This window comes from Coregonus lavaretus, assembly GCF_964263955.1.
Source record: "Coregonus lavaretus genome assembly, chromosome: 12".
NCBI classification, from domain to species: Eukaryota; Metazoa; Chordata; class Actinopteri; order Salmoniformes; family Salmonidae; genus Coregonus; species Coregonus lavaretus.
In genome coordinates, this window is record NC_139999.1 from 31310937 (window position 1) to 31383025 (window position 72089).

A 72089-nucleotide genomic window follows, 5' to 3' on the forward strand; every position below is an offset into this window, starting at 1 on the left:
ATCATTGTCATGCTGAAAGACCCAGCCATGTTTCATCTTCAATGCCCTTGCTGATGGAAGGAGGTTTTCACTCAAAATCTCACGATACATGGCCCCATTCATTCTTTCCTTTACACAGATCAGTCGTCCTGGTCCCTTTGCAGAAAAACAGCCCCAAAGCATGATGTTTCCACCCCCATGCTTCACAGTAGGTATGGTGTTCTTTGGATGCAACTCAGCATTCTTTGTCCTCCAAACACGACGAGTTGAGTTTTTACCCAAAAGTTCTATTTTGGTTTCATCTGACCATATGACATTCTCCCAATCCTCTTCTGGATCATCCAAATGCACTCTAGCAAACTTCAGACGGGCCTGGACATGTACTGGCTTAAGCAGGGGGACACGTCTGGCACTGCAGGATTTGAGTCCCTGGCGGCGTAGTGTGTTACTGATGGTAGGCTTTGTTACTTTGGTCCCAGCTCTCTGCAGGTCATTCACTAGGTCCCCCCGTGTGGTTCTGGGATTTTTGCTCACAGTTCTTGTGATCATTTTGACCCCACGGGGTGAGATCTTGCGTGGAGCCCCAGATCGAGGGAGATTATCAGTGGTCTTGTATGTCTTCCATTTCCTAATAATTGCTCCCACAGTTGATTTCTTCAAACCAAGCTGCTTACCTATTGCAGATTCAGTCTTCCCAGCCTGGTGCAGGTCTACAATTTTGTTTCTGGTGTCCTTTGACAGCTCTTTGGTCTTGGCCATAGTGGAGTTTGGAGTGTGACTGTTTGAGGTTGTGGACAGGTGTATTTTATACTGATAACAAGTTCAAACAGGTGCCATTAATACAGGTAACGAGTGGAGGACAGAGGAGCCTCTTAAAGAAGAAGTTACAGGTCTGTGAGAGCCAGAAATCTTGCTTGTTTGTAGGTGACCAAATACTTATTTTCCACCATAATTTGCAAATAAATTCATTACAAATCCTACAATGTGATTTTCTGGATTTTTTTTCCGCAATTTGTCTGTCATAGTTGATGTGTACCTATGATGAAAATTACAGGCCTCTCTCATCTTTTTAAGTGGGAGAACTTGCACAATTGGTGGCTGACTAAATACTTATTTTCCCCACTGTATATATCACTGAGCATAGAATAATTATGTCACTGTTCTAACTTTATACACAGTGGCTTGCGAAATTATTCACCCCCCTTTGCATTTTTCCTATTTTGTTGCCTTACAACCTGGAATTAAAATGGATTTTGGGGGGGGTTGTATCATTTGATTTACACAACATGTCTACCACTTTGAAGATGCAAAATATTTTTTATTGTGAAACAAACAAGAAATAAGACAGAAAACTTGAGCCAAAACTTTGTAGAGCCACCAATTACAGCTGCAAGTCTCTTGAGGTATGTCTCTATAACCTTGGCACAGTCTCAAATCTCTGGAAGACTGAAACAGGTTTCCCTCAAGAATTTCCCTGTATTTAGCGCCATCCAACATTCCTTCAATTCTGACCAGTTTCCCAGTCCCTGCCGATGAAAAAAATGTATGGTGTTCTCGGGGTGATGAGAGGTGTTGGGTTTGTGCCAGACATTGCGTTTTCCTTGATGTCCAAAAAGCTCAATTTTAGTCTCATCTGACCAGAGTACCTTCTTCCATATGTTTGGGGAGTCTCCCACATGCCTTTTGGCGAACACCAAATATGTTTGCTTCTTTTTTTCTTTAAGCAATGGCTTTTTTCTGGCCACTCTTCTGTAAAGCCCCGCTCTGTGGAGTGTACGGCTTAAAGTAGTCCTATGGACAGATACTCCAATCTCCGCTGTGGAGCTTTGCAGCTCCTTCAGGGTTATCTTTGGTCTCTTTGTTGCCTCTCTGATTAATGCCCTCCTTGCCTGGTCTGTGAGTTTTTGTGGGCGGCAGGTTTGTTGTGGTGCCATATTCTTTCAATTTTTAAATAATGGATTTAATGATGCTCCGTGGGATGTTCAAAGTTTCGGATATTTTTTTATAACCCAACCCTGATCTGTACTTCTCCACAACTTTGTCCCTGACCTGTTTGGAGAGCTCCTTGGTCTTCATGGTGCTGCTTGCTTGGTGGTGCCCCTTGCTTAGTGGTGTTGCAGACTCTGGGCCCTTTCAGAACAGGTGTATATATACTGAGATCATGTGACAGATCATGTGACACTTAGATTGCACACAGGTGGACTTTATTTAACTAATTATGTGACTTCTGAAGGTAATTGGTTGCACCAGATCTTATTTAGGGGCTTCATAGCAAAGGGGTTGAATACATATGCATGCACCATTTTTCCGTAATTTATTTTTTAGATTTATTTTGTAATCAAAATTTTAGTTATTTTTTTCATTTCACTTCACCAATTTGGACTATTTTGTGTATGTCCATTATATGAAATCCAAATAAAAATAAATTTAGATTACAGGTTGTAATGCAATAAAATAGGAAAAACTGAATACTTTTGCAAGGCACTGTATAAGCTAACTGATAGTCTCTCTAACACTATGTCTAAAGTGATATATTTTCACACACTGCACAGCTCACAGCATGCGACTAGTACTCTGTCTCCTGCAAACCCCAGAGTAGAGCAAACACAACCTGGACCCAAAAATGTTTCATTTCATTTCCTCTGGAGGAGTTGGAGTCTGAGCAAAACATCACTATCAATTCTCCTCTACTGTCTCTCCCCATAGAGAGAGCAGGCGAGAAGAGTACAAAGGAATGAGGAGCCAAGAGAGAGAAGGACTGACAGACTGATACAAAATGAAAATGAAAGTGTAGGAAAAAGATGGAGAGAATTGCCCTCAAAAAGAAAGTGAAGTCATAAGAAGAGCGGTATTCAGATTATATTGGGTTCAGGAGGGAGGTTACGCTCAGAGTTGGTGAGTAAAGTTGAGGCTGTAAGAGGTCCCATATCAGTAGCAGTGCCTAAGTGAGAGTGGCACACACCATCTCTGTCTCAATATCTGATCACAGAACAACAGATTGGGACAGTGGAGAAGAGTAAGCTACACTTAATGGTGCCCATTTACTAGTGTTATCTGGCCTGAAAACAGATTGAATATCAACCAACAAATGATTGAGCTCTGCTGATTCTCTCCCATCATCTGATCTCAGACCAGCTGAAGAACACTCTATTTTTATCACTTTTATCTCCTGCCATCCATCTCGGAGGGAAAAACACAGACTTCACGACTGCACAGACCATCTGACCTATAACTGGGAAAGCAAACTAAACTCCCATCTCATCTGAGACCAGTAAAGTGAAGAGAAGTAGCTAGGTGAAAATGATGGACATAACGTAGAGATGTACCAACCTCGGACTCGAGCGTAGCAGCAGCCACACATGGCCAGCACTTTTCGGAACAGGTGTTGACACCCGCACCCCCGCTGATGGTGACCCCCCTTCATGCTGATTCACTACCGCTTGTCCCGAAACGACCAGGGGCGGGCATGGCACAGGACACACACACTCACGCTCAAATACACAAACGCATTCCTGTGGTAATCCCCAGAAGATATCAGTATAAAAAAATTCTGACAATGGGAAAGAATGCTTGCTCCACTCTCTGTTAAGTCCCAAAGCAGGAGGAGGATTTCCAAAGAAGAGATAGTCCAGTCTTTCAGGATCCCATGAGGAAAAGTGAAAGAGAGAGGGAGAGAGAGATTGAGAGAGAGACGTGGAGAAACAATATGCTTTCCACGACTCACTGAGCTCTCTCTGTGGTTAGATAGTGGGCTAATGTTCTGTGTGTGTGAGAGAGAGAGCGAGAGAGAGAGACAAATATAAGGAGAGAGGGAGGCAGGAAGAGGGGATGGGATGGAGATAGGGGAGGAAGGAAGGTGGAGTCTACAGCTCTCCCCCCTGGCTATTCCAGCATGTAGTTCCCTCCTCCTCTTGTTTTTTCCTCCCTTTTTTATCTCCCTCACCATACCAGTTTTCATTCTCATTTACCCATTGTCTGCATCTCTCACCCAGACATTACCTTGGCAGCTCTGCCTCACTTGTTAACTTATTATGTCCTCCATTTGTGGAAAGTGTATGTTGTTTATAATGACCTTATGGTATACCTGTTTACTGTATACTTTCTGTTCTCGTTTCTTCCTGGTAATGTCGATAAGGTCTCCATGTAAGTGCATATACAGTATTTTTGCCTAAACATTTGATTAGAGTATAAGGAATGATAGAGTTCAATATTTATAACTGGGTGTATATAAAATGTCTACTCCAGGACGATCTTTGAGACGCTTGAATGTAAACACGTGTGCATATCAACAGCATTCAGCAGCACACACACACACAGGCATACACAAACCTAATACACACAAACAAAGATAACCACATAGATCACACACACAGACACACTAACGCAGACACACACTTGACTAGAGTGGGCGGGCAAACATTTATTTTTATGGGAATGACTTGGGCTTTCAGTTACATTTGTTTTTTTCCGAGGCCCTAAGAAAGGACAATGACAAGTGGAAAACATGTTACTGACTAAATCTGAGAACAGCAACATATCAGACCATATCAGACCAAGTCAGGTCTCAAAGAAGTCCTCAACACAGAACCCATAACACAGTTAAACAGATAAAATGAGAGAATATAGGGAGGGAAAAAGAGAGAGAGAGAAGACAGAAGAGAGCAAATGTGTATTGGGTGACATGGTTACATTAAAGTGGAGCAGAAATAATGCTGATTGCCCAGCCAGTGCCAACCTTGCCAACGCTCAGTCTGGGTGTGTCCCAAATGGCACCCTATTCCCTTTATAGTACACGACTTTTAACCAGGGCCCATAGAGCACTGGTCAAAATAAATGCTCTATACAGATGGAATAGGGTGCCATTTGGGACGCTCAGCCTGATTACCACCAACCACCACAACTGACTGCACTGCATACAAACCAGCCAATTCACTCACACAGTACGACTCACATCACTCTCTCTCATCTCTTGCAATCCATTTTCTACTCTCATTTATTTTCAGTCCATTTTGTATCTAGTTCTCGCACTCATTTTCCACTATTCTATCATGCCTTTTAGATACATGTTTTGTATTTACAGAGCAATTATATGTGTCTGGATTATATAATACATAATATATATATATATATCAAGACCCTGGTGAGGACAACGAGCACGCAGATGAGCTTCACTGAGACGGTTTTTGACAATTTGTGCAGAAATTCTTTGGTTGTGCAAACCCACAGGTTCATCAGCTGTCCGGGTGGCTGGTCTCAGACACCCGGAGGTGAAGAAGCCGGATGTGGAGGTCCTGTAATGGCGTGGTTACATGTGGTCTGCAGTTGTGAAGCCGGTTGGACGTACTGCCAAATTCTCTAAAACGACATTGGAGGCGGCTTATGATAGAGAAATGAACATTCAATTATCTGGCAACAGCTCTGTTGGACATTCATGCAGTTAGCATGCCAAATGCACGCTCCCTCAAAACTTGAGACATCTGTGGCATTGTGTTGTGTGACAAAACTGCACATTTTAGAGTGGTCTTTTATTGTCCCCAGCACAAGGTGCACCTTTGTAATAATCATGCTGTTTAATCAGCTTCTTGATATGTCACACCTGTCCAATGGATGGATTATCTTGGCAAAGGAGAAATGCTCACTTACAGGGATGTTAACAAATGTGTGCAAAAAATGTGAGTGAAATACGCTTTTTGTGAGGATGGAACATTTCTGGGATCTTTTATTTCAGCTCATGAAACATGGGACCAACACCTAACATTTTGCTTTTATATTTTTGTCAGTATATATCCATCCTCTTTCTATCTCACTTCCTCTCTCTCTCGACTGTCTCGTTCATGGGTGGACAATCACAATCCCCCCCAGGAGATTACGGCTATAAAAATATAAAAATGCGCTTGGTCCCGTGGCAATCTACTTAAGCCTCTTTAAAAGCCCTGCTTAAATGACAAACCAAGTGACCTGAAAAGCTTTGACCTTTCTCCAATAACCATGCTTCTGAAATATAAACACCCCCATATTAGCCTTTCCTTCCCATTCTAAACTGTATCAACATCTGCCCCCTGACCCAACCCCAGCCCCTGTCCCACTTCTTACTTCCTGCCCTCTCCTGAAACTACATCCAACTCCTGGCAAAGGAAAAGTGACTTGATTTCTCTCCCTACACTCTTAGAGAAAAATTATTTGGCTGTCCCAATAGGAGAACCCTTTGAAGAACCCCTTTTGGTTCCAGGTAGATCCTTTTCCACAGAGGGTTCTACATGGAACCAAAAAATATCTACCTGGAACCAAAAAGGTAGATAAAAAGTTGGATTGGGGGCTGGGAGGGGCTGCAGACCTCTGGCCTGGAGCCCTCCAGCTGCAGACAGGCAGGCAGGCCTCTCTGTGTTTACCTGCCCTGTCTGCAGTGTGGAGCCAAGGGATTCAGCCCAAGGCACAGAGACTGGGTCTGATGCTGCCACTTAGTGGTGAAGCAAATCACTGCACCATATAATCCATTTGGATCCCTGCAGTCCACTTTAAATACTTTTGTGTGACCCACTGGAGTTGATGGTTGATTTGATTCTGAATGACAGGTCAAACTGACCCTTAATAGAGGGCTACTAGATTCGACAGCACACCCCCTTACCATCCCCAATTCCCAATTCCTTACCTCTCCGACCTCCCAGTCTCAGGATCTCACTAGGTCTCTGTGTCCATCTGAATCCCCTCTCTGCTCTCCACTTCTCCTCACCCAGCAGTAGCCGGTCCTCATTGGTCTCAGAAATCTTCAACACAAGAGAGATTCGGGACAGAGTCAAGCCTACGGAATGCATTAAGCCAACAGGCTGGATAATTCACACAACAAAATTAAATTAGACTAAATGAAATCAGACTGGAACTGGATCTAGTCATTTGTGTTAATTGTGCCTGGAAAGATTACATTTAACAGAGGAAGCTTTTGGAAACGTTTAAGCCACCAGCCAACATATCTCAGCCCTAGAATAAGTGGTCTCATCTCATCTGTGGAATGTCTTTGTGAAAATACACTGTCAGGTCAGCAGAACACTTTTGTCTGGACCTAAGTAATGCTAACCTGTTTATCTCAGAGGAGGTGTCAGCCAGGGTCCGGATCTTTTGCAAAGTATATGGTGCCATCCAGTCCTCCAAAGTTACATGTAGCACTCTATATTTCTACTTTTACCAGTAATTCTGCATAGATGTTTACCTATTGCCTTGCAGTGCTATGATATGGCTCTTAAGCCTACAGTAATGCTACCTTACTGAAGCTTCCATGGAAGAAGATACAGGTAGCTGCCAAAATAACGGAAACACTTGAGTAAATTAGGAATACAAATTATATTGAAAGCAAGTGCTTCCATACAGGTGTGGTTCCTGAGTTAATTAAGCAATTAGCATCCCAACGTGCTTAGAGTCATGTATAAAAAGTCAGGGCAGGCCATTATTTTGTCTACCATGGCTAAGCCCCCATAGGATGACAATGCCCCCATCCACAGGGCACGAGTTGTCACTGAATGGTTTGATGAGCATGAAAACAATGTATACTGAACAAAAATATAAACGCAACATGCAACAATTTCAAAGATTTAACTGAGTTACAGTTCATATAAGGAAATCAGTCAATTGAAAGAAATTCATTAGGCCCTAATCTATGGATTAAACATGACTGGGAATACAGATATGCATCTGTTGGTCACAGACAACTTTGTTTTTAAAGGTAGGGGCATGGATCAGAAAGCCAGTCAGTATCTGGTGTGACAACCATTTGCCTCATGCAGCATGACGCAACATCTCCTTCGCATAAAGTTGATCAGGCTGTTGATTGTGGCCTGTGGAATGTTGTCCCACTCCTCTTCAATGGCTGTGTGAAGTTGCTGGATATTGGCGGGAACTGGAACACGTTGTCGTACACGTCGATCCAGAGCATCCCAAACATGCTCAATGGGTGACATGTCTGGTGAGTATGCAGGCCATAGAAGAACTGGGACATTTTCAGCTTCCAGGAATTGTGTACAGATCCTTGCAACATGGGGCCATGCATTATCATAATGAAACATGAGGTGATGGCGGCGGATGAATGGCATGACAATGGGCCATAGGATCTCATTACAGTATCTCTATGCATTCAAATTGCATCGATAAAATGCATTGTGTTCGTTGTCCATAGCTTATGCCTTCCATACCATAACCCCGCCACCCACCATATGGCACTCTGTTCACAATGTTGACACCAGCAAACCGCTCACCCACACGACGCCATACACGTGGTCTGCAGTTGTGAGGCCGGTAGGACGTGCTGCCAAATTCTCTAAAATGACAACAGCTCTGGTGGACATTCCTGCAGTCAGCATACAATTTGCACGTTCCCTCAAAACTTGAGACATGTAAACAAATTTGTGCAAAACATTTGAGAGAAATAAGCTTTTTGTGCGTATGGAACATTTCTGGGATCTTTTATTTCAGCTCATGAAACATGGGACCAACACTTTACATGTTGCATTTATGTTTTTGTTCACTGTATAAAGTATTGACTCAGGGTATGAATACTTATGTAAATTAGATATTTCTGTATTTCGTTTTGAATAAATTAGCAAAAATAAATAAAAACATGTTTTCACTTAGAGGGTATTGTTTTACTACATACATTTTCCCTGACACCCAAAAGTACTCGTTACATTTTGAATGCTTAGCAGGACAGGAAAATGATCAAATTCACATACTTATCAAGAGAACATCCCTGGTCATCCCTACTGCCTCTGATCTGGTTGACTCACTAAACACAAATGCTTCATTTGTAAATGATGTCTGAGTGTTGGAGTGTGCCCCTGGCTATCCGTAAATTTTAAAAAAAAACAAGAAAATTGGGCTGTCTGGTTTGCTTAATATAAGGAATTTGAAAAGATTTATACTTTTAATTTTACTTTTGATACTTAAGTATATTTAAAACCAAATAATGTTATACTTTTACTCAAGCAGTATTTTACTGGGTGACTTTCACTTTAGTCATTTTTTTTTATTGTTATATATAAAATAAAATAACAATTATCACTCCATATACAAACTTATACATTGAACAACTTACAGACACACACACAAACAATGACTACATTTCATTTACTTTAGTCATTTTTCATTAAGGTATCTTTACTTTATTGGATTTGCCCCAAACATAACACTTTGTATTCAGGACAAAAAGTGAATTGCTTTGACAATTTTTTTGCAGTATTACTTTAATAATTGTTATAAAAATAAAAAAAACACAGGTGCTGTGTGTGCCCAGGCGAGGAGACGGTCCTGCACATCAGAGGGCACGTAGATACGCCCCTCGGGACAGTGGGCAGGTGAGGGCTCCTTTCGCAGGGCTCCACGGATGTCCGCGTCCACATTCCACACGACAGGAGCCACAATGCGGGACAGGGGAATAATGGGTGTCACTTCCTCCCTCCGATCCTCTGTGTCATGCACCCGGGACAACGCATCGGCCTTAACGTTCTTAGATCACGGCCGGTAGGAGAGGGTAAAGTCAAACCTGGTGAAGAATAGGGCCCACCTGGCCTGACGCGGGTTCAGCCTCTTCACTGTTCGAACGTACTCTAGGTTCCGGTGGTCTGTCCAGACAAGGAATGGGTGTTGAGCACCCTCCAGCCAGTGCCGCCATGCCTTCAGCGCCTTCTTAACGGCCAACAACTCACGATCCCCCACGTCGTAATTCCGCTCCACGGGAGACAGCTTCCGTGAGTAGAAGGAGCATGGATGGAGTTTAGGCGGCGATCCAGTACGTTGGGAGAGAACAGCCCCTACTCTAACCTCAGAGGCGTCCACCTCCACGATGAAGGGCAGAGACGGGTCAGGGTGAGCCAGAACCGGTGCATTCGTAAACCATTCCTTGAGCGCACGAAAGGCTTCGTTGGCCTCCCCAGTCCAGCGCAGCCGTCGAAGACATCCCTTCAGGAGGGAGGTGAGAGGGGTCACCACTGTGCTGAAATCCCTAATGAAGCGCCTTAAATAGTTTGCAAAACCTAGGAAGCGCTGCACCGCCTTGATGTTGGCGGGAACAGGCCACGACCATACTGCACTGACCCTCTGTTCTTCCATCTTCACTCCCGCGGTGGATATCCGATAGCCCAGGAAAGAGATCACCTGCTGGAAGAAAAGCACTTCTCCGCCTTGGCGTACAGGTGATGCCCGATCAGCCTCTCCAAAACGGACCTGACATGAGAGACATGTTGCTCACGTGTAGTGGAGTACACCAAGATGTCGTCTATGTACACCACTACAGAGCGACCCAACATGTCTCTAAACACCTCGTTAATGAAGGATTGGAACACCAAGGGTGCATTTGTCAGGCCGTAGGGCATCACCCTGTATTCGTAGTGCCTGGTGCTGGTGCTGAAGGCGGTCTTCCATTCATCCCCCTCTCTGATGCGCACCAGGTTGTAGGCACTGCGTAAATCCAATTTGGTAAAGTACTTTGCACCGTGCATCTGTTCGGTCACAGTGGGTATGAGAGGCAGGGGATAACTGAATTTAACCGTAGCCTTATTCAGTGTCCGGTAATCGATACAGGGGCGGAGACCTTAGTCCTTCTTCTTCACGAAAAATAAGCTGGAAGAGGCCGGAGAGGTGGACGGACGGAGGAATCCTTGGTCCAGTGCCTCTTGGATGTAGACCTCCATGGCTTCGGTCTCTGCATGCTTGAGAGGGTAGATGTGCCCCCGCGGGATGGTAGAACCAGGCAGTAGGTCAATAGTGCAGTCCCATGAAAAAGCCACGTGTAGGTCCCGGTATTCCTCCGGGATAGGGACATGGGTGGCCTGGTCTGGACTTTCCACGGAAGTGGCACAGATAGACACCTCCCCTGACACTCCTGCGACCAAACCCAACAACCTCATCTCTGTCCACGATATCCTGGGGTTATGCAACTGTAACCAGGGGAGACCTAAAACTACGGGGTGTGAAGGAGAGTCTAAGATGAGGAACGTGATGCGTTCATGGTGGTTCTGATCAACTGTGAGGAAAATGGGAATTGTGGTCTGGCTCACCAGTCCTGTTCCTAGGGGACGGTTGTCTAGGGCATGGCCTGGGATAGGGGGTTGTAAAGGGACTAGAGGAATGTGTAATGATAAGGCCACTGACCAGTCTAGGAAATTACCTGCAGCACCTGAGTCCACTAGGGCAGGACTCAGTGGGGGACCAGGATAGTCCGGGAAGGTGACAGGGTGGAGGACGGGCTGGGTGGACAGAGAGGAGCAAGGCACGTCCACGCCTACCTGGGAAGGTGCAGGAGCGCTGCTCTGCCTGTTGCTTCCTCGCCTGGTTCTCCTTCTGGGACAGGTGTTCCAGGGGTGGTCCGACTCCCCGCAGTAGTAGCAGAGACCCTGTTGATGGCGGCGTTGACGTTCCTCTGGGGGAAGGTGCGTCGTGCCCATCTCCTTGGGCTCAGTCTCGCTGGAGGTTCCTGGGAGAGACCCGAACCCCTGGGATGGGCGACGACGGCACGCAGGAGATTATCCAGGCGGTTGGCAATGGCGATGAGCTGGTCCAGCGTGAGGTCCTCATCGTGACAGGCCAGCACGGTCTGGACGTCTACATGTAGCCCGCTGCAGAAACCCATCAACAGGGCCTGGTTGTTCCAGCCAGTGGACGCAGCCACCGTCCGGAAATCCAGAGTGTACTCAGACGCTGTCCTGGACCCCTGGCGCAGACGGAGGAGATGCTCACCTCCCTCTCGGCCCTCTGTTGGGTGGTCGAAAATGGCACGGAAGAGTTGGGTGAAGCGCTCATAGGACTGTACTTCTGGACCGTCCCTCTCCCAGATGGCGTAGCCCACTCCAGAGCCCGGCCTGTCAGCACTGAAATCACCAAGGCCACCTTGTCCCTCTCGGAGGCCGTCCTGGCATGACGTGCAAGGTGGAGGTCACACTGCAGGAGAAACCCCCTACAGTGAGCTGGGGTGCCATCAAACCACTCTGGGAGGGGCAGGTGGACGTTGCTGATCGGACCGGGTGATGTAGATGGTGGTGGGGTGGCTGGAACGACTGTGAGGAGCTGGGAAGGTGGAGGTGTAGCCTGGAGTTGGCGTACGGTCCGGATCACCTCATCCATGGCAGTCCCGAAGTGCTCCAGGCACAGCGGAGAGGTCGGGATGTCCTGCTGCCTCCTGTTTTGTTGGGTCGGTCATTCTGTCACAAGTGTAGGCTGGAGGCAGTCGCAGGTTTAGAACTACTGCATTTATTAAAGCACCAGAGCTTAAAGCGGGACGAAAACCCACAGTGCAAAATATAATGTACTCAGGAAATAGTAGGAGAGATTCCTCTCAGGAAAACAAGCAACATTTACAATGACAGACAAAGACAAATGACAGAGGGAGTATATATACAGTGATAGAGTAGGGATTGGAACCAGATGTGTGTAATGATGACGAGACAAGTCCAGGGTTGATGAGTGAAGGGCGTTTGCCAGCAGCAGGTTCGGCAGCAGCTAGAAGGCCGGCGACGCCGAACGCCTGAGCTGGACAGGAGGGGGAGCCAAAGCGAAGGCTGGTGTGACACTTGTTAAGCAAATCTTTACTCCCAAACTTATTTAGGCTTGCCATAACAAAGGGGTTGATACTTATTGACTCCAGACATTTCGAAAAGCATAATTCCACTTTGACATTATGAGGTATTGTGTGTAGGCCAGCGACAAAAAAATCTAAATTTAATCCATTTCAAATTCAGGCTGTAACACAACAAAATGTGGAAAAAGTCAAGGGGTGTGTATACTTTCTGAATGCACTGTACATGGCCTCAGTTCCTTGCCCTGAAAGATAGCTTTTATCCAACGTCCCATATCAGGAGATAGGACAAATGAGTATGTCCATGAATGAACGTATGAGGTCCACCCTAAGTACAGAATCAGTTAGAAACAGCAGTTAATTATCTCTCTCTCAGTCTAGTTGGTTACTGTAAAGCAGGGTTTCCCAAACTGGGGCCCCAGGACCGAGTTTGGGAAACCCTGCTTTAAAGGGACGGGAGTGCTGTATTGTTTTTAGCTCAGCAGTAGCTCCACTCTGTGGTAACTTTAAGCTGTTCCACTAGTCTGCGAAATCAAACCGACAGATCTGAAGATCCTGGTGGAAATTAAATGACCGTGGGAAAAGTGTTAAGTGGATGAGAGTGCCATAAATTGAAATATTTTATATATGTGTTATACAGGTCACTAGCCTCTGAAGGTTCTCTGTACGTAAACATGGACAGCACCCACCGTAGGTACTGGTTACATTTTTTATGAGATTTGATAGTGAGTCCTAGAAAAAAATTAGACTCCACTGGCATAAGCTGCTTTCAGTGAAGCACCATTGTTGATCCTTGCTCTCTGTCTGGCTCTGGTATGAGAATACGTAGGCTGTTTTTATGTGGTATCTAATTGTAATCTAAATAGAAAGATTGAGGTTCAAGTGAAAGAGGTGTTGGGAGTGAATGGGAAATGTTATTTGGTTATTTTTATTTATTTTTAGGGCTACTTCACATTTTGTATTCATGCCATGTGTCCCTATACTACTACTTCACTCAAGCCTTATCCCAGTCATGGCCATACCATTGGTGGGGCTTGACAAACGGCAGTGTGTTTGGTAACAAGGCTGTGTCCCACAGTAAACTCTGACCAGACAGGACCATGTGTAGTTGGATGGAACGGGAAGGAGGGAGTCAATCTGCCAGACAGGTGGGACGTCAGAGAAAATAAAGAACAGCAAAAAAAGATTATGACTGAGGCATCATGGGAAAGGCTGTTGATCAGACTTTGATATTCATCTTTGCCTCCTCCTACCTGGCTTCCCTTACAGTCCTGTCTTCAACTCCACTGGACTGGTCAGTCTGTTCTGACCACAACTTTTACACACTTCTTTGTAATGGGTCATAAACACATCTGTGTAGTTTTTAAGCTTCACAAACCATGAATGATACATCAGAACAGTGTCCAAACACGGGAGCCATAGGATGGTGAGGTACTGTAAGTATGACTGTAAGAGAAATAACTCTCATTGGTCAGGAGGACAACACAAGGGGGAAGTGTGTTGGTTTGAGGGGAAATTTGGCACCACAGTCATACCTGACTCCTTCAAAAAGACGTCCAATAAGGGAACAGATTAACTGAATGGAAAAATTAGAGGAAAACCTTACAAGACACTTGTGATTACACTACATAATTTGCTAACACTGTGTTACAGTAGCTCAGAGAGGACAATAGAATGAGAAAAGGGACAGTCAGTTAGTTTTAGACTTAAGGTGGCATAGGTCTCAATGCATTTGTGGTTTGTAGAGAGATGGAAATGGCCACAGTCAATAATCCCCTCCTGTAATCCTCAGTAATTAGGATGAGGTGAGAGAGCATGTGGCTGACTCGAGACACATGGTGTCTATGTTAAGACTCCTCCTCTGATCCTCATGTCATCAGACAAACTGTGGGATGGAGAAGGGAAATGTACCGGCGTAGACGGGCATGTGTGGGAAACCTGGATCCACCTGTCACTCACTGTAAGGACACAGGAGAAGAGGTGGATGAGGAAGTGGCTGCTGTAACTTCACACAGTTGTTTGGTGGTGTACCATATATATATATATACACCTGGATACCTCAAGACAGAAACTACGGAGAATACATTTTCTGAGCATTTTGAACATTATCTTCTCAAAAGAGAGAGTGTGAAACAACCAGTTGGATTTTTTAGGCAAGTGCATTCCTCAGGGATGGGTTTTTAAAGATTTTCTACTAGAGACAATTTCTACTAGAGACAGTTTTGAATAATTAATTGTAGATTATGTGTTCTTTATAATGATATGGCCTTCTAGAAATGTGCATTCTCTAGTTAACGATAATTGAACAGACCATAAGAAGTTGTTGACTGTTTGCTGTCATGGAGAGGCAATGCTTCAAGACATTCGACTGGATTTCAGTCTCTGCTCCGGACATCAAAGACAATGTAAAACAAATCTGATATTATAGTTGTTGTTTTTTCGCAAATAGAGTGTCTTTAATCTTACATAAGAGGATTTGGAACCCCAGGGACTTTGCTGATGTGTTTTACATCAGCATCTCTGAAACAACTGTCTCCCTGGGTGACACTATGTCCTCAGTGGTCCTCTGTTTTTCTGTTGGTTTCTCAACCCTCCATTTGTTCTTTAACAGTTTGCACCCTGATGTGGGGTCACTGGGGTCGCTGAAACATTTGCACTAATGTGAGGAAAGAAACAGTGGACTTTTTTTCTCAATTGGCTCAGCTGAACCTCTAGTGTGAGGATACATGTATCTGTGATGCATCTGTGATGCTTTATGCATCAGTAATACGTATATATCCAAAACTCAACATCTCTGAGGCTTATCCTCTTAAGAGAAAAACAACAAGAGTAGTTTCAGTGGCCAGGATGACAGGATTGCCTCATACAGGTGTGGCTGGATTTAAAGCCCAAACACGAGCCGCTGAAGTCCCACATGTGACTCAGGTTATTCTTAATGTGATGTTGCCTGATTTAACATTGTGTTCAGAAGGGCTTTCAGATGCTGATCCAGTTATTCAACACTGAAGGCACGTTGAGCTTGCTCAGCCACAACCTTTCCATTGCCATACACAGAGATTAAACGGGCAATCTGGGATTCAAATAACAACAAACCGGTTGTCCCGCCACTTTTTTGGTAAACAGCTGAGAGATGACGCTAGAGAAATGCAACCACTCTCAAAGAGATTAACCATCATGATCCATCACGGAGCCTTACGTTACGTTACCTTCAGTCAAATTGTCAATCATATCAGAGATGTGTTGTTGATCTACAGATCCTTCTAAAGGCCCATTGAATGGCTCTGTGGGTGTGCCCATAGAGATAGATAGAGGACTCTAGTGCCCAAAAGCTTGTTTTAGCGTGGGCAGTGCCATTGAGCACTTTCACCATTTTTAAGTAGTCAACTGGGTGGGACTTCCTATGAGTTAAGGAAGGATAACATAATTCCATCCACATCATCAGGAGGGATCAGCCAATGAATTATACTTGTGAGGAAACATTCCATAACTGCAGGTGGCAGTAAATTGACAACCTTGGCTTTATACCTGTTCGAACAACACACTCCAGGTGGCAATATGCACTCTTTCAGTTTGTTTACCAACTCATAGTAGTAGAAGAAGAAAATGGACTACTTCAAAATGGTGATGGCCTCAATGGTGCTGCCCATGCTCTCACAGATGCCATAATGGGACAGATTCAATGTTGCATCCTCTAACTATCTTTATGGGTGTGCCTCAACTTCAATGCTAACACAATGAACAAACTGGTCTGACCACTGATTTAGTTCCGTAGATCTCTAAGTGTGGGCCCATGCCAGACTGTGTTTCAGTCTCTGACCTTTGACCCCTCTGGTTCTGTTCCTCAGAGCTCCAGTTGTGATGTAGGCTGAGGGTCCAGTTCCGTCTCTTACACTCTGCATTCGGGTCTCTCTGAGCCACAAGATGACCACCATGAAGAACTCTGTGTCCGAGGACCCCCTCCTGGGCAAAGGACCTGATGAGGACGCCTCAGAGGTGTCTTTGTCAGGGAGTGAGTCGGACTCTGGGAGTGTCCTCTCAGATGACTCAGTGCTTCCAGACTACAAGCAGGAAGGTGGTTCACAGGGCACCGCCAACACGCTGTATGAGGCGTGTGCTCGGAACGACACCCTGGCGCTCCGGAAGGTTCTCGAGAGAGGGGTTACAAAAGAGGAGGTCATGAAGGTGGACCACAATGGCTGGGTATGGGTCTCCTGTTATTTCACATTTGGGATGCCTTTTGGTGGTGTATGATCCAGCGAGTCTGTATAAAGACACTGAATGCTTTCATTAAAGTCATGTAGAATTGGTTTTGGATTTAATTGCAGCCTTGACTCTATTGTAATGTGATTTTTGAAATATAATTCTAATCCTACTTATTCACCCAACAGACCGGTCTGATGGTGGCGTGCTATAAGGGTTTTTTGGAAATTGTGCAATATCTTCACCACTGTCCCTACCTGGACATAAATCACCAGGACAACGATGGCAACACAGCACTGATGATCGCTTCACAAGCAGGTTAGCCACTCTCACCAGACCTATTACTAAATACTACACAGTAAAACAAGCCTCACTAGCACATTTCTAGGTTGCGTCCCAAATGGCACCATAATTTGTTTACATCCCTGTTAGTGAGCATTTCTCCTTTGCCAAGATAATCCATCCACCTGAATGGGGGGGCAGACCAAGAAGCTGATTAAACAGCATGATCATTACACAGGTGCACCTTGTGCTGGGGACAATAAAAGGCCACTCTAAAATGGGGTAGATGTTGATACAGTTTAGAATGGGAAGGAAAGGCTAATATGGGGGTGTTTAGATTTCAGAAGCATGGTTATTGGAGAAAGGTCACTTGGCTTTTCAGGTCACTTGGTTTGTCATTTAAGTAGGGCTTTTAAAGGGGCTTAAGTAGATTGCCACGGGACCAAGAGCATTTCAATATTTTTATAGCCGTACTCTCCTGGGGTGGATTGTGATTGTCCACCAATGAACAAGACAGTCGAGAGAGAGAGGAAGTGAGATAGAAAGATGATGGATATCTACTGAACAAAAATATAAAACCAAAATGTTAGGTGTTGGTCCCATGTTTCATGAGCTGAAATAAAATATCCCAGAAATGTTCCATACGCACAAAAGGGTTATTTCGCTCAAATTTTTTTGCACACATTTATTAACATCCCTGTAAGTGAGCATTTCTCCTTTGCCAAGATAATCCATCCACCGGACAGGTGTGGCACATCAAGAAGCTGATTAAACAGCATGATCATTACACAGGTGCACCTTGTGCTGGGGACAATAAAAGGCCACTCTAAAATGTGCAGTTTTGTCACACAACACAATGCCACAGATGTCTCAAGTTTTGACGGAGCGTGCAATTGGCATGCTGACTGCAGGAATGTCCACCAGAGCTGTTGACAGAGAATTTAATATGAATTTCTCTATCATAAGCCGCCTCCAACGTCGTTCTAGAAAATTTGGCAGTACGTCCAACCGGTCTCACAACCGCAGACCACGTGTAACAACGCCAGCCCAGGACCTCCACATCTGGCTTTTTCACCAGCGGGATAGTCGGAGACCAGCCACCCAGACAGCTGATGAAACTGTGGGTTTGCACTACTGAAGAATTACTGCACAACATGTCAGAAACCGTCTCAGCGAAGCTCATCTGCATGCTCATCGTCCTCACCAGGGTCTTGACCTGACTGCAGTTCGGCGTCGTAACCGACTTCAGCGAGCAAATACTCACCTTCGATGGCCACTGGCACGCTGAAGAAGTGTGCTCTTCACAGATTAATACCGGTTTCAACTGTACTGGGCAGAAGGCAGATACCATGAATGGCGTCATGTGGGCGTGCGGTTTGCTGATGCCCCATGGTGGCGGTGGGGTTATGGTATGGGTAGGCATAAGCTACCGACAACGAACACAATTGCATTTTATCGATGGCAATTTGAATGCACAGAGATACTGTGACAAGATCCTGAGGCCCGTTGTCGTGCCATTCATCCACCGCCATCACCTCATGTTTCAGCATGATAATGCACGGCCCCATGTGGCAAGTATCTGTACACAATTCCTGGAAGCTGAAAATGTCCCAGTTCTTCTATGGCCTGCATACTCACCATATATGTCACCCATTGAAGATGTTTGGGATGCTCTGGATTGAAGTGTATGACAGCATGTTCCAGTTCCCACCAATATCCAGCAACTTCGCACAGGCATTGAAGAAGAGTGGGACAACATTCCACAGGCCACAATCAACAGCCTGATCAACTCTATGCAAAGGAGATGTGTCACGCTGCATGAGGCAAATTGTGGTCACACCAGATACTGACTGGTTTTCTGAACCATGCTCCTACCTTTTTTTTAAGGTCTCTGTGACCAACAGATGCATATCTGTAATCCCAGTCATGTGAAATTCATTGATTAGGGCCTAATTAATTCATTTCAATTGACTGATTTCCTTATATGAACTGTAACTGAGTAACATTTTGAAATTGTTGCATGTTGTTTTTATATTTTTGTTCAGCGTACTTCAACAGAAGTGCACTATATAGGAAATAGTGTGCCAATTGTGACAGGCCTTTAATCTTTTCAATGGCACCTCATGATCCCCTAAACCCATTCTCACCCTGTGTCCTTCTCCAGGACACACCATTACAGTGACCTACATCCTCAACTACTACCCCGGGGCAGACACAGAGATCCGGGACTGCCGTGGCTTCACTGCACTCATCAAAGCTGCCATGCAGGGCCGAGACGATGTGGTGTCTTCCCTCGTCATGGCCGGTGAGTGAGAGGCTTCCTCCACTTCAGCACTACTATACACACCCTACTGTATACACGAGGGAACATCTTAGAAGTGTTTAGACAACCAGACAAATAGATGTTAGAAGTACAAAAACGTAATCCTGACCCCAACCTACCAGTGTTTACTGGGTGTAAGCCTACATTATATGTTTGTGAACCGTTCACAATAGCAAATAGCTCACGTGTGTATTATCAGAGGCACCTCAGTGTTCGTAGTAAGCAGGGGAGGACTGGCCATCTGGCATTTCTGGCCAATGCCAGATGGGTTGGTAAATTTTTAGCCAAGTGGGGCTGTGTAACTTGGGTTTTTTGCTAAAAATTATAATTATCCTTCTAATATGGGTGCCTCAAGGAAAAAAATGGGCCGATGTGGTGGGCCTCGAGGAAAAAAATGGGCCGGTGGGGGCATCAAGGAAAACAATGGGCTGGTGTGTTATAGATGCCAGGGCTGATTTCTGGTCCCCTGGTAGTAAGACACACAACAGTGCCATCTATTAGGTCCCGCTAGGTAAAATAATTAAATTACTTCAGAGATTCCAAAGGGCATACCTCTAAACAGATTTGGAAAAAAATACCAGAGAAGGAGAGAGGAGGAAGAGACAGTAGTACACACAGAATTATGGGATTAGCCTATGCTTTGATCCCCAGTCAGCAATGTTGCTGAATTGGCAATTATGGTCTTCATTAATTTCTGTTCAATTCGGGGCTTGGCATGAACATACAGATCGAAGGCCTAGGGTTATAGGAAGTATGTAGTAATGTAGTTGGGTTGGGATGGATGGATGTACCTGTGGTGTGTCTACCCATGTTTGCGGTCAGCTTTCTCTGGTTGATTGAATGTGTTTTTGACAGCTGCCAGGTTTAAGGGATCAATTTGGGGACATCAGCCTACCTTAATGCACTCTGCCATAATCTTTGATTCCTTCGTCTTGGTTGCCAGGGGATTATCCAGGGTTATTTAGCTATTTTGGCCTCTCTGGAAGAGCAGTAGTATCCAACGGAGTCACAGACTCTCACTGCCAGTTCACATTTATCAATATTCTAAAAGAGTTAAGGAAAACAAGCTCAGCTAACTGTAGCCTTATCCCCATCACCTTAAAGATAATTGATTCTCACCTCTATCCATCATAAACCAAGAAGAATCTTTGTTTTCTATTATTCATGTCGCACAATATCATCATTATGATATTATATTACAGGGCTACAGTGGGGAGAACAAGTATTTGATACACTGCCGATTTTGCAGGTTTTCCTACTTACAAAGCATGTAGAGGTCTGTAATTTTTATCATAGGTACACTTCAACTGTGAGAGACGGAATCTAAAACAAAAATCCAGAAAATCACATTGTATGATTTTTAAGTAATTAATTTGCATTTTATTGCATGACATAAGTATTTGATCACCTACCAACCAGTAAGAATTCCGGCTCTCACAGACCTGTTAGTTTTTCTTTAAGAAGCCCTCCTGTTCTCCACTCATTACCTGTATTAACTGCACCTGTTTGAACTCGTTACCTGTATAAAAGACACCTGTCCACACACTCAATCAAACAGACTCCAACCTCTCCACAATGGCCAAGACCAGAGAGCTGTGTAAGGACATCAGGGATACAATTGTAGACCTGCACAAGGCTGGGATGGGCTACAGGACAATAGGCAAGCAGCTTGGTGAGAAGGCAACAACTGTTGGCGCAATTATTAGAAAATGGAAGAAGTTCAAGATGACGGTCAATCACCCTCGGTCTGGGGCTCCATGCAAGATCTCACCTCGTGGGGCATCAATGATCATGAGGAAGGTGAGGGATCAGCCCAGAATTACACGGCAGGACCTGGTCAATGACCTGAAGAGAGCTGGGACCACAGTCTCAAAGAAAACCATTAGTAACACACTACGCCGTCATGGATTAAAATCCTGCAGCGCACGCAAGGTCCCCCTGCTCAAGCCAGCGCATGTCCAGGCCCGTCTGAAGTTTGCCAATGACCATCTGGATGATCCAGAGGAGGAATGGGAGAAGGTCATGTGGTCTGATGAGACAAAAATATAGCTTTTTGGTCTAAACTCCACTCGCCGTGTTTGGAGGAAGAAGAAGGATGAGTACAACCCCAAGAACACCATCCCAACTGTGAAGCATGGAGGTGGAAACATCATTCTTTGGGGATGCTTTTCTGTAAAGGGGACAGGACGACTGCACCGTATTGAGGGGAGGATGGATGGGGCCATGTATCGCGAGATCTTGGCCAACAACCTCCTTCCCTCAGTAAGAGCATTGAAGATGGGTCGTCGCTGGGTCTTCCAGCATGACAACGACCCGAAACACACAGCCAGGGCAACTAAGGAGTGGCTCCGTAAGAAGCATCTCAAGGTCCTGGAGTGGCCTAGCCAGTCTCCAGACCTGAACCCAATAGAAAATCTTTGGAGGGAGCTGAAAGTCCGTATTGCCCAGCGACACTGCTGCAGTGTGTGCAAACCTGGTCAAGACCTACAGGAAACGTATGATCTCTGTAATTGCAAACAAAGGTTTCTGTACCAAATATTAAGTTATGCTTTTCTGATGTATCAAATACTTATGTCATGCAATAAAATGCAAATGAATTACTTAAAAATCATACAATGTGATTTCCTGGATTTTTGTTTTAGATTCCGTCTCTCACAGTTGAAGTGTACCTATGATAAAAAATTACAGACCTCTACATGCTTTGTAAGTAGGAAAACCTGCAAAATCGGCAGTGTATCAAATACTTGTTCTCCCCACTGTATATGTAATGGAATATGAATAAAAGTGTTTCAATTGAGCAATTTTTTTCCTTCTCTGCTATTTTTCTCCCAGGTGCAGACCTAAATGCAATAGACACCACGAAGCAGAAGTGTGCGCGGGACTGGGCACTAAAGACGGGCCGCTACGAGACGTTGAACCGCCTTCGCCGCCTCAACCTGCGGCCTAAAGCTGAGCAGTTCACTGAGAGCTACGTCCCCGAGTGGCCAGAGCTGAAGGTGCTGGTGGCCAAGGCCATGGCCAACAAGAGCGCCAGCCAGAAGATCACTCAGCGCATCAAGTCCACCTTCGGCTTCAACTTTCCCCGAGACCCCCAGGAAAACGGGGTCTTGGACCACATGGTGCGTATCACCACCAGCGTCCACAGCCCTCTAGTGGCCACCAGCTGCAGGCCCCTCTGCCCCACCAGCCCCCCTGAGGTGGGGAAGAGGCGCCTGGCCGTGCAAGAGCTGGTGAAGAAGCATTCAGAGAAGGAGCTGGAGGAGGGCTCTGTGTGCCACAGCAACGGCTCCGTATCCTCCATCATTCCCCACATCCACTCGGCCGAGACCATCGCCACGTCCTGCTGTGTGGACACGGAGCGCAGGGGCAGCATAATCTCTATAGCCTCCACTGGGGTGCGCACCTTCATCCCCAGGCACATGGCCCACAGGAACAGTGTGTTCCCCTCCGGCTGCATCCCAAAGATCCAGATAGTCAAGTCTGGAGAGCCCACGCCTAAGAAGGAGAAGAAGAGGAAGAGGCACAAGGGTCATCTGGAGCCACCCATATGGAAGTACAAGGCGGAGAAGCAGGAGAAGAAGAAGGCAGAGAAAGAAAAAGAGAAGACCAAGAAGGAAAAGAAAGAGAAGAAAGTGAAGAAGTGAGGTGTCTAACGCTGCCAATTTATTTAAATTCCACGCACTTCCAATATCTTTTTCCTGGAGTTATACTTAAAACTTATGCCCGTTCACACTGTGAGCATGTCTTCATCTGAAATCAGAATTACTGCTCAGTATTAGAAGGGCTGAACTGTTTCCAGATCTCTAGATCTCGGTTATTTGGCCAATGCAGTAAAAGTTTTTATTAAGGTCATCTCATTCATACTGCTTTATAAATATTCTGAAAACTGTTTTAGAAGCTTTCTTTGACTCTCTGTGGACAATGCTCTATATGGAAGTGACGTGAGTCAAACTCTCGCTTCTGAACTGAGATTGGGGGATGGATGAAACTAATATCCAGGGTCTGCCGATAATACAATGCTGTCTTCTTGTCTTATTGGCATGGGTGTCAATTAAGAAATACAATATTGCTGTATCTAACATAAATGTACGACTCAGGGTTTACTGATTTACTATCACAAGGAACTTTCAATTGCCTTTGGTCTAATTCAACAGTGAAAGAGACAGTCTTCCTATACCGTCATCCTAGATGGCAATTTCTCTTTACATATAGGCCTACTGTATGTACAAGTTTATTTGGGAAAAGGATAGGCTTAGTCCTTTTCTGTAAATTCTCAATGGACTAAGAATAGATTTATGAAGTCAGAAATTCTAGACACATAAACACATGTATACTAGGCCTACACCTCAGGGATAACTTAAATCAAATCACTGTGCTAAAATAATCATTTTTGCAAGAGTTTATAGGCATATGCAAGTGTGAAAATTATTTTGTAATGAATAATGATGATTTGCTGAATGCTTACAGTGCATTCGGAAAGTATTCAGACCTCTCTACTTTTTCCACACTTTGTTACGTTACAGCCTTATTCTAAAATGGATTAAATAATTTGCTCTCCTCATCAATATACACACAATAACCCATAATGACAAAGTGAAAACAGGTTTGTAGAAAATATAGCAGATGTATTAAAAATACCTTATTTACATACGCTACCGGTCAAAAGTTTTAGAACACCTACTCATTCAAGGGTTTTTCTTTATACTTTGCTATTTTCTACATTGTAGAATAATAGTGAAGACATCAAAACTATGAAATAACACATATGGAATCATGTAGTAACCAAAAAAGTGTTAAACAAATCAAAATATTTTTTATATTTGAGATTCTTCAAATAGCCACCATTTTCCTTGATGACAGCTTTGCACACTCTTGGCATTCTCTCAACCAGCTTCACCTGGAATGCTTTTCCAACAGTCTTGAAGGGGTTCCCACATATGCAGAGCACTTGTTGGCTGCTTTTCCTTCACTCTGCGGTCCGACTCATCCCAAACCATCTCAATTTGGTTGAGGTCGGGGGATTGTGGAGGCCAGGTCATCTGATGCAGCACTCCATCACTCTCCTTCTTGGTAAAATAGCCCTTACACAGCCTGGAGGTGTGTTGGGTCATTGTCCTGTTAAAAAAACAAATGATAGTCCCACTAAGCCCAAAACAGATGGGATGGCGTATCGCTGCAGAATGCTGTGGTAGCCATGCTGGTTAAGCGTGCCTTGAATTCTAAATAAATCACAGACAGTGTTACCAGCAAAGCACCCCCACACCATAACACCTCCTCCTCCATGCTTTACGGTGGGAAATACACATGCAGAGATCATCTGTTCACCCACACCACGTCTCACAAAAACACGGCGGTTGGAACCAAAAATCTCCAATTTGGACTCCAGACCAAAGGACAAATTTCCACCGGTCTAATGTCCATTGCTCGTGTTTCTTGGTCCAAGCAAGTCTCTTCTTATTATTGGTGTCCTTTAGTAGTGGTTTCTTTGCAGCAATTCGACCATGAAGGCCTGATTCACACAGTCTCCTCTGAACAGTTGATGTTGAGATGTGTCTGTGACTTGAACTCTGTGAAGCATTTATTTGGTAACTCTGGGTCTTCCATTCCTGTGGCGGTCCACATGAGAGCCAGTTTCATCATAGCGCTTGATGGTTTTTGCAACTGCACTTGAAGAAACTTTCAAAGTTCTTGAAATGTTCCATATTGACTGACCTTCATGTCTTAAAGTAATGATGGACTGTCATTTCTCTTTGCTTATTTGAGCTGTTCTTGCCATAATATGGACTTGGTCTTTTACCAAATAGGGCTATATGCTGTATACCACCCATACCTTGTCACAACACAACTGATTGGCTCAAACACATTACGAAGGAAAGAAATTCCACAAATTAACTTTTAAGAAGGCACACCTGTTAATTTGAATGCATTCCAGGTGACTACCTCATGAAGCTGGTTGAGAGAATGCCAAGAGTGTGCAAAGCTGTCATCAAGGCAAAGGGTGGCTACTTTGAAGAATCTCAAATATAAAATATATTTTGATTTGTTTAACACTTTTTTGGTTACTACATGATTCCATATGTGTTATTTCATAGTTTTGATGTCTTCACTATTATTCTACAATGTAGAAAATAGTACAAATAAAGAATAACCCTTGAATGAGTAGGTGTGTCCAAACTTTTGACTGGTACTGTATGTAAATGTTATATTTCCGGGGAGTTTTCAATCTAAATTTGCAAAAATGTCTAAAAACCTGTTTTTGCTTTGTCATTGTGGGGTATTGTGTGTAGATTAATGCGGGGAAAAAAATAATTTAATCAATTTTAGAATAAGGCTGTAACGTAACAAAAAGTGGAAAAAGTCAAGGGGTCTGAATACTTTCCGAATGCACTGTATATAGAAAGAGAGGCACTTGTCACACCTTTGGGGGGTGTTGCAGTTGAACATTTCTGCTTACTGTATTTTTCAGTGTTTGGATGCCATATTCAAACAATAGCCATCTTCCTACTGATATAATAAATTGATTTTGTTGATAAATATGTTGGTCATTTTATGTTGTGATTTTATGAAAATGATTTGATTCTGTGCTGTTTACTGTGGTCCTGAAGCTATTTAAGACAACTTGGGACAACTTAAAGGAAAACGCCACCCAAAAACGAGCTTTTGGTATTTGTTTCATTAGTCCATTGTTGATATATTCTCAAAATGTTTTCAACTTTTCAAGATATGAAACTTTCAAAATACATACATCTCAGTCTGAGATGGGGAACAAAGTCAAAGGTAATGGGAAATTAGTTATGTCATACCATCATTAAGTATCTAAAAAAAATCTGATGGATGAGCCAGATATAATCATCCACTGGTGCAAAATTGGCATCTACGCTTTACCTCAAGCCTGCCACCAGAGGGCGACCTTGTTTCTCTTTTTACATTCCTCACTGCTTTACTAGAGATTTGCGCTTACTTAGTCTGGAAATATTACAATCAGGGTAAGTGAATACAAAATACTTTGAAGATCAGAGTGTAATACACAACACTAATGAGCTATAGCTAAACAATAAGCCAGTTGGTCTATCCAAAAAATAAGCCAATCTGGGGTTTGGAAATGTATTTGACATGAGGATAAAATAGGATGGTTATTGGTCACACTTACAAAAATGATACAACAAAAGAACACTAATGCATTGAAAACACATTGGCTCTTTGGATTGTACTTCACAGTTCTCTACTAAGAACTCGAACCCTTACATTTATATTTTTTAAGTCTTGCATTCTCCTATTCATCAGCCATACTGTCTTGCAGTTGGTCAGTATGGGGTTGAAGGCAGTGTTTGCTCTCTACCCTTGGCTCTGTGTAGGCTATGTGTAGGCCACCCACATAAAAACATACTACAGTTTACTATAGAATACTATAGTACTTACTATAGAATTCTTTAGTATTCTGTAGTAAACTTTGGTCAACTGTAGTATACTGTAGAATACTATACTACACTCTGTAGTATCCCTTGATCATGTGTAGTACTTACTATATAGAATGTTGTAGTATACTGTAGAATACTATACTGCAAACTGTAGTATCCCTCGATTCTGTAGTGCTTACTATATAATTTTGTAGTATACTATAGAATACTATACTACACACTGTAGTATCGCTCGACCATGTAGTGATTACTATAGAATTTTGTAGTAAACTGTAGAATTCTATACTCCACACTGTAGTATCCCTCGATCGTGTAGCGCATACTATAGCATTTTACTACAGTAAAGTACGCAAAAACACTACAGTAAATACTATAGTATACTACAGTCTTGTACGCAAAAACACTACAGTAAATACTACAGTATACTTCCGCAAAAACACTACAGTAAATACTATAGCATACTTCTGCAAAAAAACTACAGTGAATACTATAGTATATAAATATAGTAATACTACAGTATTTAGAGGATAGTATACTATCGTATTTTGTCTGGGGTATGGCTGTATATCTGTATGTATGGGATTCAGTGAACTTGAGAGAGATAATACCCCTTCAAAGCCTCCGCCTGTCTGGTCAGTCTGTCAGTCTGGCAACTGGGAGTTGACAGGGGGCCAGGGGCAGAGTGTTTTTAAGATTTGGGGGGATTATGCGCTGCCATGACGTACAGACCAATAACCCTAGAATTCAAAGGAGTTCAACCTATAAGCAAATACTTACAAATCTAATTCGTCTATAGTAGGCTCAATAATCATGGATGACTGATTTAATTAACCAAAGAGATTACAAAAGGTTATTTCCAGTAAATGGCTGCACTTTTCATTCTTTGAATGCTGGACACATGGAGAGTTATAAAGTAAAAGAAAGCTTCCTTCTATAAAAATAAAAAAAACAGAGAGAGAGATCACGAGTGCTTCACTGTGTTTGTCATCTAGATGGTAATCGTATTTTGGGTTCCAAGAGGCATGTTGGGAGGATACATACAGCAAGACAGAGTTGCATTGCTTTGAACACTTTACTGTTCTTTATGACTACACTAAATAGCCTAATGCTGAATACTTTCTATGAAGTGAAAAACTATTTTTGAATATGTGCAGCACAACATGTGCAATTGTGTGTGTGTGTGTGACAGACGGACGGACGGACAGACGGACGGACGGACAGACAGACAGACAGACAGACAGACAGACAGACAGACAGACAGACAGACAGACAGACAGACAGACAGACAGACAGACAGACAGACAGACAGACAGACAGACAGACAGAATCCTCAGCAATCTACACACAATACCCCATAATGACAAAGTGAAAACAGTTTTTTTTTTTTTTTTGCAAATGTATTAAAAATAAAAAAACAGAAATACCTTATTTACAGAAGTATTCAGACCCTTTGCTATGAGACTTGAAATTGAGCTCAGGTGCATCCTGTTTCCACTGATCATCCTTGAGATGTTTCTACAACTTGATTGGAGTCCACCTGTGGTAAATTCAATTGATTGGACATGATTTGGAAAGGCACACACTTGTCTATATAAGGTCCCACAGCTGACAGTGCATGTCAGAGCAAAAACCAAGCCATGAGGTCGAAGGAATTGTCGGTAGAGCTCCGAGACAGGATTGTGTCGAGGCACAGATCTGGGGTTATGGTACATTTCTGCAGCATTGAAGGTCCCCAAGAACACAGTAGCCTCCATCATTCTTAAATGGAAGTAGTTTGGAACCACCAAGACTTTTCCAAGAGCTGGCCGCCCGGCTAAACTGAGCAATCAGGGGAGAAGGGCCTTGGTCAGGGAGGTGACCAAGAACCCAATGGTCACTCTGACAGAGCTCCAGAGTTCCTCTGTGGAGATGGGAGAACCTTCCAGAACGACAACCATCTCTGTAGCACTCCACCAATCAGGCCTTTATGGTTGAGTGGCCAGATGGAAACCACTCCTCAGTAAAAGGCACATGACAAAAGGCACCTAAAGGACTCTCAGACCATGAGAAACAAGATTATCTGGTCTGATGAAACCAAGATTGAACTCTTTGGCCTGAATGCCAAGCGTCACGTCTGGAGGAAACCTGGCACCATCCCTACGGTGAGGCATGGTGGTGGCAGCACCATGCTGTGGGGGTGTTTTTCAGCGGCAGGGACTGGGAGAAGACAGCGGCAGGGACTGAAGAGGGCACGACAAAACCTATTCCCCCTAAGGAGACTGAAAAGATTTGGCATGGGTCCACAGATCCTCAAAAGGTTATACAGCTGCACGATCGACAGCATCCTGACTGGTTGCATCACTGCCTGGTATGGCAACTGTTCGGCCTCCGACCGCAAGGCACTACAGAGGGTAGTGCGTACGGCCCAGTACATCACTGGGGCCAAGCTTTCTGCCATCCAGGACCTCTATACCAGGCGGTGTCAGAGGAAGGCCCTAAAGATTGTCAAAGACTCCAGCCACCCTAGTCATAGACTGTTCTCTCTGCTACCGCACGGCAAGCGGTACCGGAGCGCCAAGTCTAGGTCCAAGAGGCTTATAAACAGCTTCTACCCCCAAGCCATAAGACTCCTGAACATCTAATCAAATGGCTACCCAGACTATTTGCATTGCCCCCCCCCCCCCCCCCCCCACCCCTCTTTTATGCTGCTGCTACTGTTTATTATCTATGCATAGTCACTTTAATAACTCTACCTACATGTACATATTACCCCAATTACCTCGACTAACCGGTGCCCCCGCACATTGACTCGGTACCGGTACCCCCTGTCTATAGCCTCACTATTGTTATTTGTACTGCTGCTCTTTAATTATTTGTTACTTTTATTTCGTATTATTTTATATTGTATTTTTGTGTGATTTTTTTGGTATTCTTTTTTAAAACTGCATTGTTGGTTAAGGGCTTGTAAGTGAGCATTTCACTGTAAGGTCTACACCTGTTGTATTCGGCGCATGTGACAAATAAAATTGATTTGATTTGACTAGTCAGGATCGAGGCAAAGATGAACGAAGCAAAGTACAGAGAGATCATTGATGAAAACCTGCTCCAGAGCGCTCAGGATCTCAGACAAGGGCGAAGGTTCACCTTCCAACAGGAGAACGACCCTAAGCACACAGCCAAGACAATGCAGGAATGGCTTCGGGACAAGTCTCTGAATGTCCTTGAGTGGCCCAGCCAGAGCCCGGACTTGAACCCGATCGAAAATAGCTGTGCAGCGACGCTCCCCATCCAACCCTACAGAGTTTGAGAGGATCTACAGAGAAGAATGGGAGAAACGCCCCAAATACAAGTGTGCCAAGCTTGTAGCGTTATACCCAAGAAGACTTGAGGCTGTAATTGCTGCCAAAGGTGCTTCAACAAAGTACTGAGTAAAGGGTCTCAATAATTATGTAAATGTGATATATTTCAGTTTTAATAGATTTGCACACAAAAAATAAAACCTGTTTTTGCTGTTTAGTAGTTAATTCACTTCAGTCGAGAAGGAATGAAACATTAGCTAACATAAAATGTCAGTTACACTACTAGCTCAGCACTGGGAATAAGCCTTTTTTTCTGTAAAACAGCAGTTACCTTGCCAGCTAGATCAGTCAACTATTCATCTCTCCCGTGCTGGTCCTATATGCCAGCCTTTCAGAAACTTTGCCTTTACACAGCCATTCCGCACGCTCTGTGGTGTCTGTGTGGTCCTAAATCCAGCCGGCTCAAACCGGAAAACAGTCTACCCACAGCTCTGAGGCATCCGCATGGTCCTAAAGCACACAGAATACAATTTTGTATCACAGTGCAATGAAAAAACTGGGGGGGACAAAAATGCAATTTCAGAATGTGTGGGGAGTCATGTCCCCGCTGTGCCCAGTGAAAGTATCATAGAGATCATATAAGGTTATATTATGTGGGTGGCACATGGTTAAAGGCAGTGGTGTAAAGTACTTAAGTAAAAATACTTTAAAGTACTACTTAAGTAATTTTTTTAGGTATCTGTACTTTACTTGACTATATATATGTTGGACTACTTTTACTTTTACTTCACTACATTTTTAAAGAAAATAATGTACTTTTTACTCCATACATCCAGACTCTGTCGTAGCCAGCCGCGACCGGGAGACCCATGGGGCGACGCACAATTAGCCAGCGTTGTCCAGGGTAGGGGAGGGAATGACCGGCAGGGATGTAGCTCAGTTGGTAGAGCATGGCGTTTGCAACGCCAGGGTTGTGGGTTCGATTCCCACGGGGGGCCAGTATGAAAATGTATGCACTCACTTAACTGTAAGTCGCTCTGGATAAGAGCGTCTGCTAAATGACTCAAATGTAAAATGTAAATTTTCCCTGACAGCCAAAAGTACTCATTACATTTTCAATGCTTAGCAGGACAGTAAAATGGTCAAATTCACTCACTTATCAAGAGAACATCCCTGGTCACCCCTACTGCCTCTGATCTGAAGGACACACTAAACACAAATGCTTCGTTTGTAAATTATGTCTGCGTGTTGTAGTGTGCCCCTGGCTATCTGTAAATTAAAAAAACAAGAAAATTGTGCCGTCCGATTTGCTTATTATAAGCAATTTGAAATTATTTATACTTTTACTTTTGATAATTAAGTATATTTTTGCAATTACATTTACTTTTGATACTTAAGTATATTTAAAACCTTTACTTTGAGACTTTTACTCAAGTATTATTTTTCTGGGTGACTTTCACTTTTACTTTTCATTTTCTATTAAGGTATCTTTACATTTACTTTGTATGATGATTGGGTACTTTTTCCACTACTGGTTAAAGGCCTATTCAATGTGTAAACCACCTGGTTTTAAAAGTTTACGTTTTAAGCCTTGACCAGAAAATACTAACTTTACATTGTGCTTTCTAGAGGGCCTACCTAGTTTATTTTATCGACATACTTCAAAATAAGAGCTAGTTAGCCATTACTCCCCCAGGCGGTAATGCACCCTAAAGTTGGTTGCCAACCGCCATTTAAAATCCACAGAAGAAGAAGAAGAAGAAGAAGAAGAAGAAGAAGAAGAAGAAGAAGAAGAAGAAGAAGAAGAAGAAGAAGAAGAAGAAGAAGAAGAAGAAGAAGAAGAAGAAGAAGAAGAAGAAGAAGAAGAAGAAGAAGAACATTACTCCCCTTTAAATCCTCCACTCACCACCTTTAAGGCGTCTGTCTGTCTGCTGTCTGGCGGGGGCTGTGTGTTGTATGTCTGCTCCGCTGTCAATACCACACTACTAACCCAAATATTAATGCAATGCAATGGGAAAATAGCGATCATGGCTAAGAAACGCATTTTGTTAACGCTTCTCGTCCTGGTTGGCTTATTCGGAATTTATGATGGTAAGTGTAATGGTTTTCCAGTTGTTTTTATTCTGCCTGTGTGTATTTACTTGCTCGGTTTGTGGCTGGAATTTACATTGCTTAGAAATAGCACAACATGGCGCACGGATTTGGTATCAAGCAAGTCGAGTTAGCTAATTGAACCTGATTGTTTACGGGTAATTGTAATGAAATAGAGAATAAAATATGTCTGCTCCGCTGTCAATACCACACCACTAACCCAAATATTAATGCAATGCAATGGGAGTATAGCGCTCATGTTTGACGTTATGTTTAAATATTATTTATAGCAAGCTAACTAGCTGCTTGAGAATAGCATAACGTTAGCTCTCTGGCCAGTTAGCAGCTAATTGTATGGATACTTGGATCGCCTTAGTAAACATGTCAGACTGAGCACATTTTTTAGGATTTGGGAAGAACAGCCAAGGTTGTCTACCAAGGACCTTCCACCATTCTTTGATACCCATCACAAGAATCCAACAGCAGTGGTTTAACAAATTGCATTGAGTCATCTAATCAAAGTGTAATTAATACATTTAGCTGAATTCTCAAAAGCTAATATGGAAATATTGGTTTATTTATTTATCATAAACGACCAATATTCTATATCATAACATTTTAATGTGCTCACTCAGATTCCTTATAAAGTAAGGTATGAGTTTCTTATTCCCAAATGTGAGTTTATGGTTTTGTCATCATTTTCTGTGATTCTTTTTTTATTTTTTCGTATCTGCTTTTTAACAGTTTCTCTTGGTGTGTGAACTGTAAGCTCTGCACACAAGATAGCTAGTGTCGTGGTTTAAGTGCAGCTCTATACGCTTTTGCTGAGACTACAACATAATGGTTTAGCAAGCTGGAGTCTGAGGCTGACCTATTTAGCTTTCAAGAGCTGCTGTACATTGCGAAACGGGCTATTGTGTGTTTTTCTACCAATCAGCCTGAATTAGTTTATCATTACTGAATAAAATATTAATTTATGAAAAGCATAAATGAGCAAACAGAACTCCGCCTCAGTTCTCCCTCTCCCTGGTCTTTAGCGCTTTTCGTACTTGTAGAGATAAGAGGCTGCAAGGTCTATAAACACTCAGTCCTAGTCTCTCTTGATAAAGCCCTTGATCGTGCACTCATAATGTTTGAATAACATGGATGATATGGTTTGGCTCTACTGTGGTTGGGCGCTTGTGTCTTCAACGTTGTCATATCAAAACAGTGTAAACACAGATTGCATGTATACGGGCCTTTTTATTTTATTCTGGGCAGGGCAGGGCAGGGCATGTATGGAGATTAAAAATGCCCAAACAATGGGGTAATGGAGATTTTCCAGTTTGTTATCTAATCTTCCGGAATGAATGGTGTTAAAAGCCTGGACTAAAATGTCACAGCTTCTCTTTGCAACTTATTGTGAAAGTTTAAGCCTATTTAAACTTTTTAGGCCTGTTTCTTTCTGTGGGCGGATTTGATTGCTCTTCTCAACTTTTGTCACTTAGCCTAATATACCCATTTAAACGTGTCATTTTCTATATGCTTTATCTGTTGAGTCTACAAAGTTTAGTAACTTTAGGAAGATCTAGTTTACCATTATGAGTTGAATAAACCCATTGTTGATGTGATCAATGACAGTCATATTTTTCTCTATGCCTTCTCTGGAAAAAAAATTAAACTCTGTGGATGGTTATGCCCCATACACATCGTGATGTATTTCAGTACGCTATACGTCATCTTCACGCAATCTCGTTCCGCTGCTACTGGACAGAAAGCATAGGGTTTCACAACGCAAGACAAGATGGAGGAGAGCCTAGTCTCCCGTCAGAGATTGCATTTATTTGGGGAGATTGCAAAATATTACCTTTTCATTCAAGACAGGAGAAACATATTGTTTCAGGGGATAATAAAACGTTTAGTTACTTTTTCCTAGACTTGTTTATCTAACTTTCTAGCAAGTCCAGCTAGTTTACAGAGCAGCAAGCTAGCTACAGTAGCTAGCTAAAGAGCTGCAAGACTAGGTTGAAGATACTGTAGCTAGGGACCTCCACCTAATAATGATAATCAAAAACAAACGTAATTACATCACAAACTAAAACAGGAGGCAACAGCCAATATGTATTATTTAACATTAAATAGTACTCACTTATAGGAATAGATAGGCCTAATTGTTTACAAGTCACTAGTTCTCCCATAAAGTCATCGCCGAAAACCATATTTTCATCTTGTTCTGTGGTTTGGTAGCGTCTTGATCATTTCTGTCAACCCGTTAATGCATACAGTTTGACGCATACATTCGATAAATCCAATGTATGCACCACACAGAACGCACTGCAACTGCCTCTGCAACGCAATGCTGCAAGGCAAACGCAGTGTTCCAATGGAAACAAATGTACTTCTGGTGTACCAAAACGCAATGACACAGTCCGGTGTGCTTTGAACACACCGACTGCAGTCATTGCGCAAAATAGTATGCAGCATCATCTAGGTATGTGTGCAACACAAGTTCAACATTCACCTTCTGCCACCATTTCTGTCAACCCGTTTGTTCGAAGCCTTGAAAAGCCAGAAAATACAAACTTGACATTGTGCTTTCTAGAGGGCCTACCTAGTTTATTTTATCAAACGTAATGCTTTGAACACACCGACTGCGTCATTGCGCAAAATGGTATACAGCATCATCTAGATATGTGTGCAAGTTCAATGCTCACCTTCTGCTACCATTTCTGTCAACCCGTTTGTTCTCTGTGATACCACTCCGAAAATCGTTAAAAGAAAAATCACCTTCTAGCAGGAACAGCACCGTATAGTGGTCAGAACCTGGTAATATCAGGATGTAGGATTGGACATAAACCTAACAATGTCAATTACTAATTCCTCTGAACAAGGGGGAAAAAAACATCACCAAATTCACTAGGAATACATTACATAGGATGAAGAAACAATACTCCAAGCCGCAGCTCCATACTACTTATTTGTTGTTGGGATGGGATTGGTGTGGGGGATCCGTGGGTGGCTTTTGACCATTTATTTGGAATCCTCATGTGTTACTCATTAACCAGGTTTCCATCCAACATTGTTTTTGCCAGTATACATGTCATAGAAAAAAATTAATGACAGGCCTGATGGTAAACTTTCCAAATGTCGACAAAACAAAATACACTAGACAAGGTAAGATATTTTTATGCGAGAAATGTCTGTGGAAAAGCTTTTATGTGCAAATATTGATATAATAACCATCATATCGAAATAAACTTGGAGTCACGCGATGACATGTTGTGTGGACCTCTCGCTACAACTTGTTGGGAAAGCATGCAGTTTATCAGGCTACAGATGAAACTCTGGGCTACAGCGTATGTGCCTATACCAGAGTGGGCACACTCACAATATAACACAAAATGTTTTGTGAGAACCATCAGTTGAGTTGAAAATGCGATGGAAACCCATTTCACTTGTATTTATTATTTGGTACATGGGAATTTAACCGCAAAGGGTACCGCACTACGTCATCACGCAAAGCCTTTTATCCGCAACAAGTACATTTGATGGAAACACATCTCTGGTGGGAAAAAGCAGAGTTTAGAATATTCACATGAAAATCTGTCGCCAATTTGATTGAAACCTAGCTACTGTTAAAAATGCATTGGGTCCAAATCAGATGTTATGTACTATAGCCCCGCCGATCCATCACGAGTGGTCTGCCGACGTAATCGTCTGATGTGGTTTCAACAGGCTTCCCGTTGCGACGACCACGAAGATCCATCTGCTAGCACCGGCCCGATAGCACGCACAATCAACAGCCGCGCCACCTGCTTGCCTGTGCTGTAGCAGCCTACAAACTGCTCCCGGACTTACCTATTGCTGTTCACTGGACCTTATGATCACTCAGCTACACATCTGATGCCCGCTGGACTGTTCCTTTACACGGTACCCCATCCTGTTTAGCCTCAGCCCAAACTTTCGTCGCCATTACCAGTTGTTGTCTTAGCCCTCTCGAATAACACCTGTGATTGCGTTATGCCTCTCTCCCATGTCAATATGCCTAGCCTATTGCTGTTTGGGTTAGTTGTTATTGTACTATTTCACTGTAAAGCCCCCAGTCCCGCTCAACCTGCCTCAGATAGCTTCTTTGGCCCACCCCCCATACACGCGGAGACTGGCTCAATCGGTACCTCCAGTGATGCTACCTTTTTCATCGTTACCCAATGCTTAGGTGTACCTCCACTGTACTCATATCCTTCCATATCCTTGTCTGTACATAATGCCCTGAATCTATTCCACAACGCCCGGAAATCTGCCCCGTTTATTCTCTGTACCCAAAGCACTAGAAGACCAGTTCTTAAAGCCTTTAGTCGTATACTTATTATATTCCTCCTCTGGTGATGTAGAGGTTAACACAGGCCCTGTAGCCCCCAGTATCACTCCTACTCCCCAGGCGCTATCATTTGTTGACTTCTGTAACCGTAAAAGCCTTGGTTTCTTGCATGTTAACATCAGAAGCCTCCTCCCCAAGTTTGAGTTATTCACTGCGATAGCACACTCTGCCAACCCTGATGTTCTAGCAGTGTCTGAATCCTGGCTTAGGAAGGCCACCAAATATTCAGAAATGTCCATCCCGAACTACAATATTTTCCATCTAGATAGAATTGCCAAAGGGGGCAGAGTTGCAATCTACTGGAGAGATAGCCTGCAGGCTATCATACTATCCAGGTCTGTGCCCAAACAGTTTGAGCTTCTACTTCTAAAAATCCACCTTTCCAGAAATAAGTCACTCACTGTTGCCGCTTGCTACTGACCCCCCTCAGCCCCCAGTTGTGCCCTGGACACCATATGTGAATTGCTTGTCCCCCATCTATCCTCAGAGTTCGTACTGCTTGGTGACCTAAACTGGGATATGCTTAACACCCCGGCCGTCCTACAATCTAAACTAGATGCCCTCAATCTCACACAAATTATCAAGGAACCTACCAGGTACAACCCTAAATCCGTAAACACGGGCACCCTCATAGATATCATCCTGACTAATTTACCCTCTAAATACACCTCCGCTGTATTCAACCAGGATCTCAGCGATCACTGCCTCATTGCCTGCGTCCGTAATGGGTCCGCGGTCAAACGACCACCCCTCATCACTGTCAAACGCTCCCTAAAACACTTTAGCGAGCAGGCCTTTCTAATTGACCTGGCCCGGGTATCCTGGATGGATATTGACCTCATTCCGTCAGTAGAGGATGCCTGGATGTTCTTCAAAAGTGCTTTCCTCTCCATCTTAAATAAACATGCCCCATTCAAAAAATTCAGAACTAAGAACAGATATAGCCCCTGGTTCACCCCAGACATGACTGCCCTTGACCAGCACAAAAACATCCTGTGGCGTACTGCATTAGCATCGAACAGCCCCCGCGATATGTAACTTTTCAGGGAAGTCAGGAACCAATATACACAATCAGTTAGGAAAGCAAAGGCTAGCTTTTTCAAACAGAAATTTGCATCCTGTAGCACTAACTCCAAAAAGATTTGGGACACTGTAAAGTCCATGGAGAATAAAAGCACCTCCTCCCAGCTACCCACTGCACTGAGGCTAGGAAACACTGTCACCACCGATAAATCTACAATAATCGAGAATTTCAATAAGCATTTTGCTACGGCTGGCCATGCTTTCCACCTGGCTACCCCTACCCCGGCCACCAGCTCTGCACCCTCCGCTGCAACTTGCCCATGCCCCCACCCCCTCGCAACCCCTATTACTAGCCTGTTCAACCTCTCTTTCGTATCGTCTGAGATCCCCAGAGATTGGAAGGCTGCCGCGGTCATCCCCCTCTTCAAAGGGGGTGACACTCTAGATCCAAACTGTTACAGACCTACAGTGAGGGGAAAAAAGTATTTGATCCCCTGCTGATTTTGTACGTTTGCCCACTGACCAAGACATAATCAGTCTATAATTTTAATGGTAGGTTTATTTGAACAGTGAGAGACAGAATAACAACAACAAAATCCAGAAGAACGCATGTCAAAAATGTTATAAATTGATTTGCATTTTAATGAGGGGAAATAAGTATTTGACCCCTCTGCAAAACATGACTTAGTACTTGGTGGCAAAACCCTTGTTGGCAATCACAGAGGTCAGGCGTTTCTTGTAGTTGGCCACCAGGTTTGCACACATCTCAGGAAGGATTTTGTCCCACTCCTCTTTGCAGATCTTCTCCAAGTCATTAAGGTTTCGAGCCTGAGGTTTGGCAACTCGAACCTTCAACTCCCTCCACAGATTTTCTATGGGATTAAGGTCTGGAGACTGGCTAGGCCACTCCAGGACCTTAATGTGCTTCTTCTTGAGCCACTCCTTTGTTGCCTTGGCCGTGTGTTTTGGGTCATTGTCATGCTGGAATACCCATCCACGACCCATTTTCAATGCCCTGGCTGAGGGAAGGAGGTTCTCACCCAAGATTTGACGGTACATGGCGCCGTCCATCATCCCTTTGATGCGGTGAAGTTGTCCTGTCCCCTTAGCAGAAAAACACCCCCAAAACATAACGTTTCCACCTCCCATGTTTGACGGTGGGAATGGTGTTCTTGGGGTCATAGGCAGCATTCCTCCTCCTCCAAACACGGCGAGTTGAGTTGATGCCAAAGAGCTCGATTTTGGTCTCATCTGACCACAACACTTACACCCAGTTCTCCTCTGAATCATTCAGATGTTCATTGGCAAACTTCAGATGGGCCTGTACATGTGCTTTCTTGAGCAGGGGGACCTTGCGGGCGCTGCAGGATTTCAGTCCTTCACAGCGTAGTGTGTTACCAATTGTTTTCTTGGTGAAATATGGTCCCAGCTGCCTGGAGATCATTGACAAGATCCTCCCGTGTAGTTCTAGGCTGATTCCTCAACGTTCTCATGATCATTGCAACTCCACGAGGTGAGATCTTGCATGGAGCCCCAGGCCGAGGGAGATTGACAGTTCTTTTGTCTTTCTTCCATTTGCGAATAATCGCACCAACTGTTGTCACCTTCTCACCAAGCTGCTTGGCGATGGTCTTGTAGCCCATTCCAGCCTTGTGTAGGTCTACAATCTTGACCCTGACATCCTTGGAGAGCTCTTTGGTCTTGGCCATGGTGGAGAGTTTAGAATCTGATTGATTGCTTCTGTGGACAGGTGTCTTTTATACAGGTAACAAACTGAGATTAGGAGCACTCCCTTTAAGAGTGTGCTCCTAATCTCAGCTCGTTACCTGTATAAAAGACACCTGGGAGCCAGAAATCTTTCTGATTTGAGAGGGGGTCAAATACTTATTTCCCTCATTAAAATGCAAATCAATTTATAAAATTTTTGACATGTGTTTTTCTGGATAGTTTTGTTGTTTTGTTGTTCTGTCTCTCACTGTTCAAATAAACCTACCATTAAAATTATAGACTGATAATTTCTTTGTCAGTAGGCAAACGTACAAAATCAGCAGGGGATCAAATACTTTTTGCCTCACTGTACATCCATCTTACCCTGCCTTTCGAAAGTATTTGAAAGCCAAGTTAACAAACAGATCACCAACCACTTCGAATCCCACCGTACCTTCTCCGCTATGCAATCTGGTTTCCAAGCTGGTCATGGGTGCACCTCAGCCATGCTCAAGGTCCTAAACGATATAATAACCGCGATTGATAAAAGACAGTACTTTGCAGCCGTCTTCATCGACCTGGCCAAGGCTTTTAACTCTTGTCAATCACTGCATTCTTATTGGCAGACTAAATAGCCTTGGTTTCTCAACTGACTGCCTCACCTGGTTTACCAACTACTTGTCAGATAGAGTTCAATGTGTCAAATCGGAGGGCCTGTTGTCTGGACCTCTGGCAGTCTCTATGGGGGTGTCACAGGGTTCAATTCTCGGGCTGACTCTATTCTCTGTGTATATCAATGATGTCGCTCTTGCTGCTGGTGACTCTCAGATCCACCTCTACGCAGACGACAACATTTTGTATACATCTGGCCCTTCATTGGACACTGTGTTAACAAACCTCCAAACGAGTTTCAATGCCATACAACACTCCTTCCGTGGCCTCCAACTGCTCTTAAACGCTAGTAAAACTAAATGCATTCTCTTCAATCGAACGATGCTTGCACCCGTCCGCCCGACTAGAATCACTACTCTCGGCTGGTCTGACTTAGAATATGTGGACAACTACAAATACCTAGGTGTCTGGTTAGACCGTAAACTCTCCTTCCAGACTCACATTAAGCATCTCCAATCCAAAGTTAAATCTAGAATTAGCTTCCTGTTTCGCAACAAAGCCTCCTTCACTCATGCTGCTAAACATGCCCTCGTAAAACGGACTATCCTACCGATCCTTGACTTCGGCGATGTAATTTACAAAATAGCTTCCAACACTCAACTCAGCAAATTGGATGTAGTCTATCACAGTGCCATCCGTTTTGTCACCAAAGCCCCATATACTACCCACCATTGTGACCTGTATGCTCTCGTTGGCTGGCCCTCACTACATATTTGTCGCCAAACCCACTGGCTCCAGGTCATCTATAAATCACTTCTAGGCAAATCCCCGCCTTATCTTAGCTCATTGGTCCCCATAGCAACACCCACCCGTAGTATGCGCTCCAGCAGGTATATCTCACTGGTCATCCCCAAAGCCAACACCTCCTTTGGCCGCCATTCCTTCCAGTTCTCTGCTGCAAATGACTGGAACGAACTACAAAATGCTCTGAAGCTGGAGACACTTATCTCCCTCACTATCTTTAAGCATCAGTTGTTATTTATTTTGCTCATATGCACCCCAGTATCTCTATTTGCACATCTATCACTCCAGTGTTAATACTAAATTGTAATTATTTTGCACTATGGCCTTATTTGTATTTTATTTCATCTTTATTTAACCAGGTAAGCCAGTTGAGAACAAGTTCTCATTTACAACTGCGACCTGGCCAAGATAAAGCAAAGCAGTGCAATTAAAAACAACAACACAGAGTTACATAAGGGGTAAAACAAAACATAAAGTCAAAAATACCACAGAAAATATATATACAGTGTGTGCAAATGTAGCAAGTTATGGAGGTAAGGCAGTAAATAGGCCATAGTGCAAAATAATTACAATTAGTATTAACACTGGAATTATATATGTGCAAATAGAGATACTGGGGTGCAAATGAGCAAAAATAAATAACAATATGGGGATGAGGTAGTTGAGTGGGCTAATTACAGATAGGCTGTGTACAGGTGCAGTGATCGGTAAGGTGCTCTGCCAACTGATGCTTAAAGTTAGTGAGGGAGATAAGAGTCTCCAGCTTCAGAGATTTTTGCAGTTCGTTCCAGTCATTGGCAGCAGAGAACTGGAAGGAATGGCGGCCAAAGGAGGTGTTGGCTTTGGGGATGACCAGTGAGATATACCTGCTGGAGCGCATACTACGGGTGGGTGTTGCTATGGTGACCAATGAGCGAAGATAAGGCGGGGATTTGCCTAGCAGTGATTTATAGATGGCCTGGAGCCAGTGGGTTTGGCGACGAATACGTAGTGAGGACCAGTCAACAAGAGCGTACAGGTCACAGTGGTGTGTAGTGTATGGGGCTTTGGAGACAAAACGGATGGCACTGTGATAGACTACATCCAATTTGCTGAGTAGAGTGTTGGAGGCTATTTTGTAAATGACATCGCCGAAGTCAAGGATCGGTAGGATAGTCAGTTTTACGAGGGCATGTTTGGCAGCATGAGTGAAGGAGGCTTTGTTGCGAAATAGGAAGCCGATTCTAGATTTAATTTATTGCCTTTCCTCCATAACTTACTACATTTGCACACACTGTATATAGATTTTCTATTTTCTATTGTGTTATTGACTGTACGTTTTTGTTTATTCCATATGTAACTCTGTTGTTGTTTTTATCGCACTGCTTTGCTTTATCTTGGCCAGGTCGCAGTTGTAATATGAACTTGTTCTCAACTGGCTTACCTGGTTAAATAAAATAAAAATGTATAGATCAAATTATATTTCAACAAAATAATGTTGCAGGAATTCTAATCTTATCTGTTTCTAACTACTGAAATGAATTCAGAACAATCTGAAATGGTGGGTGTCAATCTTGTGCTTTTTGAGGTGGAATGACCCTAATGAAAGTTCACAGAAGTAACAAGTAAAGGTAGACCTATCAATTAGTTATATTGTTTTTACTGATATCAATTGTGTTTATGAATTATTAAGTCATTTAAAACTCTGTAACAGAATTTCTGCAATTGAGTTGGCTACAATGGGAAATCATAGTAGTCTCAAACCATAGTTGGGTCACTTGCTACTGTCCTCCCCTCCACTGGCATACTGTTTTGTTCATTTCTCTCTCCAATTAATGTCACCTTTTCCGGCTGTTGCTGACACCTACCTACCCATGAGCCCCCTCTCTTTCCATTTACTGTAACCTGCATCCTCACCCACTGAGCACCAACCGACACCGGACTTTGAAAGTCCTGTACTGTAGGGTGGAGTAGTGTTCAGTACAGTACACAGAAGAGCACATTTGAGTTGAGTACACTATAATGTGCTGAACAATACTCTACTTTACTGCACTGTACTGAACTCTACTGTATTGTACTGAAGCTCCCCACCCATTCAGCCTGTCTTTTCAAACTCCCTGGTAGTTAGACATAGGAGAAAAAGTACTTTTCAGAATGACAGTTCAGGACCTTACATTTTTCTAGACGCACTGGTGCTCCTAAATTAAAATTCCAGGTCGCAAAGCAAGATATTTAGGTGCATATGTGAGTAAAATGGTCACACTGTAGAGCCCTGCATTCAGAGCCCTGCATTCATATCCATAATTATGAATTTCTGTGTATTACAGATCAGAGACCCATGATCCATTACTGCAATTCTGTTACCGGGTGTAAATCCACTTCACTTAGTGTAGTTCAATAACCAAAATATATATATTTTTCAAACTCAAGGTGTCATGTCATACAGATGTAGGATGCTAATTTGATCACTCTTTTGTTGCTGAGAATTTTCCTGCACAGCAAGAAAAGATAAACTTGTAGTGTATTCAAGGTTTAAGAAGACTTCTTCTAAAGTTTATAATTACCACTTTAAAATGTCAGACTTTATTTATAACGAAAAATGTATTAACCCATACAAGAAAATGATATTAATTCTAATCCATGTAATAATTCACATTTCCTGTTCCTGCAGGATTATTTTCCGGCTATAGCAAACTGGCTCAAATTAAGAACCTACATCTGTAGCTGACACCCCATTCTTTCTGCAGACATCTTTGAATCTTAATTCGGAGCAGATAGGCCTATTTAACAGTTTTTTTGGATAATGTGGTCGCAGGAAAAACTGAGGGAGATTTTACCAAGATTCTGTTACCAAACTTTGCATCTGCATAGTTCTTCCAGTAAATGTGTTTTTGTAAAATGTTCAGTGTAAATTGTTAAAAGTAGTCCTTATTTATAGAGTTGTGTTTTTTTAGTTTGCCATACATTTAAAGTTTTAAATTCTGAGTGTCAGCGCAATTCAGTTACAGTGGAATTGCCCTTAGGCTACATCACAATGTACAAAGCAATACAATGTGCACAGTTTGCCTCTTTTCTCCTTCTCTCCACCCTTTCTTTTCCCCACTCTCCCTCCCCCACTCCCTTCATACAGCCCTGTCACCAAACAATACCTGTACTGTGCTTGACTTCAGTAACACACCAAACCCCCACTTTTAACACAACCATGGCCCTCAAGTGTTCACTCTACCACACTATTTCTTCAACAGTCTTGACGCATCACAGCATTCTCTAAAAACGGAAGAAAAAACACATTGTTTGAAAACATTTCCTCTCACTCACTTTACTCCTACACCACCTCCTTTCTCCCAAGTAAGGCCTAGCCTGTCTGTGTATAAATTGTAAGTTGAATAGCCTATTTATTGTACAGTGGGGAAAAAAAGTATTTAGTCAGCCACCAATTGTGCAAGTTCTCCCACTTAAAAAGATGAGAGAGGCCTGTAATTTTCATCATAGGTACACGTCAACTATGACAGACAAAATGAGGAAAAAAAATCCAGAAAATCACATTGTAGGATTTTTAATGAATTTATTTGCAAATTATGGTGGAAAATAAGTATTTGGTCAATAACAAAAGTTTCTCAATACTTTGTTATATACCCTTTGTTGGCAATGACACAGGTCAAACGTTTTCTGTAAGTCTTCACAAGATTTTCACACACTGTTGCTGGTATTTTGGCCCATTCCTCCATGCTGATCTCCTCTAGAGCAATGATGTTTTGGGGGTGTCGCTGGGCAACACAGACTTTCAACTCCCTCCAAAGATTTTCTATGGGGTTGAGATCTGGAGACTGGCTAGGCCACTCCAGGACCTTGAAATGCTTCTTACGAAGTCACTCCTTCGTTGCCCGGGCGTTGTGTTTGGGATCATTGTCATGCTGAAAGACCCAGCCACGTTTCATCTTCAATGCCCTTGCTGATGGAAGGAGGTATTCACTCAAAATCTCACGATACATGGCCCTATTCATTCTTTCCTTTACATGGATCAGTCGTCCTGGTCCCTTTGCAGAAAAACAGCCCCAAAGCATGATGTTTCCACCCCCATGCTTCACAGTAGGTATGGTGTTCTTTGGATGCAACTCAGCATTCTTTGTCCTTTAAACACGACGAGTTGAGTTTTTACCAAAAAGTAATATTTTGGTTTCATCTGACCATATGACATTCTCGCAATCCTCTTCTGGATCATCCAAATGCACTCTAGCAAACTTCAGACGGGCCTGGACATGTACTGGCTTAAGCAGGGGGACACGTCTGGCACTGCAGGATTTGAGGCCTGGCGGCGTAGTGTGTTACTGATGGTAGGCTTTGTTACTTTGGTCCCAGCTCTCTGCAGGTCATTCACTAGGTCCCCCCGTGTGGTTCTGGGATTTTTGCTCACCGTTCTTGTGATCATTTTGACCCCACGGGGTGAGATCTTGCGTGGAGCCCCAGATCGAGGGAGATTATCAGTGGTCTTGTATGTCTTCCATTTCCTAATAATTGCTCCCACAGTTGATTTCTTCAAACCAAGCTGCTTACCTATTGCAGATTCAGTCTTCCCAGCCTGGTGCAGGTCTACAATTTTGTTTCTGGTGTCCTTTGACAGCTCTTTGGTCTTGGCCATAGTGGAGTTTGGAGTGTGACTGTTTGAGGTTGTGGACTGGTGTCTTTTATACTGATAACAAGTTCAAACAGGTGTCATTAATACAGGTAATGAGTTTAGGACAGAGGAGCCTCTTAAAGAAGAAGTTACAGGTCTGTGAGAGCCAGAAATCTTGCTTGTTTGTAGGTGACCAAATACTTATTTTCCACCATCATTTGCAAATAAATTCATTAAAAATCCTACAATGTGATTTTCAGGATTTTTTTTCTCATTTTGTCTGTCATAGTTGACGTGTACCTATGATGAAAATTACAGGCCTCTCTCATCTTTTTAAGTGGGAGAACTTGCACAATTGGTGGCTGACTAAATAATTTTTTTCCCCACTGTATATGTTTTATTATAGTGCCAGTGAATAACCTTGCCACACATTCCGCACAGGGCCACTTGACGTGTGTTGTGGCGTCTGTGTGTAGTCAGATCTGTGCTCAGATCCGGTATCTTGACACAGATGCAGTTTTGGGGGTGTATTTGAAATATCATCATGGTCCTCCATTTGATCTAAAAGACTTGCATCTAGATTTATAGGAGCCATATTTCCTTTTTAAAGTGCTTTCTTAATCTTAATGGCAAATATACATGTTATGTGAAACTTTCATCAAAAACTATATAAATTCAATAACAACATACAATAACAATCTTCTTGAGTTCATGTGTGCATGTGTGCTGGATCATGGCATGTGTGTGTGCAAAAAAGGTCAGAGGTGTGACTGGATATCAAATGTCCAAAAGGTACCATGGCACTGTTCAGTATCGTAATCACCCCCATGGTAAAAGGATTTACATAGATTTGCCTTTCTTATGGGTCTATTTGAAGTCATATTTAGGCTAACTCATATTTTTGCTTTTTGAAATGTACAAATTGGGGTCGATTTTGAAATGCTCTCATGTATAAGTTAAAAATATACAGTACCAGTCAAAAGTTTGGACACACCTACTCATTCAAGAGTTTTTCTTTATTTTTACTATTTTCTACATTGTAGAATAATAGTGAAGACATCAAAACTATGAAATAACACATATGGAATCATGTAGTAACCAAAAAAGTGTTAAACAAATCAAAATATATTTTGTATTAAAGAAAAACCCTTATGAGTAGGTGTGTCAACTTTTGACTGGTAGTGTGTTTATATAGATATATGCTCACCCCTAATGCATCATCTAGTGATGCCCTTTTACAGTGTGTGTGTGGTCTGTATGAGTCAAGGCCACAGATATGTCATTAAGAAAGGGTTTTCCCCCTCTGACGTAAATTAGAATTGTCCCTGTACTCCCACAGCATAGTAGCTGAAACTGAAAGACCCCCTCAGATAAAAACGGGCAGATGTGTGTGTTAATATCTAAACCACACCAAATAACCCCCCCCCCCCCCCCCCCAAATAACTTCCCTCCACCACTCAAGCCCAGGGGAAGCTTTAAACCACAGCTGTTCCTTGTGCCAAGGTTGGGAGGTGAGAGGGTTCATTCCCTTTTGAAAAAAGAAAATATAAAAAATCCCTGACCTTTAATTTGGCATGTACGTGCCTGTTGATAAACAGCATCAGAGTAAGGAAGCTTAAAGGCAAACAGGTAATTGTGTGTGTTTGTGAAACAGTATGATTTGAGATGTTGTTTGAAGAAGAGCGGTTACAGTGAGTGTGACCAACTCACGTTCCCTAGGTTTGTGATACTTGGAAAGGGAGAGGGATTTAGACAGAGGATGAGAAGGGAGGAGCTGGACAACAAGGGAGCTGGACTAGGTAGTAAGATAAGAAAGCGTAGTTCATGGGATCTGGGAAACGGCCATGTAATTACATTGAGAGACATGCATTTGTAAAATGCTTGCAGCAATGTCTTTTACCACATGAGTCATTCAGTCATTTAAAGAGGTCTGTTTTTCCTTCTTATCTCATTTTCTATCAACTGCATTATCAACTTTTCCGTAGCCGCTCATTGATTTTCAATGTTTTCCCCTCTCAAATTGAGATGATGCATCCTGTCTGAACTCCAAGGACACCTGTGTTAGGGAGTCCTTGGAGTATCTGAGGCCAGTCTTCCATAGGTACTATAACCAGTGGGGCAAATCTAATCGGGGTGTCAGGTAGCCTAGAGCATTGGGCCAATAACGTTACAAGTTCGAATCCCCGAGCCAACAATATGAAAAGTCCACCGATGTGCCCTTGAAATAGGACAAATATAAACACTCACCAAATTATTATTATTATAATCAGATACAAGTTTGGGCCTCCTACCTATTAACTATCAGGTTTTACTGTCTGTTTGAAAATGGGAACTCTTTGAACAGATCTCGCTATGGCCTTTATTGATCAAAGTACAGCATGTTGACATGGAAACATATTTTGTTCCAGCATAGCCTACATGTTCTCACCGATCTGATTAGCATGTTTTCTAATACTAGAGTTTCTCAGGATTGTAGTCTTGCCTCAATGGTCAATCCAACATGTGAACGTAAATATGCCTCCAAACATTCTCACGGACTAAGTACCATGTGAGAAACACACTGCCTGCCTAAGATCACTGAACCTGTGTCTAGAAAGCCAACTAGCTATTGCTATAGAATCAGAAGACTGAGAGCACAGATACAATAACAGCAGCATATGCACCGTGCACAAGCATGCACACGCACACACACTTCCTTTGTATCGAACGGAGTGGGATAGTCGGAGGTAGGGGATGGGGTGAGTAGAGTGGTGTGTTTTTCTGCCTGGTGGCGTCTGAGTGTCTTAATGGGTTGTTCCCTGTCTGGGTGCTGCCTGCCTCGCGCGGCGCTCTTTCCGCCCTCCTCGTCTAGAGTAACACCTCCAACCTCAACCCCAGTTTACAGGATGTCTGCAAGTAATAATCCCCTTTCACTTTTTAGCTACTTTACTTTAGCTCTCTCTGTTTTTGAAGCCTTATATTTACAGGGTTCTGGTTACACTTTTAATTAGGCTTCTAGCAACATTTAAGCCTGTTTATCAATATATTTGCAAAAGGACTAACCTTCTGGAAGAATTCTGTGTTTTACATTGTGAAACCAAAAAGCTCATGCTTCCTTCCTTCCTGGGAATGTTTGGGAAATACAAATGCAACAGAGGGTCTGGTGTTTACATTGAGGTCATTTTATAGACTACGATGGAAGAAAACAAATATCGGCATTTCACATCGTGTCACTGTCTAGACTGGGTTAATGACAGTCACAGCTGCTCACACAAGTCAACCCCCTCCTCTGTACAAACCACTACTACAACCCCCTCCCCTTCGCCCCAAAACCCACCAACGTTCTCTACCCCCCCCCCCCCCCCCAAAAAAAAGCCATCGCCGCCGGGGTTTAAAACACATTGAACGCCCCTTCTCTGCCTTTACTTTTATTTAATTTTTTCCTCCCCCTTGCCATCTAGTTTTCAGGACTAGGCTGCCTGCGGCTAATCCCAAACCTCCAGTACAGACAACAAACTCCTAAAAACTTTAGGGGTTCCCCCTTTCGTCTTATCCCCGCTCCCTGTACTCAGGAAGCTGACCTGGAGGATGGCTTAACCCAACAACTACATTCTTGGTTCACTCCCCTACCCCCACTGATCTCAGCTCAGTCTGGGTTGGTCAAATTCCCTGTAATCGCCACACAAAGGGCCAGTGTGATGTTGATTAAGGATTATGAAATTGTATGGGCAAAGTCCACTTTTGACTATAGTAACACTGTCAGTAGAGCACCACTATTTAAAAGCAAGCTGTCTGCACTAAACAGAGAGACCTTTTGTCTTTGAACCGCACTTCCCTCATGTATGTCTACCATTCTAGAGGCTGTATGTTGAGAGTATCACATTACCCAGATGTCTTTGAACTTTCTTGTGATGTCTGCATGTGCAATAACTTGTAAAATTGCTTCTCATTCAAAGTGTGTGTGTGTGTGCGTCCTTTCTGTGATCTGGTTCACCCAAAGAGACCTCACTGCATGCTGTGCTGACCTTGCTGTCTGACAGACCTGTGAAAATCTCTCAAGCCCCCCACACAGATGTCTACATTTACATTTACATTTACGTCATTTAGCAGACGCTCTTATCCAGAGCGACTTACAAATTGGTGCATTCACCCTATAGCCAGTGCACCACTTTACTTTTTTTTTAGGGGGGGGGGGGGGGTTAGAAGGATGACTTTATCCTATCCCAGGTATTCCTTAAAGAGATGGGGTTTCAAATGTCTCCGGAAGGTGGTGAGTGACTCCGCTGTCCTGGCGTCGTGAGGGAGCTTGTTCCACCATTGGGGTGCCAGAGCAGCGAACAGTTTTGACTGGGCTGAGCGGGAACTATGCTTCCGCAGAGGAAGGGGAGCCAGCAGGCCAGAGGTGGATGAACGCAATGCCCTCGTTTGGGTGTAGGGACTGATCAGAGCCTGAAGGTACGGAGGTGCCGTTCCCCTCACAGCTCCATAGGCAAGCACCATGGACTTGTAACAGATGCGAGCTTCAACTGGAAGCCAGTGGAGTGTGCGGAGGAGCGGGGTGACGTGAGAGAACTTGGGAAGGTTGAACACCAGACGGGCTGCGGCATTCTGGATGAGTTGTAGGGGTTTAATGGCACAGGCAGGGAGCCCGGCCAACAGCGAGTTGCAGTAATCCAGACGGGAGATGACAAGTGCCTGGATTAGGACCTGTGCCGCTTCCTGTGTAAGGCAGGGTCGTACTCTCCGAATGTTGTAGAGCATGAACCTGCAGGATCGGGTCACCGCCTTGATGTTAGCGGAGAACGACAGGGTGTTGTCCAGGGTCACGCCAAGGCTCTTCGCACTCTGGGAGGAGGACACAACGGAGTTGTCAACCGTGATGGCGAGATCATGGAACGGGCAGTCCTTCCCCGGGAGGAAGAGCAGCTCCGTCTTGCCAAGGTTCAGCTTGAGGTGGTGATCCGTCATCCATACTGATATGTCTGCCAGACATGCAGAGATGCGATTCGCCACCTGGTTATCAGAAGGGGGAAAGGAGAAGATTAGTTGTGTATCGTCAGCGTAGCAATGATAGGAGAGGCCATGTGAGGATATGACAGAGCCAAGTGACTTGGTGTATAGAGCGAACAGGAGAGGGCCTAGAACTGAGCCCTGGGGGACACCAGTGGTGAGAGCACGTGGTGCGGAGACAGCTTCTCGCCACGCCACTTGGTAGGAGCGACCGATCAGGTAGGACGCAATCCAAGAGTGAGCCGCGCCGGAGATGCCCAGCTCGGAGAGGGTGGAGAGGAGGATCTGATGGTTCACAGTATCAAAGGCAGCAGACAGGTCTAGAAGGACAAGAGCAGAGGAGAGAGAGTTAGCTTTAGCAGTGCGGAGAGCCTCCGTGACACAGAGAAGAGCAGTCTCAGTTGAATGACCAGTCCTGAAACCTGACTGGTTTGGATCAAGAAGGTAATTCTGAGAGAGATAGCAAGAGAGTTGGCTAAAGACGGCACGCTCAATAGTTTTGGAAAGAAAAGAAAGAAGGGATACTGGTCTGTAGTTGTTGACATCAGAGGGATCAAGTGTTGGTTTTTTGAGAAGGGGTGCAACTCTCGCTCTCTTGAAGACGGAAGGGACATAGCCAGCGGTCAAGGATGAGTTGATCAGCGAGGTGAGGTAGGCGAGAATGTGGCAAAGAGCTTCCTAGGGTTAGAGGCAGATGCTTGGAATTTAGAGTGGTAGAAAGTGGCCTTAGCAGCAGAAACAGATGAAGAAAATGTAGAGAGGAGGGAGTGAAAAGATGCCAGGTCCGCAGGGAGTCTAGTTTTCTTCCATTTCCGCTCCCTGCCCATGTCTACTGAACTGGGTTGATATTGTGTGATTTTTATCCAAAAACCTGTTTCAGGCTAGGAGCTCAGGTGAAAGAGTTACGTGAGGTGCAGGTTATTAACTGTTTATGGCATTGAAGGAAAGTCAGTCACAAAAGTAGGCTAGAAAAGTGTAACTTACCTAAATGTTAACTTTTCGATAAGTTCTGCTGATCACTCAAATCTTTCTCTTTTCTCCTTAGCTAGCTAAAATAAATGAAGGCTCTGTCCTGTTTAGAAACAGAACTAGGCTACGTTAGCTTGAACTAGCTACTTGCTTTAGCGTTGGCTGGCTAGCTAGCTATGAAACTTGTGGACAAGAGGCTAATTAGGAGGAGAGGAATATTATGAAATGTTTGAGAGGAACCTTCAAACAATTTAAAGAAAAAAATGCCATTAAAGCTATCTCCATTTTAAAGTAATACATTTTCTTATTCTTTTGATGTTTGGAAAAAATGTAAAGCTAATATTTGTTATTTACCGCCACCAGCAGTGCTGGAGTCTTGAACCAAATCGTGCGCGTCACCAGATGGCAGTGATATAGTTTAAAGCCATCTACAAACTAGGCAAACCAATTTAAAGAAAAAGACAAGTTAGGAATCCCCGCCTAGTTGACTACTTTAAAATGGTGGAAGCCCTCAATGTCCAAGCAAAAACGGGTTATTTTCAAGTAGAGATCTCAATCCATCTCTGGAATGGCTACAATTGTTTCCCTGCCCGCCGCCGAACGTGTCTTTTGAAATGGCCTGCTTTGGCGAGCAGTTTGATTACCGTTGATACTCTATTTCTGGGATGAACCACCTCTGTAGGGTAGGGGTGTTGTTGCACTGTCTTGTACTCTTGTGATTTTAAAAACACCATTAGCAAATAGGGTCAATTTAGTGACAGTCTGGGATAAAAACATGTTTGTCCCCATCTGGAATGGTTTCAAACAACACATCTCTCTGCGTGTGCTTAGTTTTGTGAAATGCTGCCATTTGGGGCATGATAAATAACATTTCTGAGAGGTATAGTTCAAAAGATTATTAAAGGTTCATCAAACTAAAGGGTTGCTTTCCTCTTCAACAACTAAAGACTTGTACAATGCACACAATGTCAACTTAGTCCTAGTCCCTGTGACCCAAAATACTCAATATGTTGAATCACTCTCTGGTACCTTCTCTATCCTGCTTTATCAAAAGATACAGTTCTCTTAAAATGTCGGGCTATTTTCTAATAAACTCACTGGCTATTATTTCGAAGTGTCCTTAGAAATGCAATGTGTTCTCCAAAAGAAAAGCTGAAAGAGTTTGGGTATTCTCTGGGAAATGGTGTTCATTTGGAGGAAGATTTTAATAAACACACCGTAAATCTGTTTTTCTTTAGTCCTATGCTTTAGCTTACAGGTGTATACTGGTGCCAGTATAAAAGAAATAGAGCCCGTACACTCATAAGCTCCACCATGTTCTATGAGAATAATAGAACATGGTGGAGCTTATGAGTGTACGGGCTCTATTTATTTTATACTGACTTTTTTTCGGCCCTGCACCCCACTAAAGGATGTGCGTTTGATCACGGTTGACTAAATTGGTGCCAGGGAAATGTAATGGTCAAAGGGCCCCTGTGTGGTACTGCTGCTGTCTTTGAGCGCCCTCTGCTGTATATAAACTTGCATCTCATACAGTGGAGGAGTGAAATTGTCTTGAAATGGTTTTTATGTGGCAGTGCCGGACACAACTTCTTATACAATTACAGCTTTGAGCGTGTTTTGAGCTTTACCCAAACCGTTATTCAAAAATATTGAAATAATAATATATATATCTCTCTCTCTCTCTGTACAGCTTTGTGGTGTAACTGCACCACAGCCCAGTGTGAAAAAACTGGCTCCCAGTGTGAGACAGACGGGGCCTGCATGGCCTCCACGTCCTTCATCGACGGCCAGGAGCAGCACATCCGTATCTGCATCACCCGGGACAAGCTGGTGCCCCCGGGCCAACCCTTCTACTGTCTGAGCGCTGAGGGCCTCCTCAACACACACTGCTGCTACACTAACTACTGCAACAGCCTCGACCTCAAAGTGCCCTCTGGTGAGCCACACTCTCTCTCTCTCGCTCTGGCTCGACACTGGTCATGGAATATAAGCTGTTCACCACCACACACAAGCGCATGTCCCAGGCTGCTTATACACACCCCCACGTTACGACCCACAGGGCTAGGATGTCTGCTACAATAGAGGACAAGGGTCTCAAACACAGTTCAGTGAGTTGTGTTACGTTTACTGATTAAATGTGAAATATGTATTTACTCTTATTCTTTCTCTTCCCTCTCTCAGTGACGTCGCGGCCGGGCCTGGGGGGCGGCTTTGGCCCTGATGGGAAATGGGGTCTAGTGGAGCTGGTGGCAGTGATCGCAGGGCCCGTCTTCCTGCTGTGTGTGCTGCTAATCATGGGTGTGTTCCTGTTCCAGTACCACCAGAGGGCCTACAGCCACAGGCAGAGGCTGGAGGTGGAGGACCCCTCCTGTGACCACCTCTACATGGCCAAGGACAAGACCCTGCAGGATCTCATCTATGACATGTCCACCTCTGGATCAGGCTCCGGTCAGTACAGCAAAGCTAGGGCTCTGATCTATTCAAGCAGTCATAAAACAGGAAAAAATGTAATTAGTGACTGTAGCTTTAATGATGTCTTCCATAGAAGAAAACAAACTCCATAGGGGGAAATGTGGTTGATATTCTGCGGTTGATATAAGGCATGTGTCACAATGTGATTGTCTGACTATATATTCCTCTTTCTTTTTGCCTTGTCTCTGTGTCCCGTATGCCTCTGTCCTCTCCGTCCTCTGTCTCTGTGCAGGCCTCCCTCTGTTTGTCCAGCGGACAGTGGCCAGGACCATCGTGCTGCAGGAGATTATAGGGAAAGGGCGTTTCGGTGAGGTGTGGCGGGGCCGCTGGAGAGGAGGAGACGTGGCGGTGAAGATCTTCTCGTCCAGAGAGGAGCGCTCCTGGTTCCGCGAGGCCGAGATCTACCAGACCATCATGCTGCGTCACGAAAACATCCTGGGATTCATCGCCGCCGACAACAAAGGTAACAAAACACTGGCCCTCGTCCTATGACATCACAACAAATATTCCCCTTCAGGTCAGTTTTTCAGGTCAGGTCTGAAAAATTGGTCTCTGAACTTATCGTCCATCTCTCTTTCTGTCATAGATAATGGCACATGGACCCAGCTGTGGCTGGTGTCAGACTACCACGAGTACGGCTCTTTGTTTGACTACCTGAACCGCTACTCCATCACCATTGAGGGAATGATCAAACTGTCACTGTCCGCTGCCAGCGGCCTGGCACACCTGCACATGGAGATCCTGGGCACACAGGGTGAGTGTGTGCCTCTGTAAATGTAGGCCATGTTTCCTAGGCGTTAGGAAACTCCAGCTCTCCCATTCAGCCTGGTGGCAGTCTGGGTTATGGATCTGCCCAGTATGAGTTACAAAGCAGCCCCTCTAAACTAAAGCATCTCTGAGTGCACTGACTCAGAGCAACCCAGACCAACAGAGATTTTCCATGACAGGTCATTCAGGAAGAACATTTACATTTTTGTCGACTGTAGCATACAATGGTAAACTGCAGATATCCATGATTAATGTTTGATTTAAATGAATTGGACAACATAAAACACAAGTTTCACACAAACATGTTAATGATCAGTTACATTAGTTCCATTGATTGCCAGGAATGCAGTAATTGTCAGGTAGGCTAACTCTCTTGGCCCTACTCTAGGTAAGCCTGGTATTGCCCACCGGGACCTCAAGTCTAAGAACATCCTGGTGAAGAAAAACAGTACCTGTGCCATCGCTGACTTGGGGCTGGCCGTGCGCCACGAGTCCACCACCGACACCATAGACATCGCCCCCAACCAGAGAGTGGGCACAAAGAGGTACAAACACACACATATCCTCAACCTTAAGAAGTACTTGATTTCTCAACTTCACCCTCAGACCTTACAACCCTCATGCCATCCCAGCTTAATAAAAACACATTTCTCTCTTTCAGGTACATGGCCCCTGAGGTTCTGGATGAGAGTATCAACATGAGGCACTTTGATTCGTTTAAGTGTGCAGACATCTACGCTCTGGGGCTGGTTTACTGGGAGATTGCACGCCGCTGCAACGCTGGAGGTCAGACAGGCTCCCCCTCAGCACATTCTGTCTGGTCCCAAATGGTACCCTATTCCCTATATAGTGAACTACTTTTGACCAGGGCCCTATAGTAATGCACTATATAAGGAGAAGGGTGTCATTTGGGAAGCATCTCTATCTCACTGTACTTAAAAGTTTAATTCACCATTGATTAGAAAGATATTGGACCTTACCTGACCTTTGACCCTAGGTATCCACGAGGAGTACCAGCTACCGTACTTTGACCTGGTGCCCTCTGACCCCTCCATAGAGGAGATGAGGAAGCTGGTGTGTGACCAGAAGCTACGGCCCAACGTGCCCAACTGGTGGCAGAGCTACGAGGTAGGGACATGTAGATATGCATGCTCATTTTAAGGTCAATCAAACAATCCTATTATGATAACACAGCAGTCACTCACTAATATGAAAGTGCCACTGGTTTTTTATAAGTATTAAATTATATGCTTGTGTATTTTAAATGAAGTATGTTCATTTGGCGGGCTTGTTCTCTTGGGATGCATTGGTGGTTTTGATAAGCTTGTTTATCCCTGTGCATATCTGCACCATATTTGCATGTATGACTTCCTCTAACCTAATTTTCCTCATGTTCGCTCAACCATTGGTCCAGTTTTCCTGACCAGAGCTTTAGATAGATAAAGTAGTTATCTTCCTCTTTTGTCTCTCCCTCCCCGTCCCCCAAGACCCTGCGTGTGATGGGGAAGATCATGAGGGAGTGTTGGTATGCCAACGGAGCCGCCCGCCTTACTGCCCTGCGCATCAAGAAGACCCTGTCCCAGTTGAGCGTCCAGGAGGATATCAAAGTCTGAGAGGGCCCTATCTGAAAGACCAGAGGAGAGCACTGGGGACCCTGTCCTGCGCTAAAGAATACTGAGAGAGAAAGATAGGGGGACAGGGTCTTTTCAAAGAACGCACAAGCTAGAGAAATAAAATAAGAATGCAATGACGAAAGCAAAATGTTAAAAGAAAAACATTACATGAAAACTCTCCTGCCAGTTTTTTTTAAAGCCACCACCGCCTGAGTTGTGACAAGCCCTACCTCGCCTATTCAGCCAAAACTACTGACAACCCCTGTCATTCCCTTGCCCCAACATATCCCACCATTCTGACCCACAAACCTGTCCCTGCAGCCTCCCTTCTCCGTTATATTCCTACTAAAATGGCTGCCGACTGCAATTACTGATACTACTTCTACTACCGATAATGCCCATGTTAATCTCAATGGCAGGATTTACACTGAGTGTACAAAACATTAAGAACACCTTCCTAATATTGGGGTGGAACCTCCCTCCCTTGCCCTCAGAACAGCCTCAATTAATCTTGACACACACAAACCGGTGCGGCTGGCACCTACTACCATACCCCGTTCAAAGGCACTTCAATCTTTTATCTTGCCCATTCACCCTTTGAATGGCACACATACATGTCTCATGGCTTAAAACTCCTTCTTTAACCTGTCTCCTCCCCTTCATCTACACTAATTGAAGTGAATTTAACAGGTGACATCAATAAGGGATCATACCTTTCACCTGGATTCACCTGGTCAGTCTATGTCATGGAAAGACAATGTTTTGTACACGCAGTGTATACTGTATACAACTGTAGTTAGGAAGAGGATGTGTGTAATTTAATTTTATACAATATTTTTTATTCGATTCACAAGTACCTTTCCCCAAAGACTGTGAAAAGACACTAATGGTTTTACCCTATACATTATTATTATTATTATTATTATTATTTGTTTGTCTTTATACTGTATCAATGCCATGTTGAATCGCTGTTGGCAGATGTCTGACTGTTTTCAATTATGATTTCTTTGTCAGGGAGTGTATATAGGGGGAAGATAAGGTCCGTCTTTGAAAACTGTATACTGATCTCTCCGTTGTCCATACACACTGAGAAATTAATTTTAAAATCCATGAAGACCAAGTCTTCCTCATTAATGGGGACATGTTATGTATGATTTATGGTAGCAGTGGTCTGTGAGTCACAGAGATCAGCTTACTGGTACATAGGTTTACAGCAACTATGTTTCCCATTACAACAACCACTGTTGTGTTTTGTAACTCCTATTGCCTACTTAGAGGCAGGAATGGTCCATACAAACACCTGGCTCTATGGTATTTAATGACGATGGACTGTATAGCCATTTCGCGCGCACACACACTCTCTAATGGTGGGTTGCTGTTATGAATTCGATTTTCTTTCCTCACAATACTTCCATGTGTGTTTCCCCTCAGGTTATATTCTCCCTGGCCAAGCATAACCACAATAACCGTTTAAGGTGAGACTGTGTATATATTACCCTTTTTGATTTGAGTTTCCATTGATATTTGAATAATGTTTTAGAACATTTGACAACAGTTTAACGCTGTTAACTGTTCTTGGATGGGAGACAATGGGTGGGGCTTATTGGTGCTGTCAATCATCCACTGATAAACCAATGTAATATCTCCAAAGCAACACTACTGTACACTGTCATTGAAAGTGCATACTGAGTCCCTCCTATTTGATGTCTCACATTACTATAGAACAGTATTTAATTTTGAGTCAATATTCCTCTCCATATTCTTCAATTCTACTCCATCTATTTTATGTCCTTGATATGCAAATTGTAAATAGTTTGTATAATGTATGATGATTCATCTCATGTCAAATCTTATCACAATGAATGTTTTCAGGAAAACAATATGTACTGTTAAAATTGTCGCTTTATTTTATTTTGTTGACCACTAACTCAAAAGGTACTGCGGCTGTAAAGCATCCTTCCTTGTGTTCTTAATCCTGCCAGTTTGCTGTGAGTTCCTAGAAAAGGCTCTGCAGGGCCAATGTGTGCATTACTAACTCCACAGCAGCACAACCAAACCGTTCAAGTTCTCAAAACCCCTCACTGTTTTACTGCAGATTACACCAGTGAAAGCAGAGGGTGTTAATATGTTCATTAAGTGTTTTAATTACAGTTCCTCATATTTGGTGAGGATTCACCAGACCCTCTGTTAAGGGTGCTTATTCAGTGTGGCTGTAGCACAAAAAGATTGGGGTTTAACCTTGTGAAAAAATAAATACTACTGATACTTATCACTGCTGTTCCACAGGAAATACTGTATGTATGACCTGTATTTATTTTATTTGTTAGTTTATGATCATGTCATGCTCACCTGTACTGTATATTGATTTGTTTTTTATAGTTATTGGGAGATGTCCAAGAGGACACGGCGTGTGTACATGTTCATATTCTTCCTGAAAATGTGGTTGCTTATGTTTATGGCTATGAGTGGGAGGCGGGACCTGGGTGTTTGTCTGCATACCGTTAGGCAGATGGGTGGTGAGATTGTCCATCTTTGGTCAGAGAGAAATCCTATGTAAATGTCATAGGCCATGGTTGGGATGCGTCTCTATGGCCTTGTTTTGAGCACACACTGTTATTAAGGGGGAGTATGACAAGATGAAATGCTGTTGTATTGCACTATGGAGTGTTTAATGAAGCACTGAATTATGAACACCCAGGTCTCTGTCCAGACATCTGGACAAAAATCAAGCTTTTTAGTCCTGAAAAGGTTTTCACGGTTTTGTTTCCAATCATGTATATAGGTACTATTATATAGCCTAGAGTAATAAATACAACAGTTTTCCTAAGTTGTTTGTCTGTTTATTTTACTCACACATACCAGTATGTACACCGAATGCAAAAACTATTTCCATTAGAGCCTTGGTGTATGCATCTTCCAACCACTCATTCAAATCAGAAGCAAAGTTCTAGTTTAATGTCTATCCCGATTCATGTTCACATAAATGTGTGGTCAACACAGCAGTCATCCCATTACCGTAAGTTAGTGTTGCATCACATCCTGCTCTTCCCACATCCTCCAGCTGACCTACACCCACAGTTACACATCAACCCTACTGCTCCACCAAGACAAAACACATTCAAAAGTACATATGTAAAACAAACGACAGAAAACTACAGAAAAACAGTACCATGTAAGAGAAACAATATTTATTGCTCATGCATTAAATTACCATTTCAATTCACATTAGTAGAAAAAACTGCATTTACATACTTGTACATCTTATTCATACCTTGAAAATGTACTGAGTCAATGGCCCAAGAAAGTCCCTTTCATACATGGTTTGCCCTCTGAGAATGTAAAAAGGAGAAGGAAATCACTTTTAGTAATGAATGGCTAAAATGGAATCCTATAACAAGGTGATAATGGAATAAAGTCATGACAAAAAAGGGACTGTCCAAAATGTCTACTGCTTCAACGATATACCCCCAACACAATCAGGATGAATATCTCAGAAGCACTCAGAATATCCAATCATAAGACAGGCAATGGTTCACAAGCAAAAGTGACCGAATCCATCATGATCAATCCACACGCTCACACTGCATGTTGTTGAAAACTTTCTAAAGAAATCTTGTTGGGAAATGAGTAAAACTTAAAGGCAAAATAATCTCATCTAGCTCTAGAAGGATTTTGAGGAACAACGCTAAGCAAACCCTAAAAACACAGACTCATGTTACTGCCACAACCATTTCTCCAGTCTTCTGGTCAGAAAATGTGAGTGTCAAGTCAAACAAGGACACACTGAACACAACCATAAAAACACTCCAATTCACATGAGCACTTTACAAACTGAAGAGGAAATAAGAAAACATTCTGAAATGTACGCTATGCCAAATCAGAAACAACACGCAATTACATAAATAGTCGGTGGTTTTGAATCGATATATAAGAAATAAAACTAATGACATCTACAGCAGTTCCATCTCGGACATTCCAGACTTCACCTACTGTAACCAAAACAGCGGAGTTGCTATGGTAGCTTCCAGTACTAATATATATAGTTCCTCTGTGACATACATGACCTTGTGATCCATGATTGGCTAGTTGTGCTTTATAGACTCCAGCCCTATAAGGATGATGGGAAAAGGAATGCTGCTCAGTTAAGAGCCAGGGTGGAAAGTAACAGACTCCTCTCTCCAGTGTCTCTACAGACAAAATGTGAGAGAACGGGTAGGGAATGGATTTGTCTGAGAAGTGGATAATTGATCCCCTTCACATAATTAGACATCATTCCTGTACTGTATAGGTCCACCACCTGCACCGAGAGGAGAGAGACTAGGTTGTGTTGGGCCGCCCAGAGTGAACAATGGACATAAAGCTCCACTCCATTGGCCAAACCTGGTCCTGCTTCTTGTTTGGGTATGTTATGTTGCTTGGGTTTTGGCTTGGTTTAAAGTGTCGCTTGGTACTGTATGTGTCTATATTTCTGAATTGAGAAAGTCAATGGAATTCACATTTTTGTGCAGAGAGAGAACGAGATCCTCGTGTTCAAGACGTACATTTGTACAGGAGGGAATATGTTGACAGATTCCTATCTTTCCCTCTCCCACATCACTCCTCTTTCTTCCTCTCCTCCAGGATCCTCCTCCTCTCTATCCTTCCTCATCTTTTTGGAGGAGTCTCCCTTCATCACTCCCTCAAGCAGTTCCTGAAATACAAACACCAGATGAATCTCTTTAGTTCACCTTGAAAATTATTTAAATCCTTTAAAACGACAAAACAATGAACAGGTAAGACATTGCCTCCCAGGGACTGAGTTGAAACGTAATGACATTCACATTGTTTTCATTTGATTCATCAAGGTCAGTGCATAGAGCAGGTTTGTGTTTACCCTTGTCTCCGTCTCCATTAGTGAGCACCAGTGCCTGGAGGATGTCGGAGAGAGAGACGATCCCCTTCACCACCTCCTGCTCATCAACCACCACCAGCCTGTGCACCTGAGAGAGAGAAGAGAGAAACACAAACCATAGGTTACACAAACTAAAGGCTTTATCAGTTTTTCCACCTTCAAGTAAGGTTATGTTGACTTAGTAATGGCAAGGTTAGATCTCAGCACTGGTGTATATTTTACATTATGATTGTATGTACTACTTGTATTGACATTGACTAACTCCCAAGAAACTGTTTAAACTGTGGACCCAAACAGTAATACAATTTGTATACACAGGCGTCTCCATCTCTCTCACCTCTGCCTCCACCAGTCTGTTGATGATGGACTCCAGCGTATCGTGTGTACTGCAGGTGAGCACTCCCTCAAAATACTGAGAGCGGTGCTGCAGGGCTTTGGTCACAGTCACGTCCAGGTTGTTGTACGTCTTCTCTGCTGCTAGGTTCTGTGTGGGGGACATTATTACTTCTCAATGCTGCTTGTGTTCAGTACTATATTTGGATAGCAGAGATGAAAACACACAAAGACAGACACATACTGTCATCTATGGGTTAATTGAGTCCAGTGCAGTGAGCCCACGTGCTCCCGTTTCCCCAGGCTGATGGTTAATAAACCTGTCAGTCCGCTGGTCGATAACAGCCCACAGGCTCTGTATACTGCTGGCCCACTGGATAAGATACCCATTGATCTAGAACAGGAGAGCCTTACTCTGGTCTGCATTGAATTCCTTGCCTTTATAATATACTCAACGCACAAGGATACAGACAATTCTGGTTACTGTCTCCTACTGTCTTTGTTTCCTCTCTTTGCCCATCTCTCAAACACCCACAATGAGCTAAAACGACAATATTTTCTGCTGACCAGTGACTATACTGTTTAAATATGGCTCATTGGTAGCACAGCTGTCCGGTACTTACAATGACATCAAATTTGGAGTAAATGTCCACCACTCGTCCTGTGTGTGAGAGAGAGACACACGAGCACATGAGTACTACATACCATAGCAGGGTCAGAAATCATATTTAACCCTTCATTCAACAAACTGTCCCCCCTTATTCACCATTGTCATCGACGACAGGCAGGGCAGACACTCTCTGCTCCACAAAGATGCCAAGTGCTGTGTAAAGAGGTGTGTCAGAACGCACCACTGCAATCTTATGGAATGTTCCGATGCCCAGCTCCTCTAGAGTCTGGCCTAAGAAAGCAGGTTTCGGCATCTCCGATATCTGGGAATAATAACACACAAGGTTCCACTAATGTAAGTGGCTTGAAAAATCACACAGAAATTAAACACAGTATTTTACCTAACTCCAGAATCAATAAACATTGGGGTGTGGATTTCATTAACAAGGCCTACAGTCCTAGAACTGCTTGTCTTGCCTTCTTTACTGCTGAGAATGAGACATTGAGATGTCAAGGAACAGCGGGTGATAAAACGTGGTGAAAGAGATCACAAAAGAGACTCACAAAGAGCTTGAGGAACTTGAGGATCCTCTTGTGAGTGAGGATGTAGAGAGTGTTCCCTGTCAGAGGGTCGATCACAGGCAGTCTGTGGATCTTATTCTTCAGCAGAGACGACACTGCATCATACAGACTGAAACAGGGAGGGAGAAAGGGGAAATTAAAAACACCTTTGTGGCAGTATCAGGGCCCATTCAGACAACCAATGCCAGTCAGTAACCGAATTGAGCTCAGGCTGCTTGGACCAACTGTTCAGAGACAACCCTCACCATGGCAGTAGACCTACCTTTCATTCGGGGATATGCTGACTAGGGGCTTGAAGGAGTCTTGAAGGTAGACTTCTATGGTGAAGGAGAACAGAATAGGCACTAGTTAGCCTTCTGCCAGTAGATGATTAGTCACTTATTATTAAACACTTAATGAATGCTCTTACCTCTCCACGTCTCTATCTTGTGCTCCTCCAGCTCATATATCTGCACCTGAAACATTAAAACAGGTGAAAATGCTGACTAACAGAGCAAGGGTAGTGAGAGGCATGAAGGTCAACTGTTCATTAGATAGGATATAAGTGCTGCAAATCACTTGTCGCACCTTTCCAACCTCCACCACCACTGATATGATTAAAATGTGAAATTGAGATAGGGTATGCTATAAACAAGCAAATGTAGAAACTGTGGAAGACAAGGGAAGGCTGAAAGCTAGGACAGGCCTTACCAAAGGAGACTTGTAGTAGCGATGGAGGATGTTGATGAAGTCTGTGATGGTAAGCATACCTGCAGTGAGAGATCAGCAGGAGAACAGAGTCAACTCTACTCATTGTGCATTTTGAAATCTCCCAAAAGCCCAGGCAACAGAAGTTGATGGACTGTCTTCTTACCTACAAAACACTGCTTCTTACAGTCCCAGAGTGGTGCTGCTCTCACCCCATTGGACACCAGAGCGAAAAATGCCTTCTTTACCTACGGAGAGATTAACACAGTTATACACATAAACACAAAGCAGCATCTTGGGTCTAGATTCATTTGACAGGAAAGAGTTAAAAGCTGGATGTGGTCTTGCCTGCAGTGAAGTATCGAACACCACCAACTTGGAGCTGGTAGGGACCAGGTCATAGCACCGATGAGACTTCATAAACCGGGTGTAGACATTATATTCAGAGTCTGTGGAGAATGAGGAGGAGGGGGAAACAGGTTCAATTTACTGTCCATTCATTATATGCATTTACAATTTTATATATACAGTGGGGAGAACAAGCATGTAGAGGTCTGTAATTTTTATCATAGGTACACTTCAACTGTGAGAGACGGAATCTAAAACAAAAATCCAGAAAATCACATTGTATGATTTTTAAGTAATTAATTTGCATTTTATTGCATGACATAAGTATTTGATCAGCAATTATTAGAAAATGGAAGAAGTTCAAGATGACGGTCAATCACCCTCGGTCTGGGGCTCCACGCAAGATCTCACCTCGTGGGGCATCAATGATCATGAGGAAGGTGAGGGATCAGCCCACAACTACAAGGCAGGACCTGGTCAATGACCTGAAGAGAGCTGGGACCACAGTCTCAAAGGAAACCATTAGTAACATACTACGCCGTCATGGATTAAAATCCTGCAGCGCACGCAAGGTCCCCCTGCTCAAGCCAGCGCATGTCCAGGCCCGTCTGAAGTTTGCCAATGACCATCTGGATGATCCAGAGGAGGAATGGGAGAAGGTCATGTGGTCTGATGAGACAAAAATATAGCTTTTTGGTCTAAACTCCACTCGCCGTGTTTGGAGGAAGAAGAAGGATGAGTACAACCCCAAGAACACCATCCCAACCGTGAAGCATGGAGGTGGAAACATCATTCTTTGGGGATGCTTTTCTGCAAAGGGGACAGGACGACTGCACCGTATTGAGGGGAGGATGGATGGGGCCATGTATCGCGAGATCTTGGCCAATAACCTCCTTCCCTCAGTAAGAGCATTGAAGATGGGTCTTTGCTGGGTCTTCCAGCATGACAACGACACGAAACACACAGCCAGGGCAACTAAGCAGTGGCTCCGTAAGAAGCATCTCAAGGTCCTGGAGTGGCCTAGCCAGTCTCCAGACCTGAACCCAATAGAAAATCTTTGGAGGGAGCTGAAAGTCCATATTGCCCAGCGACAGCCCCGAAACCTGAAGGATCTGGAGAAGGTCTGTATGGAGGAGTGGGCCAAAATCCCTGCTGCTTTGTGTGCAAACCTGGTCAAGACCTACAGGAAACGTATGATCTCTGTAATTGCAAACAAAGGTTTCTGTACCAAATATTAAGTTCTGCTTTTCTGATGTATCAAATACTTATGTCATGCAATAAAATGCAAATTAATTACTTAAAAATCATACAATGTGATTTTCTGGATTTTTGTTTTAGATTCCATCTCTCACAGTTGAAGTGTACCTATGATAAAAATTACAGACCTCTACATGCTTTGTAAGTAGGAAAACCTGCAAAATCGGCAGTGTATCAAATACTTGTTCTCCCCACTGTATATAAAATAAAAATCTAAAAATAAATAAATAAATAAATGAATCCATCCAAAACCACTCATTCCTATGAGTGTTGAATAACTAATATATGAGAATTTTTTTGGTGAACATAGGTTTCATTTTGCCGTTATAATAAAATTGGAAGCAACATCAAAATAGTTGTGGAGATCTGTTGCAGCTAAGTCAACTACAAAACACACAATGCAATGCTCTCTCTCTCTGGTCAAGCTGGCTAGCTAACATAGCTACACACAATAATACCAAAGTCAATATCAGCATGTGAAGTAGCTAGCTAGCTGTAAAATCACAGAAACAAACTGCACTATCCAGTACATATTACCTCAACTACCTCAACTAGCCGGTGCCCCCGCACATTGACTCTGCAACGGTACCCCCCTGTATATATAGCCTCCCTACTGTCACTTTATTTTACTGTATATATAGCCTCCCTACTGTCACTTTATTTTACTTCTGCTCTTTTTTTCTCAACACTTTTTTGTTGTTGTTTTATTCTTACTTTTTTTGTTTAAAATAAATGCACTGTTGGTTAAGGGCTGTAAGTAAGCATTTCACTGCAATGTCTGCACCTGTTGTATTCGGCGCATGTGACCAATAAAATTTGATTTGATTTGATTTGATCAACTAGCCCATGTCCACTAACTTTTTTTAGATAGATTTTCTAGCCCATTGATTTTGTTGTAATGTTTGAGTCACTCAAATATCACATGAACACACGAGACATGGCAAAACGTGTAGAATTGCAAGAAATTAGCTTTAAAATGGCAGAATCTCTCCACCAAGAAGAGGGGTGTGAAGAGTCTGTCATGAACAGTGCTTGTGCCCATAGAAATAGACGCAGTGCGTGGGGCACAGGATGTTCCCCAATGCTGGAAGGGGGACCCAAGTGAAAATGATTTTGGATCCCCTGGTCTAGATTGCTATGGCAATGACCCTTTCTCACAGAAACACAGTGCGAGGAGGACTAGTCTGGGTACCAGTCTTTTTAACTTACATTCCACTCCTATCATTTGCAACTGGCATTTAGGCAATTTCAACGTTCAATATGCTGCCGGATTTACGGTGCAGTTGCTGATTGGTAGTTGGAAACAATATTTCCATGACAACTTTATGGAACATGGGGTGCACACAAATGTGGCGCAATATAGAATTTGAATTTTAAGAACAACAATAAACAATACTGTTGACCTACTGCAGTCAATCTCTTGTCAGAAGGCAAATAGTCTGGGTAGCCATTTGATTAGATGTTCAGGAGTCTTATGGCTTGGGGGTAGAAGCTGTTTTGAAGCTTCTTGGACCTAGACTTGGCGCTCCGGTACCGCTTGCCGTGCGGTAGCAGAGAGAACAGTCTATGACTATGGTGGCTGGAGTCTTTGACAATTTTTAGGGCCTTCCTCTGACAACGCCTGAGCATAAGGCAAAAGATTATGTGGTCTGATGAGACAAATTTAACTCTTTGGCCTGAATGCAAAGCGCTAAGTCTGGAGAAAACCAGGCACAGCTCATCACCCATCTAACACCATCCCTACTGTGAAGCATGGTGGTGGCAGCATCATGCTTTGGGGGGGCTTTTCAGCAGCAGGGACTGGGAGACTGGTAAGGATAGCGCGAACAATGATTGGAGCCAAATACAGGTAAATCCTTGATGAGAACCTGCTTCAGAGTGCAAACGACCTTAGACTGAAGCGAAGATTTACGTTCCAATAGGACAATTATCCCAAGCATTAAGCCAAAGCAACGCTGGAATAGCTTCAGAACAAGAATGTGAAAGACCTTGAGTGGCCCAGCCAAAGCCCCTACTTGAATCCTATTGAAAATCTGTGAAGATAACTGTTCACCGCCGCTCCGCATCTAATTTAAGAGCTTGAGAAAATCTGCAAGGAAGAACAGGAGAAAATCCCCAAATCCAGATATGCAAAGCTGACACAGACATACCCAAGACGACTCAAAGCTATAATCGCCGCCAAAGGTGCTTCTACAAAGTACTGACTCAGGGGTATAAATACTTATGTAAATTAGATATCTGTATTTCATTTTCAATACATTCGCAAAAATGTCTAAAAACATGTTTTCACTTTGTCATTATGGGGTATGTGTGTAGATTGGTGAGAAACAAAATCTATTTAATACATTTTTAATTCAGGCTGTAACACAAAATGTGGAATAAGTCAAGGGGTGTGAATCGTTTCTGAAGGAACTGTATGGGCTAGCATACGAACAGTGGATTAATAGCTCTGCCTATTAACTTCTAATTTTACACATCTTGGTCTTCACTGTTCCCTTCTTGTGCAATTCATGCATCACTGCTGGCATGTCCACTGGCCTCTCTCTCTCTTCCATCCTTTCGGTATTCCTCTCATAGCTCTTGAACCAGTAGCCAAGCCCAATGTGTGTCCCAGAAGTAGCAATATAGTTTGGTCCCTTATTTTGAGCAATAAAAAAATATACATGTATAGTCGAGGAAAGTAGCACCTTGCTCTTGCTTGCTGCATATAAAATAGATTACAGTGTTCACAATGAACTGGCAGGGAAGTTTGAATGGTGAGAGCTTTTCTGGTGTTATGTGATCACATTGGCTGGTGGTAGAAATGCAATAAACGGGAATCCTCTGTTCTCCCCGCGCCTAATGTTTATGTTTACAATTAAATGACCAATGTTAGAATGTTTCCAATCAAATGTATGAATTAAGTTAGAACATTTTCCTATCAGTCTAATTTGCATAAACATTGTGATTGGATGATAGCTGTGAGGGTTATCAAATCAGGATCAAATCTTTGGACCTTCATCGAAATTATTAATGATAGAATGTTAATATTTGAAAACTGCCGAACGCCCAGTCTCTTTGGCAAATGACAGGACTGGCAAGGAGTGGAATGTAATAGCTGAACAGAGAAGGCAATCAGGCTAGAGGACGAGTAGTCTTGAAAACCTGACCCTAGACGTAGTTCCTCTATGCCAAAAGAGTCCATAATTGAAACCAGACCATAGCCACTGTGTTGCCTAGGGTCGAGTTTTCAAGACGAGAGGACGAGCTGGGAGGAGGAAAAACGCATTGCGCGATGAACCTTGAAGGAAAAATGAGCTGAATAATTTGTTTCACTGTTTAGTTGTCAGCTAAATATATACTTTGTCATGATGATAGACAGATGGATGTGTGTTCTAGACAAGCATGCCCATACCATCTTTTGGCTGATTTGGCGATCTGGAGTGCAGGTAATTGTTTTAAAAGCGTTATGAAATGTGATAGTTTGTTATCCCCCCCATCTCCATTGACGAGAACCTTATGATGACATAGCACGTCACGTTTCATTTCTAAGTTGGATTATCCATTTAACAATTTCTCCCCATCATGCATAGCCATCATGCATAGCCTAGCTATTTATGCTTCCATTGCTGTCCTAATAGACAGCAATGAAAGGATAAATAGCTATGCTATCCATTAACAGTAAAATAAGGTTCTTTACCTTCTAGAAGTGGCTCCTTTTTACAATCCACATCATCAACAGAAAGTGGAATCTGAAAGAGAGTCAGAGTATAGGTTCATTGATTCATTTCAACTACACTGAACAAAAATATAAAAGCAACATGTAGTGTCAGTCCCATGTTTCATGAGCTGAAATAAAAGATCCCAGAAATGTTCCATACGCACAAAAGGCTTATTTCTTTCAAATTTGGTGCACACATTTATTTACATCCCTGTTAGTGAGCCAAAATAATCCATCCACCTGACAGGTGTGGCATATCAAGAAGCTGATTAAACAGCATCATTACACAGGTGCACCTTGTGTTGGGGGCAACAAAAGGCCATTACAATGTGCAGTTTTGTCACAACACAATGCCACAGATGTCTCAAGTTTTGACGGAGCGTGCAATTGGCATTCTGACTGCAGGAATGTCCACCAGAGCAGTTGCCAGATAATTTAATGTTAATTTCTCTACCATAAGCCACCTCCAACGTCATTTTAGAGAATATGGCAGTACGTCCAACCAGCCTCACAACCCCAGACCACGTGTAACCATGCCAGCCCAGGACCTCCACATTCGGCTTCTTCACCTGCGGGATCGTCTGAGACCAGCCACCCGGACAGCTGATGAAACTGTGTGTTTGCACAACCAAATAATTTCTGCACAGTTGTCCTCACCAGGGTCTTGACCTGACTGCAGTTCAGTTGTTAAATGCTCACCTTCGATGCAACTGACACACTGGAGAAGTGTGCTCTTCACAGATGAATCCCGGTTTCAACTGTACCGAGCAGATGGCAAACAGCGTGTATGGTGTTGTGTGTGCGAGCGGTTTGCTGATGTCAACGTTGTAAACAGAGTCCCCCATGGTGGCGGTGGGGTTATGGTATGCACATGCATAAGCTACAGACAATGAACACAATTGCATTTTATCGCTGGCAATTTAAATGCACAGAGATAACGTGATGAGATCCTGAGGCCCACTGTCGTGCCATTCATCCGCCGCCATCATCTCATGTTTCAGCATGATAATGCACAGCCCCATGTCGCAAGGATCTGTACACAATTCCAGGAAGCTGAAAATAGCCCAGTTCTTCCATGGCCTGCATACTAACCAGACATGTCACCCATTGAGCATGTTTGGGATGTATGACAGCGTGTACCATTTCTCGCCAATATCCAGGAATTTAGCACAGCCATTGAAGAGGACTGGGACAACATTCCACAGGCCACAATCAACAGCCTGAACAACTATGTTAAGGTGAAGTGTCTCGCTGCATGAGGCAAATGGTGGTCACACTAGATACTGACTGGTTTTCTGATCCACGCCCCTACCTTTTGTATGGGTATGTGTGACCAACAGATGCATATCCATATTCCCAGTCATGTTTAATCCATAGATTAGGGCCTAATGAATTTATTTCAATTGACAGATTTCCTTATATGAACTGTAACTCAGTAAAATCTTTGAAATTGTTGCATGTTGCGTTTATATTTTTGCTCAGTGTAGTTGCTGCAAAATGCCAAGGAAATTAAATCACTTATGTTTCCTCAACAAGAACCCAGAGTTTTTTATATCACCATCCATGTGTTAGTCTTGGCTAATCATCACCTGCGTTGTATCAGGAATAAAAACTAGCGAACATACTGCTGTTTGAAAGTGGTTCAATCATGTTTGTTTGCTCTTCCTAACCCAATATATAACAAACACGTGGGAGTCATTGCCTAACTGTCCTTGTCGCATTTAGATATAAGAACCTTTGGACAGAAAGGTAACGTTGGCCAACAACCGGCTTAGCTGGATCACACTAGCTAGGATAACGTTACTAGACAGTTCAGTTCCTGCTGTCAATGTAACGTTAGCTAACACGATAGCTACCCAACGTTAGCTAACACGATAGCTACCCAACGTTAGCTAACCTAGCGAGGTAGAATAAGACTAAACTTCTGAACCTATCTGACATGAATTATGATAACTAGGACTTGACAATCTCAATAGCCAACGATGGCCACCAATTTGGTATGTAAAGTAGCCATGATGTAAATTAGTTAGCGCTAGAAAGCGAACGTTACTGACTGAAATGTGACAACACAACAAGGACGCAACTAATTAACGTTAGCTAGCCACTACTAACTAGCTTGGTTCGCTGGCTAGTTACGAAACACAACAGATAACGAAGTTGTTCTTGCTAGCTAGCTAGCTAATATGTCAGCTTGAACGTTGCTCGCAGTGTAAGCTACTTACACAGTCCATATTCCATTCACTGTCTCGTCCTTGCTTGATCCTGTAAGATAGCGAAGTAAACCACCAAATGTTCTTCTCACGACGGACTTCTTCCCGAGGTATGTTTGTGAAACTTTAGCTGGACTAATAGCCTGAACTGAACGACGAGAAAGATGCCTTGGAATGATTGGCACTCCCCCGGAAGCGCGAGAGACTGCGATTGCCCCCACTAACAGTACTTCCTTCTGATTGCGCATGACCGTGAAGAAAGCGTGAGAAGGGGTAATAGGGTTAGCCTGGGTACCGGTCCATTTAGCTAACATTCCATTCCTTGCCACTCCTTGTCATCCTTGCCACTCCTTGTCATTGACAATGAGACTGGCCTTTTGGCAATCTTCAAATTATGAACATTCTACCATTAATGAGCTCGAGGAGAACAGTGGATTTGATCCTGATTAGATAACCCTCACAGCTATCATCCAATCCCCCATGTTTTTAAATAAATATTTTTATTTTTTAAAACATTTTTAGTCATTTAGCAAACTCTCTTATCCAGAGCGACTTACAATTAGTGAGTGCATACATTTTTCATATATACATACACATATATACACACATACATACATACAGTGAGGGAAAAAAGTATTTGATCCCCTGCTGATTTTGTACGTTTGCCCACTGACAAAACATGATCAGTCTATAATTTTAATGGTAGGTTTATTTGAACAGTGAGAGACAGAATAACAACAACAAAATCCAGAAAAACACATGTCAAAAATGTTATAAATTGATTTGCATTTTAATGAGGGAAATAAGTATTTGACCCCTCTGCAAAACATGACTTAGTACTTGGTGGCAAAACCCTTGTTGGCAATCACAGAGGTCAGACGTTTCTTGTAGTTGGCCACCAGGTTTTCACACATCTCAGGAGGGATTTTGTTCCACTCCTCTTTGCAGATCTTCTCCAAATCATTAAGGTTTCGAGGCTGACGTTTGGCAACTCGAACCTTCAGCTCCCTCCACAGATTTTCTATGGGATTAAGGTCTGGAGACTGGCTAGGCCACTCCAGGACTTTAATGTGCTTCTTCTTGAGCCACTCCTTTGTTGCCTTGGCCGTGTGTTTTGGGTCATTGTCATGCTGGAATACCCATCCACAACCCATTTTCAATGCCCTGGCTGAGGGAAGGAGGTTCTCACCCAAGATTTGACGGTACATGGCCCCCGTCCATCGTCCCTTTGATGCGGTGAAGTTGTCCTGTCCCCTTAGCAGAAAAACACCCCCAAAGCATAATGTTTCCACCTCCATGTTTGACGGTGGGGATGGTGTTTACATTTACATTTACATTTTAGTCATTTAGCAGACGCTCTTATCCAGAGCGACTTACAGGAGCAATTAGGGTTAAGTGCCTTGCTCAAGGGCACATTAACGTCATTTAGCAGACGCT

The 72089-nt window shown here is 43.3% G+C and overlaps 4 protein-coding genes across 4 annotated transcripts in view; 2 read left to right on the plus strand and 2 right to left on the minus strand.

The window, feature by feature from the left end:
- The window catches only part of LOC311137823 (rho guanine nucleotide exchange factor 25-like), a 48982-nt gene extending 45258 nt beyond the window's left edge, over positions 1–3724 (minus strand). The window contains exon 1 of the mRNA XM_084172421.1: positions 3310–3724. Coding sequence (XP_084028547.1) covers positions 3310–3403 — 94 coding nt within the window. The 5' untranslated portion in view covers positions 3404–3724. The remainder of the gene's footprint in view (positions 1–3309) is intronic.
- A 12729-nt stretch (positions 3725–16453) lies between these two features.
- On the plus strand, positions 16454–22981 carry LOC311138805 (photoreceptor ankyrin repeat protein-like; the record flags this gene model as incomplete). Its single annotated transcript, XM_084173619.1, has 4 exons — positions 16454–16732; positions 16921–17050; positions 19179–19319; positions 22170–22981. The coding sequence occupies 4 exons, from the start codon at positions 16454–16456 to the stop codon at positions 22979–22981; spliced, it is 1362 nt and encodes a 453-aa protein (XP_084029745.1).
- Positions 22982–31946: 8965 nt separating this feature from the next.
- LOC311138576 (activin receptor type-1B-like) lies at positions 31947–56179 on the plus strand. The gene is made up of 9 exons (XM_084173325.1): positions 31947–32124; positions 52873–53118; positions 53364–53630; positions 53887–54117; positions 54241–54408; positions 54811–54967; positions 55084–55208; positions 55420–55550; positions 55910–56179. Exons 1-9 carry the CDS (start codon positions 32034–32036, stop codon positions 56033–56035), a joined length of 1542 nt encoding a protein of 513 aa, XP_084029451.1. The 5' UTR covers positions 31947–32033; the 3' UTR covers positions 56036–56179.
- Positions 56180–59208: 3029 nt separating this feature from the next.
- Positions 59209–70849, minus strand: LOC311138577 (5'-AMP-activated protein kinase subunit gamma-1-like). The gene is made up of 13 exons (XM_084173326.1): positions 70665–70849; positions 68422–68473; positions 63486–63586; positions 63304–63385; positions 63141–63199; positions 62860–62905; positions 62713–62767; positions 62433–62559; positions 62026–62191; positions 61883–61920; positions 61264–61410; positions 60909–61014; positions 59209–60725 (listed from the first exon to the last, which is right to left on the minus strand). The coding sequence occupies exons 1-13, from the start codon at positions 70671–70673 to the stop codon at positions 60715–60717; spliced, it is 999 nt and encodes a 332-aa protein (XP_084029452.1). The 5' UTR covers positions 70674–70849; the 3' UTR covers positions 59209–60714.
- Positions 70850–72089: the final 1240 nt, after the last annotated feature.

Coding starts and splice junctions, on each gene's coding strand:
- LOC311138576 (XM_084173325.1), top strand. CDS start 32,034: ATGCAATGCAATGGGAAAATAGCGATCATGGCTAAGAAACGCATTTTG. Junction 54,409..54,810: donor GGAGATCCTGGGCACACAGG/GTGAGTGTGTGC, acceptor GCCCTACTCTAG/GTAAGCCTGGTATTGCCCAC. Junction 55,551..55,909: donor ACTGGTGGCAGAGCTACGAG/GTAGGGACATGT, acceptor CCGTCCCCCAAG/ACCCTGCGTGTGATGGGGAA.
- LOC311138577 (XM_084173326.1), bottom strand. Junction 62,906..63,140: donor GCTACTACAAGTCTCCTTTG/GTAAGGCCTGTC, acceptor TTAATGTTTCAG/GTGCAGATATATGAGCTGGA. Junction 62,560..62,712: donor AGCATATCCCCGAATGAAAG/GTAGGTCTACTG, acceptor TCCCTGTTTCAG/TCTGTATGATGCAGTGTCGT.